This window comes from Dromaius novaehollandiae, chromosome 21 (genome assembly GCF_036370855.1).
Source record: "Dromaius novaehollandiae isolate bDroNov1 chromosome 21, bDroNov1.hap1, whole genome shotgun sequence".
NCBI lineage: Eukaryota > Metazoa > Chordata > Aves > Casuariiformes > Dromaiidae > Dromaius > Dromaius novaehollandiae.
This window is the reverse complement of record NC_088118.1, coordinates 9659488-9725937: the sequence shown is the minus strand read 5'-3', so window position 1 is coordinate 9725937 and position 66450 is coordinate 9659488. Positions and strand designations below refer to the sequence as shown.

The 66450-nt window shown below is 51.1% G+C and overlaps 1 protein-coding gene across 1 annotated transcript; it reads left to right on the top strand.

Moving 5' to 3' along the window:
- The first annotated feature begins 5894 nt into the window (after window positions 1-5894).
- On the top strand, window positions 5895-30964 carry LOC135330443 (olfactory receptor 14A16-like). Its single transcript, XM_064524090.1, has 3 exons — window positions 5895-6220; window positions 6647-6809; window positions 30230-30964. The coding sequence occupies exons 1-3, from the start codon at window positions 5895-5897 to the stop codon at window positions 30962-30964; spliced, it is 1224 nt and encodes a 407-aa protein (XP_064380160.1).
- Window positions 30965-66450: the final 35486 nt, after the last annotated feature.

Genomic DNA, 66450 nt, shown 5'->3' with positions numbered 1-66450 from the left:
GCCCCCGGGTAGGGTGATGCTTTCCCTCCCATGTTGCTCAGGGCTCTTGCTGGGGGCAGTGTCAGGGTGGGGGAGGTGTGCAATGCCTAGTACAGGACAATGATACAGCTCCATGCAGGTGAGGAGGCAGCAAGGCCACAGAGCTGTAAGGAAAAGTTATCTTGTCATAGACCTCAGTGGCAGAGACACTAGCATAGCAAAGGGGACAGAGACCTCAGTTCTTCTGGAGGCTTTCAGCCTTGGCATTGACCTCTGTCATCTCCAGCACAGACTGTCCTAAGATGTCCCAGAGCTGCACCTCTTTCCCTGCAGCCTGTAGACACCCAAAATTCTTCCCACCTTGCTCTCACTGCAAGATCTCCCCACCTTTACTGATGTCCCTCTGTCCTTGCTGGCTGCTCCTTGAAACACAAACCAAGGGGCTGATCACGGAGTCCCTCTGAGTGTCCTGTACTGCAGCGCTACCCTAAGAGTGACATTCTTGTTACCTGAAGGGCAGTCTGAACCTCTCCAGATGCAGTCTGTGGCTCTTTCCCCTTCTCATGCTGCTTCCCACTACCAAGAAAAGCTCCATCGCCTCTGAAAACACCCTGTCACAGGCAGTCACAGGCAACAACTATATTGGCCTTAGCCTTCCCTTCAGCAAGTTAAAGCAGCCCAGGTCCCTCAACCTCTCCATACAGGCCATGTGCTTCAGGCCCCCAACCTCATCTTGGCAGACCTCCTCTGGACCCTCTCCAGCTGCTCCCCATTCCTCCAGCACTGGGCAGCCCACACTGGGACACACTGTTCCAGATGTGGCCACAGCAGTGCTGAGTTGAGGGGGATAAGAAATGCCCTTGCCTGGGTGGCCATGCTCTTCCTAATGCAGTCCTGTATGCAGCTGGATTCATCTGTGGTGAGCACACATCACAGGCTCATACGGCATTGCTCGTAACATCCAGGGCCTTCTCCTTGGTTCACTCCTCTGCTAGTCAGGTCTCTGCCTGTCCTGATGCACGTGTTGTTCTGCCTTGCTGATGAGCCTTTCAAACAGGACAGGATGCAGGGTATACCCCTGCATATCCCACCTTTAACTGGCTTTGCAGTAAAGCATGACCATTCATGAAAACCCTCTGAGCTCAATCATCCAGCCAGCTTTTTGCCCATCTGGATGTCTGCTGCACATCCACTCCTCTCTTCTCCTCCACAAGTGCAGGTCTTTTATCACAGCAGGCAATCAGGTGGGTCAGGAGTGATTTACCTTCAAGAAATCCATGCTGACTGTTCCCAAGCACCTTCTTCATGTGCCCAGAAATGTGATCGGAGAGCACTGGCTCCATGACACACTCCTCATCAGAGGGAGGCTGAATGGCCTGCAGCTCCCTGTTTTATCCTTGTGGCCTTTTTGGAAGATAGGCACAGCATGTTCCTTCTGTTCATTGGGCCCTCCCCTGATCTCTGCAACCTTTCCAAGATGACTGAGAGCAGCCTTGCTGTCACTGCAGCCAGCTCTGTCCATGTCCGTGGATGCCAGCCATCCAATCCCATAGACTTGTATGGGTTGAGTTCTAGAGACTTAGGCACTCCTCAGGAGTCCTGACTCTAGGCACAACAGCTCAGGAGACCTTGTTAGTGAAGGCTGAAGCCAGGAAGGACTTGACTTCCCCAGACCTATCTACACCCACTTCTGCTAGAATCCCCGCCCCATTCTGCAGTGAGCCCACATTTCCTTGTTGATTCTTTTGCTGTTACTGAAGCAGTAGCAGTTCTTCTTTCTGTCCTTCACATGCCCTGCAACTGTCCTTATCCTGGGGGAGCTTTGGCTTCCTTAACATCATCCCTGCCTTGCTGGACAATATTTCCAAACTCCTCCTTTGCAGTCTCTGCCTTCTTCCCCTTACCATAGGCTGCCTTATTGCCCTGGAGCTCCCGTGGGAGTTTCCTGTTTAGCCAAGCTGGGATCCAGGGATGCCTGCTGATTTCACAAACGGTTCATAAGGAGCATTCTTGTGCTTGACGGATGCTGTCCTTAATGACCTGCCTTTTCTCAGCTCCTCAGCCCTTCAGAGCTGCCTCCCTTGGTCCATCCCATGGAAGAGCTCCACACATCCAAGCCACCCCTTCACACATAGGGAACCTTCTCCTGATCTTCCCTGGTGGTGTCTCCTGAAGAACTTGCACCCTGCCATTGAAGGACTCCATCATGCGAGTGATCTCACCACTTCTCAGCTATTCCAACCATGCGGCACTCCTGTGACAGCCTGTGCCTCTCCATTTGCTACTGCCTGCACCCCAGGTTGCATATGCTTGCATACATTTTAGCCCTGGGCCTGGGCCTGCACAGCCTGTGATCCAGCCTCCCTGAGGTCATCATTCGCCTAGTCCCTGTTCATATCATCTGGCGGAGTGAGAAGACGTTCAGGGGAGGAGGAGAGCTAGAAGGGTGTGAGAGTGCTGAGACTAGAGTGGAGACCTTGGTGTGATGTGCCTCCCATTTATGCAGCACGCTTGGATGTAGACGGGATGGACTTTCCCTAAAGGCAGTGTTGGAATTCATTTGTTTGGGCATGGGTAGGAAACCCAAGAGGCTCTGGGGCACTTGCCCAGCACACACTTGAAAGCGACATAGTCTTCCTTTAGGTCCCATGCTCTACCTATTAGAGATATGTGGTTGTGCTGGGCACCCCGGGCATCTGAAATGGCCCTGCCAGCCTATTTCTATGACATTAAATCAAGTGTCTGCACTGAACGACAACAGCTGTTCTTAACACTGGAATCTGCTTGTGTCTCTGCTTCATAGTGAGTGGGGCTCTAGTAGTAGATGGCATCTAGTGTCATTTCAGATGGCCAAGGAAATTCCCCACCTGGCCCCCACCTGATGCTCTAGGAGGATGCAGGTCTCCCAGTTGTTCCATCAGAGCAAGCAGACACTGGCACATGCCTTGGACCACCTCTGTCTCCTCAGCTGTCACCAGGTGTTTGTGTGTGAGCAACTGACTCTCATCCTCCATCTCCAGTGATTTGAACGGGAGCTTAGATAAGGAGCTCACGTGCAGACCTCTATGTTGTGCTCACTTCAGTTTTGGCAAGGAGAATTCTGTCTGTGGAGTTCATGGGAAGGAACTGAATCTCACTCCAGCCCAGGGGCATTCTAAATAGGCATGCGATGTCCAGATTGACTCATCTGAATCAACACCTGAACCAAATGTCAATGAGCTCCCTTGTTGTCCCAGTCTAGGTGTCCTGCCTAGTGAAGAGATGGGAATAGGGGCTTCCAGAGTGGGACATTGCCACCTATCATTAGATAGTCATCCTCTGAGGAAATAAATTGCAATGTTGGAATCAGTCTCTCTGCACTCTTTAGAAAAGGACAATAGGTGATTATTTAAGTCTACTTCAGGGAACATTTCCCAGGAGGAGGGAGCACAAGGGACAGAGACATTCAGGCCTTCAGCTGCACCTCTGCTTCTGAGTGTGGCCAGGCTTTAGGGACAGAGGGAGCTCATGGCAGCCTGGCAGCACTGCCCAGAGACAGCTGTGTGCAGGAGCAGCTCCTCTGCCAAGAGCAGCAGGGCTGCAGGCACTGCCTGCTGCTGCTGACATGAGATGAGATGAGACAGAGTGAGGTGAACGGCTGTGTGGAGTGGGAGCATGGCTGAGTGCTCCTTGTGGGAGAAATCTTCACAGCCCCAGACATGGTAAGCCTCTGGCTACAGGGCAATACTACTGAGGTTCCTGGAGGGGTCTTCTAAACCGATCCCATCCCATGACTGTTTTTTTAAAGACTCTCTCCTGACTTCTCCAGTGCAGGGGAGAAGACACTTCAGAGCAGGGATTCCCTGACCCACCATCACAGGGACAGGGCGTCCTGCTGCCTTCTTCCATGGACACTGCAGGGGTGTGAAGCCACGGTGTGCCCTCATGTCTACATGGACTGTAATTCAGAGCAGTGTCCCTGCGCCCCAGGGTGCTGTGTGCCTGGGGCAGTGACTCTGCCACCTGTGAGGGTCAGCACTCAGCCTGCCTGGGAAGCTCCCCATGGCACTGTGGGGAGAAGCTCTGAGTGGGAAGAGCGACCACTAGCAGGGCAGGTACTTTCTCCCATGGAGAGACTGCTGCATGGGTCAGGGCTGGGGGACATATCCAGAGGTGACTTTTCAACAAGAATGCCAATGCAGGGGATACCCGAAAGGGAAGGAGCTTTCATGACTTTTCAGTTATTTTCTGTCTGGGTGGGGTGAAATGGCATTGAATCTGTCAGGTTTAGACAGGGGACTGAGGCTTCAAAACAGTGACACGAAGAGAGGAGCAGCTCTGGGAGGCACTCAGCAAATGTCTTCATCCACCCCTCAGCCTACAGACACAGCCAGCATCACCTTCCCAGCCTCACCAAGGTTTGTCTCCCCTGCTCCGTAGCACCTGCAAACACAGAGGTGCCCCTGAGCAGTGTCCTGCCCCCGGGAGGCTTCTGCAGCGCAGAGCTGGCACCAGCTGTTGGGATGGGGTCTGTGAGCACTGAGATGGGAGAGATGGGACAGAGAAAGAGCTCCCTGCAGGGACGGCTCCAGGCAGCAGACTCATGCTCAAAGTGTGAGAGGAAACTCTCAACTCCAACACCTCCTGTCCTCTCCCAGCCAGCACAGCCTTCTGCTCTCAAGGCTGTGAGGTCCAGGGTGTGAGTTGTTTCTTCGGCAGCTGGACATGCAGGAGAGGAGACACTCCTGAGTGCCCCTCTGTGCCTCCCTGTCCCTGCCTGCCTGGGCACAAATGTCATGGTATTGCTCCATGTTTCCCAAATGTCCATGCTGTTCATGTCCTTCCCCTTGGACTCTCTGGGCAGGGGGTTTCTGACGCAGTTCAGACACCGACCCTGCAGGTCCTGCCATGCAGACGTGTCCTTGACTGTGAGGTGCCCAAGTGCCCTTGTAGCCTGTGGGGCTCTGGGCAATGCAGTGTGGGGGGCTGGGAATGAGCCAACCCTCCTGTCAGGACTCCCCATCCTTAGGACATTCCGCCATTTCCCTGGATTGTCTGGCTGGGCTGCAAGCTGCCCTCCAGAAGGGCCCAGCTCTCCCATTGCAGCTGCGTGTTATTTAGGTGCCCCAGGGAGAAGCCACCTAGATACTGAGGCCACGGAAATGCTGCTGGGTGGCTGGATGTGGACAGCTGGAAGGAGCCTGGTGTGCTGCTGGCTAGAAGGGGAGGGCTGAGACCTGCCTCACACACCCTCAGGAAGAGTGCTGATGGGCACTTTGGAAGTGGATCCCTCTGCTCTCCACGGTGTCGTTTCTTTTTCGGGTAACACGAGTGCAACTGTCCTCCACCTCCAAGGTGGGAGGACAGGGCAGCTGGGAACAAGCTGAATGGACAGACCAGCTCTCCTGCCTCTGCACTGAAGCCAGAGTGAATCCTTTTGCCTCTCTGGAATCACAGCTGGTCCCTCTGAGTGCAGCAGCAATGCTGAGGATTTCTACCTCCAGGAATCCTCCTCCGGTGTAACACGGTGAGCTAAAAAAAAAACCAAGAAGCCTTAAAACTATTCATGAACCGACATTATTTGGAGCTGGGAGTGAAGATGCTGAAATCCCTTCAACATTATGAGTAGAGCAAATCTGACTGGAACTGGGAATGTAAATCATAGTCACCCCTGTTCCCATGTAGGCAGTGCTGTAGGTCAAGTCTGACTCTTCTGGAACCCACGGGCAGAGGCCCCTGCTCCTTACAGCAGACTCAGCCAGCACAAACCAGAGCTCAAGCTATGAAGCTCAAGGATGGTGCTGCTGAGATGGGGAGAGGTAATGTGTGTGTGTGTTTGGGAGGGTTTTAGCACAAAGCTTTGCTCAGAGAAGTCTGTCCGAACTTGTCAATGTCTCTTCTTCCTTAGAAAATCCCCTTGTGCCCTAAAGGAGCAAATGTCCAACAGCAGCTCCTTCAACGAGCTCCTTCTCCGGGCATTTGTGGACAGTAGGGAGCTGCAGCTCTTGCACTTCTCGCTCTTTCTGGGCATCTACCTGGCTGCCCTCCTGGGCAATGGCCTCATCATCACAGCTGTAGCCTGCAACCACCACCTCCACACCCCCATGTACTTCTTCCTCCTCAGTCTCTCTGTTCTAGACCTAGGCACCATCTCCACCACTGTCCCCAAATCCATGGCCAATTCCCTATGGGACACTAGGGCCATTTCCTATTCGGGATGTGCTGCACAGGTCTTCCTGGTTGTGTTCTTGTTCATGGCAGGGTATTTTCTTCTCACAGTCATGGCCTACGACCGCTTTGTTGCCATCTGCAAACCCCTGCACTACAGCACACTCATGGGCAGCAGAGCTTGTGTCAGAATGGCAGCAGCTGCCTGGGCCAGTGGTTTTCTCAATGCTCTCCTGCACACAGCTAACACATTTTCAATACCACTCTGCCAAGGCAGCACAGTGGTCCAGTTCTTCTGTGAAATCCCCCAGATCCTCAAACTCTCCTGTGCAGACTCCTACCTCAGGGAGGTTGCCCTTCTTGTAGTCAGTATCTTTTTAGTCTTTGGGTGTTTCATTTTCATTGTGCTGTCCTACGTGCAGATCTTTGCAGCTGTGCTGAGGATCCCCTCTGAGCAGGGCTGGCACAAAGCCTTTTCCATGTGCCTCCCACACCTGGCTGTGATCTCCTTGTTTGTCAGCACTCTCACATTTGCCTACCTGAAGCCCCCCTCCTTCTCCTCCCCATCTCTGGATCTGGTGCTGACTGTCCTGTATTCGATGGTGCCTCCAACAGTGAACCCCCTCACCCACAGCATGAGGAACAAGGAGCTCAAGGAGGCACTGAGGAAAATGATTCAGCTGGTACAATGTCAGCACCAATAACCATCCCATGTGCATCATCTCATCATGCTCAGGATATTTTTGGTCAAGGCTGTGAATTGTTCATTTCTTTTTGTCTTATTTTTCTATATTATACTCATTTTGAAAGGAAAACGGTTGGGTTCTTCCTGCTCCTCCTCAGTAATCCCTCTCCCGAATCTGACCCAGAAACCGTGTTGGAGCAGGAAGTCAGGCTTCTCCCTTCATCAGCAGAGATGGGGGAACCTCAGAGCCTGCTAGTCTGAGCTCCTTCGGATGCCCCCCATGCAATGAGGAGAGTTTCCCTTTGCAGTCTCTCTTTTGGCACTGACACCCAAGGGAGCTCAGGGGCACAGAGTCAGGCTCAGATGAGTACAGGCAGGGGAGACCATGGCTCCCATGTCCATTAGGAGAGCTCAGTTTCCCTGGGCACCATCAGGGTGTGATCACACACCCCTCTCCTGCGAGGGTGACGGCCAGATGTCACTGTGGGCTGGTCCCTTCCCTCTACAGACCTCCAACACTCAAAGCCGAGCAGGAGTGAAGGAGAGGAGAGTCAGGCAACAGCTTCTGGTGACAGACCTTCCACTCCTCAGTACCTTCGCCCTCTGCCGCAGCAGGCATTGCCCCACTGTAGCCTTTGTGTGAGGGCTGCAGCTTTCCTGGAGAGACATTGACGCAGCAGCAGGACTTTCTATTTTCAAGGTTTCTTCTCCTCATTTCCACACTGTCCGGCTGTGCTCTCATGTGGATATATGGCCCAGGAGTTCTCATAACCTGGTGGTGGTAGGGCTGTGTATCCATGTGCATGTGTCCTTTAAGTACAGGGAGGACCAGGCAATGGGCACCCTTATGCCAGACCTGGCCTCCAGAATAAGATTTCTGTAATGAAAGAGCATCTCCCCTGTGACATGCCTGAAGTCTGGCCACAGTGGGGTAACCAGCAGGTAAAGCACTAAATCCAGGGATGCATGGGGAAACGAGGGCTCTGCAATTGCAGGAGAGGCAGTGGGGACCCCGGCGGCCCAGGGAAGGGGCCCTGGGGAGTGATTCCTGCACTCCCAGTGAAACACCACAGGCTGGAGCTAGTGCACCCCCAAGCACATCTCCTGCCTTTGCAAATGCCCTGGGGTCACGCTGAGCACCATCCATGAGCACAGACACGTGCCAGCAATATCACTGCTCCCTGCCCAGCTGGGTCTGCTTCCCACCCCAAGCAGCACAGCACAGCCAGTGCGGGATGACCACGTAGCCTCACAGCTGCTTGCACTGCAGAGCAGCACCACCAGCCAGGTGCCCTGTGGGGAGCACGGGCCAGGGGTGCAGGAGTGGCCAGGCTGGCATGGACACACTGACCTGGGGAAAGGCTCTCTGGGGAGGGGGGATGTCCCGGGAGAAAAGCAAGGCAGCGTTCAGAGATAGGAAATGAGAAGGAGACCCAGGTTTCTCTGGTCACCAGCTCAGGGCAGGCGGCTCTATCCCTGGGGCAGCAGGAGCTGCTGGAGGGGCTGCAGGGCCAGGGCTCTCGTGCTGTGCTGGGCAGTGGGGTGGGCCTGGAGGGGCTGCAGGCAGACAGGGAGGGGGATCTGCTGGGCACAAGAGCAGGGGAGACAGAGAGTTACCAGCCTCACTGGGAGCCTTGTCCCCCTTGCCGGGGTGCTGCTGCCCTTGTCCTTGGGCCTGGCCTGAGTTACGCTGTGGACATGCCTGTGCCTGGCCCTGTGCTTCTCAGGTGCTGACCTGACTCTGTCCCCATCCTGCTGACCTGACTCTCTGTCTCTAGCTCAGACCTGCCCCTTCACTAATGTCAGGAAAGCCTTCTCAAGGGAAGCTATGACCTGAGGAGATCCCAGAGAAGGCTGCAGGTACAAAAGGTGACCATATAACCACAGCAGCAACTCCTGCCTGACAGCCAATTCAAAGGTGTGAGGAGAGCTTCAGAATCAGGGCCCCTACTCAGCTAATGCTGCATGCAGAGTTTTAGCTGGATAAAAAAGCAAGGGCAGCGACTTGGGTCTGATTTTGTGATGCATAGTTGGGAGAGCAGGTTTTTCTGTGTCACAGCTTTGCTGTTTATGAGCCATGTGTGATGGGCTTCTTGCTACGAAGAGTATGTTGTTGGGAGCAGCCAGAGCAGGGTGCTCCCTCCATGTGGAAAGTGGAGCCAGGAGCTGAAGGTGCTGGCAAGGCAGGCAGGCAGGCAGGGACCCACCAACAGGAGGTACTGTCCCACAGTGCCCAGACAAGAGGAGCAGAGCAGGTTTGGGGATGGTAACCGGGGTCAGGCACAGTCCTGCAATGCACAGACAAGACTACAAGGCTCCAACTGGCCCTGCTTTGCATGGGAGGTAGGACTGGAGACCTCCAGAGGTCCCTTCCCACCAAATCTCCTCTGCAGCTCCAAGAATTCTTGCTCCTCAGCCTCTGCTCTGGAAGCACTGGCAGCTCACTCTACACTGGAAGCCCATGAATGTCCCGGCACTCCTACCCAGTAGCTGGCATCCACCCCAAACCTGAAGCCTGTACAGTGCCCTGGCTGTGCAATGGAGGGCAGGGGTCTTCACCCCAATTTCCCTGCTCCTTCGCTGCTCCTGGCACCGCTGCTGCTGTGCCCATGTCAAACCCTTCTGCCGCCAGACTGCCCCAGGCCCGAGGCAGCTCCAGCTCCCTCCAGGGCTGCACTGGATGGAGCCTTTCAGGAGCAGGCTGAGGTGGGGCTGGCTCCGCTGGAGTGGGTTGTGAGCGGGCAGCTCCCTCTGCCACTTTGGGGCTGGGGCTGGGACTGGGCACAACATTTCTCTGGGGATTTCCCTGAGGAGCTGCTCCGGGGGATCCTCCACCTCTGCCCTGGCAGCAGCACCAGCACTTAGGGTGCCGGGGTGGAAGTGCACAGAGGGTGGAAGGGGCACAGGCTGCCCAGGGGGGAGCACTGAGATACTGTCTGTGCATGCGGGGATGGAGTGAGGAAAGTCAGAGCAGAGCTGGAAATGGAACCAGAGATTCCACATGGAAATGGCTGGGTTATTATTAAATGACTATTAAATGATCCCTTACAGTCTGGGGGATCGAAGCACCTGGCCCAGCCCATGTTGTGCCCTGCACAGGTATCAGTAGACAGCTGTGCTCTGGGATCTGCTGGGGTCTGATGCAGAAGAGAGGCCATGCAAGGCTGGCCTTTTCTCCTCCATTGGCATATGGAGCCCTGCAGAAGGATAAAGCTGGCCATGGACCACCCCACAGCTGGGTCAGCAGCCAGCGCTGGAAATGGGAGACGGGAGTGAGGTGCTGGTCTGGGATGACGACCCTGCAGCAGCTTCCCCAGTGTGTCCATGCAACACAGGGAACAACCTGGGCTCTTCTCTGCACCCTCCACGTCCTGCTGCCTATCCCAGGAGACCTGCATTTGCCCTGCAAGCACACGGCCCTGTGCTCCCACACTGCCGTTCACACACAGGAGCTGCCTGATGGCATTTTTCCTTTCCCAGGACCTTTCTAGCCCAGCCCAGTCCATCCCCGTCTTTCCCCACCTCCTTATCCCTCTCCCCAGCCCACCCAGCAGAGCAGAGCAGCCCAGGCTGGGGCTGCAGAGCTCAGGGCACTCACCCCACAGCCCCAGCCCCTACCCAGGACAGCACCAGAGTCCTGGTCCCTGGGCTCCTCAGGCAGATCCTGCTGCCTCAGTGACAGACACCTGCCCCGAGCTGGTGCATGCATGAAAGGATTTCTCCTTCTGTTCCTGCCCTGCACCCCTACCCTTCCCCTGGATGTCCCTGCTCCCCACAGAGCCTTTCCCCAGCTGAGTGATGGCCTGGCCGGCTGTTCTTGCACTCTTGAGCTCATCCCCCCAAAGCTGTGGAGAACCCCAGAAAAGCAAGAGGCCCTCTTCGGGTGTAATTCCTTGCATGTATTCTTGACACCAGCTTTGGAGGAGGAGTCCAGCCTCCTGGCATTGCACTGAGGAGAGCCCCTTTCATTACAGTGGTGCTCACGGGGAGGTCAGTTCTGATACAGGGGTTCACATTGCTTCTTCCTGCCTGTAGTCACAGGAATGTCACTGTGGACACAGCAGTAGTACAACAGACCTCAGGGTTTACACAAATACCAGGGTGTCAGAGTCCAATACTCTCTGACCAGGTTCGCCTAGATGTTCCATGCATGGAAGCCATGATGTTTAGTATCAAACTTGCGTATTTGAAGATATTTGACATTATACAGGATTTGGATTTGGCAGAGTTCCACTTAGCTGAATACAGCAATGGCAACATACAGTTGTGTGACAGTACAAATATGATTCCCATTACCGGTCTCTACAGCATGCTCATTGCCACAACACTGAGCATCCCCAGCTGCTGGGAAGGAATATGTCGTTTGAAAACAGCTCCAGCCCACAGTTGTCTTCAATGTTCTTTTATTAGTTTTTTGGTTTTTATACTCTGTGTTGGACTGAGCCATGTCTAAAGTCCCCCTGCCCCCTCACATGCTGGTCTGGCTAACTCGGGGAGACACTCATTCTCTTATTGAATTACCTCTCTGATTTTCCTAATGAGAGCTTTCCACTGCAGCAGTGTTTCCTGAGGGAGGAGGAGGCCATGGGCATTGCTTGTTGCTGGCTGGGCATTAGCTTGCTGGAAGCTCTTTGGAGGAAGGAAGGCCTTGTGGCAAGGTGGTCTTTGGAGATGGGCAGGGGTGTTCTTGGGAGCTGACTCTCAAGGGACTGACACACTTCCTGTGCCACATCTCCTTCGACAAGGAGTGCCTCTGAGGAGGAAAGCCAAGGCAAGAGTGCCCTGCAAGGGATGCACAGCCCAGGTCTCTCTCTTCCTTCCAGGTGCAGGCTCTGCAAGTTCCCCCACTGTCCTGCTGTAGGGGGACCTTCATGCGCCACAGCAGGGAAACGAGGAAGCACCCCACACGCAGGCATCAGTGTGCTAGGTGTGGTGTGGTTAGGTGCTGCCACTGCTGCCCCTGGCAAGGCGCTGGTTTTTGCCTGAGCTTTGGGTGGGAGTGAGGAGCCCCAGTTAGCTCTAGATGCATTGCTGGGAGTAGCTGGAGTCAAGAAAGTGATGGTGATCACAGCCATCCTCCAAACAGCCATTCCCTTCCATGACATGCAATTCCTCTCCTCTCCTCTCCTCCCCTCTCCTTTCCTTTCCCCTTCTCTCCTCTCCCCTCCCTTCCCTTTCCCATTCCCATTCCGTTCCGTATCATCCCATTACTCTACCACAGTCTCTTTTTACTGATTCCCATTCCCTCCCAGGAGAGCCTTTCCTCTCTGCGCTGAACTCAGGGCTGGGCTGGGCTAAATAATGGGCTGCTTTTACAGCCGGGTGCTGTGGCTGGCCTCAACTGCACCCTGGTGTGGACTGGGTGGTCATGGCCTGGCTCTCTACTGACAGGTTGGGGTGTTAACGACATCTTGGGCTTGGCCTCTTCTCTTTCAGGGTTTCCTGGACAAGGCTCTGGGACAACACTGGCAGCTTGTCAGGACCTTACCTGTGTCCCGGGGCAGCTGCAGAAATACCTGAAGGGAACTGACTATTTGGAGATGTGTGAGACAGAGGTGAGGTTCCCTCTTCTCCTGCTGCTTTCCCCAGTATGCCCTGCATGTTCCTGGGAATGCAGGGTTCTCTTTGCCCCGCCCCAGACCCTTCTGATTTCTTCTTTGCTGAGGTTTCCTTTGGGAAATATCATGACTTCTCCTTAAAGTGTGTTGTGACTGCATGCCTGGGCCAGAAGGCTCAGAAACAGACTCACTGTTTCTCATATCTTGCAGTGAATGATTGCTGTCATAGGCTACTCTGCTGAGAGCCACTTCCAGCTGGCTGTGGACGTGGTGCAGGAGCTTGGAGCTGCCATGAATGGAGCTCTGTTTTCTGGAGTTACACTTCAAAGGGGAATCCCAGAATTCTGGTCCTTAAGGTGCCTTTAGGGTTGCGTTTCATGGATCAGAGCCTCCCAGCTGGGGCGACTACAGTCGTGTAGTCGTGTGTGTGTGCCAACCATGTTTCTCTCACCCTAACCGTAACCCTTCCCAGTCCCAGGAGAAGACAGGGAAGGACAGGGCAGGGAAGGAGAGAAGAGGACAGAATGGAATGGGAAGGAATGGGAAGGAACAGAACGGAATGGAATGGAAAGCAAAGCAAAGACAAGCAAAGCAAAGCAAAGTAATAGAACTGAATCGATGGAATGGCATAAATGGAATGGAATGGAATGGAATAAGTGAAATGGAATGTAACAGAAGCAAGGGCAAGGGCAAGGGCAGGGAAAGGAAAGGAGAAAGGGCAGGGAAAGGAAAGGAAGGGCAAGGCACAGATTGGATGGAACAAAATGGAACGGAATGGAACGGAATGGAATAGACTAGAATTGGTAGAATGGCATGGAATGGAAAGGAATGGAATGCAACAGAAGAGAAGGGAACAGAACAGAATGGAATGGAACAAAATGGAACAGACTGAAATGGAAAAGAACAGAAAGGGTTGGAATGGAATGGAGTGGAATGGAGTAGGATAGCATGGGATAAGATAGGAGAGCATAAGATAGGATAGGATAGGATACAATACAATACAATACAATGAATGGATAGGACAGGAGAGGGGAGGAGAGAGGAATAAAGAGAATGGAATGGAATAGACTGGAATGGATTGGAATGGAAGGGAAGGGAAAGGAAAGAAAAGGAATGGAAAGGAGGAGAATGGAATGGAATTAAACAGAATGGGATAGAATCAAATGGAATGGAATAGAAGGGATTACAAGGGAAGGGAAAAGGGAGGGGGGAGGGGGAGGGACATAATAGAATGGAATGGAATACTTGGCAGGGAAGAAAAGGGAAGGAACAGATTGGAATGGAACAGAATGACATGGAATGGAATAGAAAGGAAAGAATAGAATGGAACAGATGGAATGTAATGGATTATGGGAAGGGAAGGCAAGGCAAAGGCAAGGCCAAAGGCAAGGCCAAAGGCAATAAATGGAGGGGAATGGGATGGGATGGGATATGCCAGTAATGTTCCCCTGTGGCCAAGAAGGCCAGTGGTATCCTGAGGTGCATTAGGTATCCTGGTGCACTGCCAGCAGGTCAAGGGAGGTGATCCTCCCCCTCTCCTCAGCCCTGGTGAGGCCGCATCTGGGGTACTGTGTCCAGTTCTGGGCTCCCCAACACCAGAGAGACATGGAGCTACTGGAGAGAGTCCAGTGAAGGGCTACTAAGATGGTAAAGGTACTGGAGCATCCCTCCTATGAGGAAAGGCTGAGAGAGCCGGGCCTGTTGAGCCTGGAGAAGCGAAGACTGAGGGAGGATCTTATCACTGTGTATAAGTATCTGAAGGGAGAGTGTCAAGAGGATGGGGCCAAACTCTTTTCAATGGTGCCCAGCAATAGGATGAGAGGCAACGATCACGAAATGAAACACAGGCAGTTCCATCTGAACATGAGGAAAAACTTCCTTACTGTGAGGGTGACTGAGCACTTGCACAGGTTGCCCAGAGAGGTTGTGGAGTCTCCTTCCTTGGAGATATTCAAAAATCGTCTGGACACAATCCTGGGCAACATGCACTAGCTGACCCTGCCTGAGCAGGGCGGTTGGACTAGATCCCCAGAGGTCCCTTCCAACCTCAACTGTTCTGTGATGCTGTGATTCACAGATTCTGTGATTCTGTGAATGTACTGGAAGGGACTGGACTAGACTGGACTGGAATGGAATGGAACAGAATAGACTGGAATGGAACAGAACAGAACAGAATAAAATAGATTGAAATGGACTGAAATGGACTGAAGTGGAATGCAGTGGAATGCAGTGGAATAGAACAGAAGGGAACAGAAGGGAACAGAAGGGAATGAACTGGCATGGATTAGATTGGATTGGAATGGAATGGAACAGAACGGAAGGGAATGGAACTGAATCAAATGGCATGGAATGGGATAGAATAAAATGGTATGGAATGGAACTGAACAGAATGGAAGAGATGGAGTGGAATGGAACAGAATGGAATGGAATGGAATGGAACGGAACAGAATGGAACAACACTGAATAGAACAGAACAGAAGAGAATAACATGAATTGGCATGGATTGGCTTGGAATGGAATGGAACGGAACAGAAAGAAATGGAGAGAAACAGAATGAAATGGAATCACATGGAACTGAATGGGGCAGAATAAAATGCAATGGAAAGGAACAGAATGGAAAGAATGGAACAGAATCATATGAAATAGCCTGGAATGGAATGGAATGGCATGGTGTGGAATGGAACAGAAGAGAATAAAATAGTATAGAAATGCAAAGTATATGGAAATGAAAGTAGATAGACCTGCAGTGTGCAAAGCTAGAAGAACACTGGCCCACACTGGCATGAACAAACACAACTTTAGTTTGTGAATGAAAGCCAATCCCTTCCTGTGCCTGTTCTGGTCCTTACCTGCAAGGGCTGTCGCCACTCCCATTCTCCTTGAGGAACAGGCTGCCCCGGGGACTCCCTGGAGAAAAAGGCATCTCCTTCTCCAGTGGCGAGCTGATCTGCTTCAGGAGTGCTGGGAGCACCTCTGGAAGTAGGTGCAGGACAGCATCCATGGTCTGCAGGGCAGGCACCACCTCAGAGATGGCACAGGCTATCTGTGGAGCAATCCCATCAAATACAACCTGGTAAAAACAAGGGTTTTTCCCACCAGGCCCCTGGCTTGCCTGCTGACCTTTACCATCGGCACTTATCACTCCTGCAACAGCCTGGAGGCCGGGCAGCAGCAAACTGTCTCTGTTTCCCACACTGCAGACACTGAGAACATCCCAGCAAAGCACCCTCTGAGTCTCCACATGCATTCCCAAAGTGCGCACCATTCTCTCTGGCTCAAATGCTATCGGGAAAGTCAGAGATGAAGCTGCAGAAATGTGTCTGCCACTGAATGTCCCGCGAGCAGCTCCAGAGCAGCCAGCCTCTCATCCGGCTCACCAATGGAAGAGTCAATCCCAGGGCTGTTGTTTTCTGCAGTCCTCCATCTCTCCATTAAACACTTCAGGACCTTACTCCCAAAGAAGCTTCTCCCCAGCATCCTCCACAGCTCAACCGTGTCTCTGCCAGGGAACAGAAGTTCACCACAAGCCCAATTCCTCCGGCACCTGCAATGCCCTCCCAAGAGGCCAAACCCTCTCCTTGCCTGGAATGGGGCTTACAATGCCTTGTGTCTGACTGAGACAAAAGCACATGGTCTTGCAACATATGGGTTTTGCAGGGAGAGAAACATCCTGCTGCTTAGCTAACTTCCCTCTCACCCACTCCAGCTGTGGGGTCTCTGACTTTAGTGGGGGACCTGGGGAGTGCATGCACCTGTCCATAAGCAGACTTTTCTGTAGGAGGCTGTCAAACCTGGATGAAAGTGGGCTAGGACAAACACTGCCCCAAAAAGGAAAGGCCTGAGGGTATCTTCCTTCACTGTCCACCTGCAGGTGTAAATGATGTTGTGAGGTATTTGGGTAAGGGTGTCCTCAAAATCAGCATCCAAGCCATGCTGCCTGCTGCTGGCCTTTCAGATACTCAGGCAAAATGACCTTATGGCCACATCCAAGTCATGTGCCTACAGCTGGCCTATCAATATTCGGGCAATTGTAGCGTCACAATCCACATCCCAGCCATGTGTCTTCTGCTGGCCTGTCGGGTGCTAGGGCAGCAATGATGTCACAAGACCCTACCACAGCCTTGTGCCTGCTTCTGGCTTATCAGGTACTCACGCAGAAGTGATGTCACAGCACATTAGCACAGTCACCTGGCTGCTTCTGGTGAATCAGGTACTAAGGCAAAAGTGATCTTGTCATCACCTTCTAAGCCTGTTCCTGATGCTGTCCTATTCACACTCAGGAAGAAGTGACCCTGTAACCACATATCCAGACATGTGCCACCTTCTGTCTTCACAGGTACTGTGGGGGAAGTGACCCCAAAATCAACATGCAAGCCTTGTGCCTGCTGCTGGCCCATTAGGTACACAAGCAAAAGTGATATCACAAGCACAAAGCCAAAGTGTCTCTGTTTCTGGAGTACCAGGTGCTGAGGCAGAAGAGAGCTTGTTCCTGGCCTACCATCTTCAGAGACAGAATGACCTTGCGTGCATTTTCACACCATGTTCTTCCTGATGGCCTATCAGCTGCTTAGACTGAAGCACTTGAATGAACCTGTGCCTGCTGCTGGCCTACAAGGTACTCAGGAAGAAGCCATCTCAGAATCAACACGGAAATCATTAACCGGGCTCTGGCCTATCAGGTGCTATGGAATAAGGGACATCACCAGGACATATCTGCTTCAAGCATGCAGCGTCCACACTGCCTACCCACAAGCCAGGAGGCTGCTTGGAGGATGGCTGTGCTCACCACCGCTCCCTTGACTCCAGCTACTCCCAGCAATGCATCGAGAGCTAAGTGGGGGTCATCACACCCATCCAAAGCTCGGGCAAAAACCAGCACCTTGCCAGGGGCAGCAGTGGCAGCACCTAACCACACCACACCTAGCACACTGATGCCTGCATGTGGGGTGCTTTCTTGTTTCCCTGCTGCAGCACACACAGGTCCCCCTACAGCAGGAGAGTGGGGGAACTTGCAGAGCCTGCACCGGGAAGGAAGAGAGACCTGAGCTGTGCATCCCTTGCAGGGCACTCTTGCCTTGGCTTTCCTCCTCAGAGGCACTCCTTGTCGAAGGAGATGTGGCACAGGAAGTGTGTCAGTCCCTTGAGAGTCAGCTCCCAAGAACACCCCTGCCTATCTCCAAGGACTGCCTCACAAGAAGGCTCTCATTCCTCCAAAGAGCTTCCAGCAAGCTAATGCCCAGCCAGCAACGAGCAGTGCCCATGGCCTCCTTCATCAGCAAACACTGCTGCAGGGGAAAGCTCTCATTAGCAAAAGCAAACAAGAGGAAAGGAGGGAAAAAGCAGACTTGGTTCACATCTCAGAGCAAGAAGAAACACTCCCTGGCCTTTAGGCAGCATCCTGGCTGCACATCCTGGCAAGTTCTTAGAAGACTCAAGTCCTGAACCTCAGTGCACAGAAGCAGGCTGCCAGCATCCCTGCCACATGCCATGAGGGCAGCCTGAGCCCTGTCAGCAAAGTCACCTCCTCACCTCGCAGCACTCCCCAGCTCTCCAGCCTGGCAGCATTCCCCATGCACAGCACTGCTCTCTCCAGCCACCTCCTCCTGTGCTGAGCAGCAAAATACTGGGGCCACCACCCGGCCCCAGCACAGGGCATCCCACCACTGTGACACATTGCACCCACCACCCCTCACCTCACTGAGGGCTGCTAGCCAACACGCACTGTGTGTCAGGGACAAACAAAGCACAACACCGGACTTGGCAGCAGCCAGGGCACCTCTGAGGGCCACAAAACACACACAGACCAACTCTCCAGCCCTTCCATTCCCTTCTAGTCCTCCAACGCCTTGCAACAGGCACTTCCCCAGAACAGCCAGGCACAGCTCTGTGTCTGCTCACTTCCCACCTCAAGGAAGCAAAGAACAGAGAGATCGTTCAGGTCTTAGAGAAAAATCTCACAAGTTCCCTCATGTTTGGATGGGGCAGAATTTCTACAGCATGCAGACACTGGAGATCAGAGATTACTAATACCACTGCTTACACCTGCACTTCATTCTTTTTGCAGCATAAAAATTCTATCTTGACCCCTCGTCAACCGGTAGCAGGTTGTAAGCTTATACTTAGCAAGAAGTACAAAGTCAAACTCCGTGTCTACATTTACCAGAGAACATCATCCACATTTTAAAAGTAGCACTACCAATTCATGATGAAGGAGTGGAAGAAAATTTGTGTCACATGGTGTGCAAGATTATCATCTCCTTCTGCTTGTTTTATTAGTTGCATTTCTATATTGCTGTAGAGATCTGCAGGTCTCAATCCCTCCTCTGGGCACACTCACCACACCCAGAAGTCACCTCACCACCAACAGCTGCTGGCCTATCAGCTGCTCAGGCAGAAGTGACCTCACAAGTGCATGCCCCCACCAGGTGGCTGCTGATGGCCTGTGGCTTTAGAGACACAAGTTTCCTCAAAATACCTTCCCCAGGCATGAACATGCTGCTGCCCCACCATTTACCCTGCCAAGGAGACCTCACAATGAATTTCCACACCTATCTGCCTGCTGCTGGCCTAGTAGGCACGCAGGTACAAGTGACCTCACAAGCAAATACCCAAGCCATTAGCCAAGTGTGAACCTTGAAGAGAGAAGTGACCTCACAGCCACTTTCCCAGCAATGTGCCTCCACACAGTCTATCAGGCAGAGACAGACATGAGCTCACAAACACTGTCCCTGTCATGAGCCCGCTGCTGGCCTCCCTGCTGCTCTGGAGGAAAAGACCTCAAGGTCAATTCTCAGCAATGGGCCTGCTGCTGCTGGCCTATCACACACAGCTGACCTCACCAGCACACTCTCCACTTCAGAGCCGGCTGCTGGCCTATCAGCTTCTCACCCAGAAGGCACCTCACAGGCACCTTTACAGCCATGTGCCTGCTGCAGCCCTAGAGGCTGCTGGGACAGGAGGGACCTCAAAGGAGATTCCCAGTCATGTGCCAGCTGCTGGCCTCTGAGCTGCTCTGTCAGCAGTGACCTCACAAGCAACTTCCCAGGCAGGGGCCTGCTGCTGGCCTAGCAGGGACTCAGAAAGAGATGGCCTCACAGTCACCTTCACAACAATGTGCCTGTCACTGACCCATAAGCCTCTGAGACAGAAGCTACCTCACTGTAACTTCCCCAGCCATGAGACAAATGCTGACCTATCAGCTGCTCAGGCAGAGTGATCGCAAAAGCACAGATCCCAGCCAGGTACCTGCTGCTGCCCTACCAACTGCTCAGGCGGAAGTGACCTCACAGTCACCTTTCCAGCCACAGCCCTGCTGCCATCCAAGCAGTTCATCAGTCACAAGTGACCTCACAATCAACATCCAAGCCTTGATCCTGCAGCTGGCCTATCAGCTACTCCAGCAGAAGTGACCTCATCAACAATAGCTGAGACATGTGCCTCCATGTGACCTGTCAGCTACTGACAAAGAATTGATTTGACAGTGGTAATTTTCCAGCATAGCCCTTGCAGATAGCCATGACCTCACTACCCACACACCAGCCACACAGCTGTTGCCACCTGCAGCTCCCCCTGCCCTCCCCAAACCTGAACCAGCTACTCAACAGCCTCCCTTTAGTCACATCATGACATCACAGATTCACATCATCCCCTCACAATGCTCACAGGGCAGCCAAACACCCCTAGCCACCAGTTACTACAACAAAAGTTTAGCTTCTACCTAGGTAGTGCCTACACCTAGCCTATGCAACCTAAGAATTGGAGAATGGCCTGCAAGCAATTCTTGGCAACATTTTCTGATGGGAAGATTGCATGGGAACAGCGATCATGAGGCTGAAGACAGCAGGACCTCCTGTCCCATGCAGAGGGAGAAGCCTTCCCGCAACTCACAAGTCTGGTTCCTTCCCCAGGGCTGAACACGCCCAGTAAATCCTCCGCACACCAAGAACAACAAGCACTCTCCTATTTTATGCACTGACAATTTCAGACAAGGGGAATGACTCAGGCCAGGGTATCTCAATTGATGAAACCAGCAGAGCCAGAATTCGTCAACTCTTCACTCTGACCTAAGAGTAGGGCTAGTAACAACGGCAAGTGCAAGGAGTGGCCGTACATCTGCTTCCAAGGCCCTTGAAAGGCAAAACAGCTCACACTTACAGAGCTGCTCTGGAAACACCCTTCAGGCTGCTGACAGGGTCACAAGTCTCAAGGTGAAGAAAGAGGCCTGCAGTAAAAGCAATGGCTAAGGCACTGCGTGACATGCACGGACAGCCTCTCTCAGAGCCTCTCGGAAATGCCGTTTTCAGAACAGAAGAGACCACTGGGAAGGGCCCCTCACGAGGACACCAGCAGCCTGCTCACACTTTGCCCAGCAGCTCCCAAACGCAGCTCTGAGCAGCACCTGGGGGCTGCGGTGGCAGCAGCAGCTGAGGGAAACCCTTGCAAATGGGTCTGCAACCCAGGGCAGGGGCAAAGCTTCCTGCCCCCAAACCCCTCCAGCTGCCCCGGCCCAGCTGCTCAGGGGCAGCCGGCATGTCTGGCTGGCAGGGCAGCTCCCCCGGGGCCAGGGCGCTTTGTCCCGTGCTCATGGCCCCCCCAGCCCCTGCTGCAGCTCCTGAACGAAAGCAGCCCCGGGGCAGCACCGCTGCCCCCGCCCCAGCGGGAGGGCACCCGCCACCATCGGGACATGCCCGCAGCCGCGCAAGCCCCATTCTCACCCGCCCCCTCGCTCCCGCTCTGCTCCCGCCCCGCTTCCAGGTCTGGGTTTTCCACATTGTGACCTCCAATTGGCTGGCAGAGCCACCAGTCAAATCCATCCCCGCCCTCCTCCTCACACCAGCCAATAGGAGGCAGAACTGGGGCGTTGCCAGGGAAACGTTGCAGTCTCCTGCCCTGGTGGCCAGCTCTACCCCTTCCCCCCCCCCCCCCCCCCCCCGTGGTGGGGCGCCATGTTGTGGACGGCAGCACGGGGTGTGGCGGGGCACAGAGGGGCCTGGGGGCAGCCCGGCGCCGTGTGCACAGAGGGGCCTGGCCGCTGCCCCGCAGTGGCTGAGCTTTGCCGCAGGGGCCCCGTGGGGTTCCTGCCTGCCCTGCGCCGGGGGGCCATGCCAGGTGCAGGGAAGCAGCCCCCGGGCTGGTACTGGTGCTGGTGCCGGCCCTGGTGCTGGCACAGGGGCCCTGGGCATGGCTGGGGTGCTGGAGCCCACGGGTAGCGTCCTGCTGCCCCCAGGCCAGGCAGCGCAGGGCAGGGCAGCATCCTCTGGCCCCTGCGGCCCCATCAGAACTCTACAGCAGGGCTGTCACAGCAGCCCCCACCCTGTGCAGCCACCTCCACAGCCCAGAATCCACAGCTCTTTTTGCAGTTAACTGCCTCTGTGCGACCCCTGAGGAAGGAGCTCCCAAAGCCCTTATCCTCAGTGGAGACCACAGGAGCGCTGGGAACCAGGAACTGTGGTCTGGGCTAATGGCATTGGTCCATCAGTGCTCCATCTCACTCGCCCCTTTGCCCTCGGCTCGTCTCTCCAGCTGAGGGGGAAGGACGCTTTTCCCATCTCATCACCCAAAACTCCTCTCCAATGTTCCCCTTCTCCTCTGCCTGTTCACAAGGACCCCAGCATGACTCCCATCCCCTCTCCTTGCCACAGAGTGGCTCCAAAGGGCAGTGGTTGGCAGCACATGAGCAGTGCCCACCCAGCAGGGCCCAGGCCTTGCAGGGAAGTGAGGGTGCCACAGTGGTCCTGGGGAGACCTCCCTGTGATGCAGCACATCCCACTGTGATCTCAGGTCGTGTCATCAGGGGGCTCAGGAGGTCACTGCCATGGAGATGGCACAGCCAGGGAGGGAGCAGAGAGATTTCCCCTCATGTCCTGGAATGCAGTCACCTCCCTTCACCCCAGTTATTTTCCAGAACTTGCTGATAAATCCTTCAGGAATGTTTCCAGATGGTGGCAAAGGCTGTGAAATATCTAAAATGGGGCACTGGAGAAGTCACTTCTGCACCCCTGCACTGACAGGTCTCTGCCCTGGGCAGTCCCATGCAGGAAGCTGAGGCTTCAGGGCTGGTTTAAGTTTTGGCATTTTTCAAAGCCAGGATCAAAGTCATGTAGGATGAAACAGCACAAAGCGTGGCCATTGGCTGAGATGCTTCGATGAGCCTCAAAACTGCTTTCTGCTGTGGGTCACTCTTTTTGCACAAGTAGGATGTTGGACAATATGGGACAGGACATGGCCTGCCTCCTTTAGGCACCAAAGTTTTTAAAAGTCCTCAGCAAGGTTTCTCCATCTGCAGTGCTTAAGATAGAGAGGATATGCCAGAAAAGAGCAAACGTGCCCTGAATGCACATCATCCAGAGGGCTCTCTCCAGGACCCTGGTCCCTGCCAGGCTCCAAAGCCATAAGCCAGCCCAGGTAGCAAATTTGGGCATTTTCCCATCTCCCATGAATTTAGCCCTGCTTTCCTTTTGGCTGAGCCTGGGGAAAGCTGTTTCTCATCTTTGATGTGAGTTGGTCCATGGGCTTTTTCTGTGTCACCTCAAGGTAGTGATTCTCCATTGGGTACATTCCCTGGCACCCTGGACCCCCTCCAGGACACTGTCTCACTTGAGGGGTGTACAGCCCTGGCACCCTGGATCTCCCACATTTTTGACCCTGGGCTTCTCAGGACATGCCAACACACCACAGGGCTGCTGTCCAGACTCCGGTGCAGAGCCTGTAAGGCAGTGCAATGCCTCAGGATCTGCATTTTGGCTCATTCAGAAGTCTGTGAGGTGACCAGCTCCCACCTCTGCAAATCTTCCAGAAGGGGGACTCCATCCCCCTTGAATACTGTCAGAGATGTGGCTTTGCAAGTCACTGCCAAAGGAAGGACTCCTTCACTTCTTTGGGTTGCTTCTCCAGTCTGTGGCACCTCCTCTGTGATGCTGTGAGCCCAGCTGTGCACCCTGCGGTCTCTGTCCTTTCTCTGCCCTGTCTCCTGGGTGTCTACCCAAAGTCATCTCTCTGCACCAGGGCCATGGGAAGTGTTGCTTTAGAGAGTTAACTTGAAGCTGTGACACACTGTGGAGCTGAAGACCTGAAGGAGGCTAGTCTGGGACGTGGCCATGCCCCACATGGCCCCTCCTGCTCCTGCTCCAAGGCTCCAGGAAGGTTCCAAGAAGGGGAACAGTGGGTTTGGTGTGGGTGGGATGGATATCCCTTGACATGCCTGAGTCCTGCCTGGGTTGCTCTGAGTGCCCAGGAAAATCCCTCTTCTCTAGGGGCTTGCATAGAGTGCTTTCCAGACTTTTGTAGAGAAACACAGCCTGGTCTGGGATCCCCAAGAGCAGCACGACCCCTGGCACAGCCTGGGACCCCCAGGAGCTGTGTGGCACTCTCTTGTGTGTCCCTATGTGCTGATTAAATTGACAGTTTCCAACATCACCTTTACAGCACACTATCTGGGCACTGTAACACTGTAACTCCTTCCATCACTGTTCATTCCCATACTGAGCTGCTGATTTCCATTTCCGTGAGTGTAAAGCTTGCTCCGTCTTTCAGTAGTTTGATCCTCTGGGTTAGTCCTAAATTCATTTTCTATCTATCCAAAAGATTCCTAGTCAGGCTATGCCTTGTGGAAAGTGAACCTCGTTGGAGGCAGCTTGGACTTAGCATACAGTTGAGGGGTGTAATTATCTTTAAGGAACTATACCAAGCTGTATTTTTTCTCTTGCAATTAAGAAAAATTCTTCTGTGTCTATTTGCAGCTAGTTCTCTAAGGAAAGCAGGGGGGAATTGGGACATATATGAGCTACAACATTCAGGTATAGACTTCAGTGGAATAAGGGTAGCTTTTATAAAGAGCTATGTAAGCTCCAGGTGATTGATGAGAGAAATGGCAGGGCTGGGGAGATGGGGAGGAATATTGTCCACACTGTGTCTGACCTCTGGGACACTGCTTTTCCTACATGTCCACACTTCATAAAGAGATGCTCTTTGATAGCAATTGGAGAATGTTGCTGTCACTTATTCTGAAAGCTTGATAATCATGATAATAGTGGTAGTAGTAGTAATAATAATACCTTTAAAAGCAGAAACACTTATATATTCTTGAAGTTTCCATCTTTCAGCTACACTCCTGCAACCTCTCCAATTAGCCATGGAAGACTTGAAGAAAATTATAGGGAGAGATGTGGTTCATCAGGCCTTTTTGCATTGTAATGAGCCCCATGGTGTATTTGGTGCTGAGTCCATGAACCTCAGCTACTGCGAGGAGATTGAGCAAAATGTTCAAGTCAAAGTCAGAATTAAATCCCAAACTGCTGTAGAGCGTTAACAGATCCCACTGAGGGCCATTACCAGCAAAGACTCACTGGGGGCTGATTAGAGCAGAAAATTGTAATCACTGATTACAGGTAGGCAAAGGAAATGTGCAGGTGGCTCTGGTACCATGTTAACCCTTGGTGTGTTTTTCAAGCAAAATGGCCAAGCATGGACACTGAGAGCCTGGGAAGGGAGATCCTTTCCCCCACATGTTTTCCATGGCTCTTCCTGGGGGCAGTGTGTGGGTGTGGGTGTGCAATGCTGCATGCAGGACAATGACATGAGACCTGCTGGGCTCCCCAGGGGACAAGGGGACAGTGAGGCCCTGGTGTCTACTCATAGGCCTCAGTGACAGAGACAACAGCTATAGGGGACATAGACCTCAGTTCTGTCGGAGGCTTTCAGCCTGTTTCAGGCAGTTGGCCTCCCTTGCTGCCCGGGCACACTGCTGTCTAACTAACTTGCATGCTAACTGGTGTGCAAGTATACTGTGGGAGAAAGTGTCAAGAGCCTTCCCGAACTTGAGTTAACTGACGTTCACTGTTCGCTGTTCCTGCAGAAACACAGTTCTTTTAACACAGAAGGCCATGAGGTTGGTGAGGCATCAGTTCCCCTCAGTAAATCTCTGCTGACTGTTCCCAGTCACCTTCTTCTCCTTTGTTTACCTAGAAATGGGATCAGAGAAGACTTGGTCCATGACCCACTCCTGTCACCCTTGCTGACCTATCTGGCTTAGCTGTGCTCAGAAGGTGTCCTCCACACGCTCCAGAATCCTCTTGGACTCTTTCTACCCTGCAGCATTGCCCTCCCAGGATATGCCAGGGAGATTAAAGTCTCCCCAAAGGAGCCGGGGTCTGTGATCCACAGAATTCCTCAGGTTGCTTAAGGTTGCTTTTGTAGTTCTGCAACAGCTTGTGCATCTCCCCTTCCTCTTGTTTTGTGACCCAGGCTTTGTGCCTTTGTGTATATTTGGGCTGCAGAACCTCAGCTGTGGCACCAGGGCTGAGCGCAGCGTTGTTGCTGTGAAAGCTGTTCCCCAGAGCCAAGGACACCCTGTATGCAAAGGCCAAAGTTCAGCACAGAGACCTGCTGGTGTAGATAGCAGATAGCAATGTAATGATGATATGAGGCACCCACGAAGACAACAAACCCTGCAGTAGCCAAGGCCAGAGAGAAACAGAGCTGGGCTGTGCAGCCATGTCAGGAGAGGTGTTTGGTGCCTGAGCTGAGTCTGTAGCACCTTGGGGCCTGTGACGGAGGTGACCGGATGTCCAGGAAGGACAAGGTGCCCCTGAGAAAGTGCCTGGGCCTGAATAGCCTGCGATCCAGCTATGCTGCAGCTGAATCATTAGCACAGTCCCTGTTCCTATCATAGGGAATGAGAAAAGGCTTAGGGAGAGGAAAACGAGCAGGGTTTGAGAGTATAGGCATACGTGTGCAGACCTTGGTGGGATGTGCCTTTCTGCTGGACACCCCATGCATTTGACAGCCCTCCAGGCCTCTTGTCGTTGCATTAAATCAAGTGTCTGCCCTGAATTACATGAGCTATTTGCAATGTGGAGATCTGCATATATTTCAGCTTCAGAGGGGAGCTCTTGCAGTAGTAGACGTCAAATGTCATTTCAGATGGCCAAGGAGATTCTCCACCTGGCCCCTACTTGATGCTCCACAAGGATGCAGGTCTCCTAGTTGCTCCATCAGAGCAAGGGACACTGGTACACATGTTGGACCACCTCTGGCACCTCAAATGTCCAAAAGTGTGTGTAAACAACTGGCACCCACCCTCCATCTCCATTGATCACAGTGGGAGCTTAGACAAGGAGATTGCCTGCAGACACCCATTTTATGCACCCCAAATCTTGGGCAAGGGGAATCCCACCTCCTGTGCATTAGTGGAGTGCATGGGAGGCTGAATGCCAGTCCATCCCAAGGGGCTTCTCAATGGGCATTAGATGTGGTGATTTCTTCCTCTAAATCACTCCCTGAAGCACAAGCCAATGAACTGGCTTCTTGTCTTTTGCAGGTGTCCTGTCTTCTTCTGAGATGGGAGCAGGGCCTTCTAGAGTGAGACATTTCCACCTCCCTCAGATAATCATCCTCTGGTGAGAGCAACTGCAATCCTGAAATCAGTCTCTCTCCACTGTTTAGGGAGGGACCATCGGTGATTGTCTTAGTCTACTTCAGTGGACATTTCCCTTGGGTGACCCTGCTGCCTTTCAGGAACTGTCATCCCTGGAGCCCCAGGAATATCTTGAGGATGCACAGGGCACAGGGAAAGTCACATCTTCAGCTGGGCCTCTGCTCCTGAGCTGGGCCTGGCTCCTGGGACTGCAGGAGCCCATGGCAACCTGTCATGCGCTGCAGAGAGACAGCTCTGTCCAGGTGCAGCTCCTCTTAAAGGAGCAGCAAGACTGAGAGCACTGCCTGCAAGTGCCAGAATGAGATGAGTGACTCAGAAGTTAAAGACAGCAACAGGAGGACAGCTGAGAGCTCACTGTGAGCAGAAATCTTCACCGCCTTTGACACAGTAAGTCCCTGGCTGCAGGCACTGCTGCTGTGGTTCCTGGCAGTTTCTTCTGAAGCTGGCACCTTCCACAGCTGATAGGGTCTGTCAGGGTGGCTCTCACAGCTTCTCCTGTTTGGAGCAGCTGGTGCTTTAGAGCAGAGATTCCCAGCCACACCGTCAGATTGACAGGGCATCACAGCTACATTCTTCAGGGGGTGATGCAGGGGCATGAAGCCAGGGAGTGACCCAGATCTGCCCAATACTGCATTTCAGAGCAGTGTCCCTGCACCCCAGGGTGCTGTGTGCCCCGGGGCAGCGACTCTGCTGCCTGCGAGGGTCAGCACTCAGCCTGCCCGGGGAGCTCCCTGTGGTGCTGCAGGGGGAAGCTCTGCATGGAAGGAGCGACCGGCATCAGGGCAGGTTCATTCTGCTGTTGAGAGGGTGCTGCATGGGTCAGGCCTGCTCTCAGCTCCAGATCACTCCCAGAACATTTTCTGAAGGGGACTTTTCCAGAGGAAGGTATATGCTGGTCATACCTGCAAAGGGCAGAGCTTTCCTTCCTGAGTGTGTGCTTAATCTCCCCATCTCTTGACAGGGCTGCAATGGAAACAGAGTTGCTCAGTTTAGACAAGAAACTGCGACTCCTGAACTGTTTCACTGAGAGATCAAAAGGTCTGCAAGGAACCTCAGCAAATCCCTTCAGCCACCCCTCTGCCTACACACAGCACCACCATAATCTTTATTAGCCTCCTCAGAGTTGGTCTTAGCAGCTGCTTAGCACCTACAAACCTGAAGATAACTGCCCCTGGGACAGTGGCAGGCAGCAGCACTATGATGCATGAAAGAGAGGAAACTCCTCACAGGAAAGGCTGTGGAAGGGTGTATGTGGGCAATTCCCTGACAGCTTCTGCAATGCTGATGCCTTTCCCTGAGGGAGCCCCTGTGTCTCCTCTGCCACCTAGCAGTGCCTCTGCCCTCAAGGCCAGAGCATCCAGGGCATGGGACACCTCCTTTGCAGTCCAGACTCCAGGAGAGCAGAGGTGTGTCTGTGCTGTATGTGCCCATTTTACCACTGCCTGACAGAGGGGCTGAGAGCAAAACCTCCTCTGCAGGGGTGATATACTACACAGCTGAGTAAGATGCAGGCTTTCTTGTGTGACCCAGATCTGGAGGTGTTTGCATGGGAGCAAGGGGTCCAAGACCCCTTGCAGTCTGTGAGTCTTTGGGCTATGCAGTCTGTAGGGCTGGGGAATGCACCAGGTCTCCCTAAGGAGACATCCTCTTTTGGGCAATGCACTAACCCAAACACTTTTGCCCCTCAGGATTCTCTAGGAATGGAAAAAGCCAAGGATTTCTATCCCTTCAAGAGATGTGCCCCGTGTGTGGTGAGTAAGCCCCTCTGCTACAGCCCTTCTTCTGGAGAATGGGTTGTGAAGAGGTTGCACACCCCTTCCCCATTATGAGTAGGCTTAATCGGAGAGAGGAAGTGGACACAGAGCTTGCCTGTACCCCCTGCCCCGCAACCCCTATTGTGGCTGCAGATGTGGTGCAGATGGTAAAGTGATGTGAGGATAGGCTCTACCTTAGTGGAATGGGGGCCTCTGCAATGGGTCCTGTAACCCCTGCCTTCATGTGCCTATTTTCCTCCCTTGCACACAGTGGGAGCTGGGGGTGATTGATTTGGATACAGACACCTCTGTTCAGAAGGGTGAAAGAGGAGGAGATGAATTCCTCCCAGGGTTCTTCTCTTTCGAGGGTGATAGGCTGGATGCTAATGTCATCTGTCCCTGCAGGACTTGGAGAGTATTCCCACAGGGTCACTGTATGAAATCCCCCTCACCCAGCTCATGGCATCCATTCCCAGAAAGTGCCCCTCCCACCCCACCCCACCCCCAAATACATGTTGCTGTTTGCTATCTGCATGTACCCAGTGTGGCAGAGCACATAGTGTGAGCTAAGGAACTGAAGTTACAGATGAGTTTCAGATATGAAAAAATCAGTTTTGTTCTGGAGTCATACTTGTGGTTTGGCTGGATACCAGGGCTACACTTGTGTGCACACCCCGAGCACTTTGGCCATTAGCTCCTTGCCTGGCCCGAGAATTTCCTGGCCAGTCATCTGCAAAGATGAGAGAATAGGCTGTCATGAGACAATGGACTGCCTTGAAACTAGGTGATTGACTGGACCTAGGTAATTAAGTATTTGACTGAGAGTTATGGCAGCCCTGCAGGTGAGAATTTCTGAAGGTTCTAGAAATTCCCCCGTGGCAAATCCTGCTGTGTCTAGTCCAATTTGTATCCCAAAATGTGTTGATAAACATCCTGGGTGGAGGATCCCAAAGTGTCCTTGCTGCAACAGTGATCAGCTCATGCATAGCTATGACATTTGTAAAGAGTCAAATACAAAGTGTTCCTGCAGTAATGGTCACATACTATGTGGTTGAGGTGTATCAATAACAATGAATTATGCATGTGCTGGGTGGGCATGTGGGTCCCCAGACAACGGGATTAGAACTGAGCCAAATAGGGGTTCAGGAGTCTCACCTAATCCATCTGACAGCACTGCAAGGAGACATTGTCACTGCACAATGACTGACCATCCTGTTTTGATTGAGTGTCTGTGTAACAAGCAGGGCTGTCTCCTCTGGAGCCCATGGACAGAGGACCCTGTTCCCTATGGTAGACTGCAAAAGCACAGACCAGAGCAGAAGTAGAGGAGGCAATGGAAGGTCCTGCTGGCAAGGAGAAAGGGCATGTGGGGAGCTGCTCTGAGAAATGCTGTGGGTTTTGTTCCAAGTCACTCCTAACTTGTCAATATCTTTTCCTCCCTGGACAGTCCTCCAATGCCCAGAGGTAGCAAATGTCCAACAGCAGCTTCCTCAACGAGTTCCTCCTCCTGGGGTTTGCAGACACACAGGAGCTGCAGCTCTTGCACTTCTTGCTCTTCCTGGGCATCTATTTGGCTGCCCTCCTGGGCAATGGCCTCATCATCATAGCCATAGCCTGTGACCACCGCCTCCACACCCCCATGTACTTCTTCCTTCTCAACCTCGCCCTCCTCGACCTTGGCACCATCTCTGTCACTGTCCCCAAATCCATGGCCAATTCCCTCTGGAATACCAGGGCCATTTCCTACTTGGGATGTGCTGCCCAAGTCTTTTGGTTTCTCTTCTTACTTTCAGCAGAATATTTCCTTCTTACTGTCATGGCGTATGACCGCTACATTGCCATCTGCAGACCCCTGCACTACGGGACCCTCCTGGACAGCAGAGCTTGTGTCAAAATGGCAGCAGCTGTCTGGGTCAGTGGTTTTCTCTATTCTGCCCTGCACACTGCTAACACATTTTCAATACCACTCTGCCAAGGCAATGCCCTGGAGCAGTTCTTCTGTGAAGTTCCCCAGATCCTCAAGCTCTCCTGTTCAGACTCCTACCTCAGGGAAGCTGGCCTTCTTGTGGCTAGTGTTTGTTTAGTCTTCGGGTGTTTTGTTTTCATTGTGGTGTCCTATGTGCAGATCTTCACTGCTGTGCTGAGGATCCCCTCTGAGCAGGGCCAGCACAAAGCCTTTTCCATGTGCCTCCCGCACCTGGCCGTGGTCTCCCTGTTTGTCAGCACTGACATGTTTGTCTACCTGAAGCCCCCCTCCATCTCCTCCCCAGCTGTGGACCTGGTGCTGGCTGTTCTGTACTCGGTGGTGCCTCCAACAGTGAACCCCCTCATCTACAGCATGAGGAACAAGGAGCTCAAGGATGCACTGAAGAAACTTATTCAACTGGTACCAGATCAGCAGCTGTAAGATGCCCATCCCTCTTTGTAAGTGACTTGAATTTATCTCAGACAACTCTTGTGCTTTGACCATTCTCCCCGTGATAATCATGCTTGTACAGAATTATTTAAACTCATCCCACTTCTCCAGAGGCACAAACCCTGTCTGCCTAAGCCAGAGGCCTTCTGTAAATGTGTCTATCACTGTGTCAGGGCTGGCCTGTTTCTAATAAAAGGGGATTTCCTCAGTGCTGTGCTTGAAAGCTGGTTTCTTCTTCCAAAGCTGGAGACAAGAATTCACTCAAGGGCTTTCACCCTGAAAAGGACTGTTGCTTTCTGGAGGGTTTCCATGGGCTCAAGGTGATGAGCTCATGGGGTGCTGTGTTAGGGAATGAGGGCTGCATTCAGCTCTCACTTGTGGGTGCCCAGTGCTCCTGGAGGTGGCAAACGGTCAAGCGGTGTGTGCTGGGACTGTCTGCCCTATGACAGGGCTGGTGACAGATGTCCACAGTGGGGACCCTGCAGGCAGAGGGAAGGGAGCCTGGAGAGGGGTTCATGTCACCTTCATTGAAAAACCCTGGGCTGGATCTCGGGACACACCTGGATACAGCCTGAACCATTTGAAATGTCCTGTGATTGCTCAGAGCATGATCGACATCACAGATCCCTTGGTAGGGGGTTGTCAGGTGCAATGATGCCCATCCAGCTGCATCTGCTTCTCGCCCCAACCACCATGGCCAGTGCAGAGTCACCCCGTGGCCCTGGGGCACCCCTTCCTGCTCACTCTGCAGAGCAGCACCACCGGCTCGGGGCCCTGTGGGGAGCATAGGGGAGGCTCCAGGAGTGGCCAGGCAGGCCAGCACTGATGCAATCCCTGGGGTGAGGACACACACTGGTGGGTTTGTGGGGCAGAGCCAGGTCTCGTGGAGGGGAATCAAGACATGCCGGACACAGAAGAGTGGAGGCCATTTGCAGCCCTGGCTGCACACCCCAGGTTTATGGGTAAGTTTTGCCGTGTGGCCAGCTTGTTCCTGCTGGGCTCAGTGCCTGTATCGAGGGGAAGAGCCAGGCCTAGGCAGCCTCTCCTCTGGCCCAGACCCCATCAGGCCCTGGGGACAGCTGTGTGCTAACCTCTCTGAGGGACATGGCCAGGGCTGGGCAAGGTGCAGAAACTGTGGAGGCTGCCAAAGCAGGAGGGCTTTGGGGGACAGGATGTGGCAGACAGATGAATGAATTTTTTGCCTTAAACATTTCTTGGTGCATGGAGTGCAGGCAGGCCATAACCCCAAACAAGCCATCTGTCCCTGGCGGAAACAGGACTGGGCTGCTGCGACCCCCGAGATGGTCTCCCTGCGACCACCCGGAACACACCGAGCCTGCACTGAACGAGACCACAATCGGGCAGAGACTTTGGGATCCGTTTTTAGCACAACTTCTATAAAACTTGCTTGGCATGAGTGCTAAATTTGCTGAAGCCTTAGGCCGCACTCCCTAGTTGGGTAAGAAAGGGCCCCAGAGCTGGTGCAGGCGGGAACGATAAGGGAGTTACCAGCAATTTGCATTCCTGTGCACTGCTGAAACAGTGCTAATTGCTGGAGTTACCACCTCTTTGTCAAGACCTTGAGAGATGATGGTGGGACCCGAGGAAGGAAGACACACCTGTCTGCAGAAACTGCAACAGAAAAGATAAGGGAGAAAAGAAACAGCCTGCCTAGGAACAACAATGAGATCCAATAAGCAGCAGGAGACCCCAGACTCAAAAATTACTATTGGTCTGAACTACCACGTGGGGGGGTGGGAAACTTAAATTGAAAAAGCTGTAATTGCCCAGGGATCTCTTTGTTCAGGGTCCCTCTTCGGAGGTACCCAACTCGAGCTGTAACCACTGCACGCGTGTCATTCCGAGCTAACCTAGGGCCAGACCCAACTCGAGTTGTAATTACTGCACGCGCACCACCAAAACTTACACCCAGGGTGAAGAGGACCCACCTACCACCAGACAGGAGCCCCCCCACTGCCGAGACTCCCAAAGGAAGAGGACCAACAGGACGCTGCTGGATCCACGGGTGGTGATATCTTTCTCTCTCTCTCTCTCTCTCTTTCCCCCTCTCTTTTGTTGAATGTTGGTAAGATCTGTTTTTGTCTAGCTAGTTGCAGTATTCGCCATTGAATTATCCTATTTGACCACATGCCTTATCTTTGTGTTAATAAATCTTAAAACCGGTTGGCTGGTGTCGTTTCACCTTAATTCAGTCCAAGGGCATCACGAACTTGGTTGTTTGGCCCCAAGGGGAGGGAGGTCGTCCTGAAGGACTCCTTTCGGGCCGCGACACAGGACACCGAAGGCTGTCACAGGGACTGTGCCAGGGGGATGTTTCCCTGGCCTTGAATGCACCCTGCCCTGTACGGTGCTTGCACAGGGGGGTCACTGGGGCATGGTGAGGGCAGTGGGGCTGCACAGGTGCAGGGACGGGGTGCAGATGGGAGCCACGATGCTCCTCACCACTCCACTGTGAAAGAGACTCTTCCAGAGGAGCTCTCCCAGGCCTGGCCCACCAGCTCTTGTTCTTGTTCCAGCTGTGCTGGAGGACCACGAGGTCCCTCAGGCAAAGCTGTGCTCCTTGGGGAGCTGCCCTGTGCACCGCAACAGGCAGAGTACGCTCCTTGTACGTCCCCATCCTGCTGGGAGGGTGGCATGGGCACCAGGAAATGGTCTCTTTCTGCCTGGGCTCAGTGTAGTTTTGCCTGTGAAGTGAATGTGACAGCCACTGCTGCTGAAACACCAGCCATGACCTCTCACTGCAGCCCCCACCAGCCCCTGCCCCTGCCGACCTGCCCCTGCCAACCTGCCACCACCCCCATGCTGCCTCATCCTTTGTCCCTCTTCCGACACTGCAGGGACCAGTGATGCAGCCCCACAGCTGCTGCCCAGCCCCTGGCCCTCCCCTCCTGCCTGCCAAACATTACATCCATCTTCAAGGATGTAATCCATCCATCCATCCATCCATCTTCAGGAAAGAGGATCTGGGGAGTGATGGGCTGGTCAGTGTTGCCTCTGGGAAGCAAATCTTCCTGGAGCTAGTTCCAGCCACATGAAGGGACTGGGAACAGCCAGCATGAAGTCATCTAAGACAAATTGTGCCCGACCAATCTGACTGCCTTCTGTGACAGAATGACTGGCTGTGTGGACAAGGGGAGGGCAATGCATGCACTCCTTGAATCTAGGGAGGCCTTGGACATGGTCTTCCATAACTTCTTTGTAGCCAAACTGGGGAGATGTGGGATGGAGAAGTAAGCAATGGAGGGTGTGGGAAATGAGCTGCAGGCCATCTGGCTCAAAGGGTGGAGAACAGTGGTACAAAGCTGAAGGGTCTTGAAAGACTTGGGGATTTGGCCGACAGAAACTTCATGACATTGTACAAGGAGAAATGGCAGGTGCTGTATCAGGGGGCAGAACAGCTTGTGCATCAGGGCAGGCTGGGACTTGAGCGGCAGAGGAGTGACCCTGAGGAGAAGAACCTGGACATTGCAAGGGATGCCATATGAGCCAGTGGTGCATGCTCACCATAAATCAGGCCAGCTGCATACAGGGCTGCATTGCGAAGTGAGCGGCCACCCAGACAAGGTGAATTATTATCCCCCTTGTCTCAGTACTGGTGCAGCCACATCTAGAATACTGTGTCCCAGTGTGGGCTGCCCTGTGCTGGAGGAATGGGGAGGAACTGGAGAGGGTCCAGAGGAGGTCTGCCAAGATACGGTTGGGGTCTAAAGGACAAGGCCTTTATGGAGAGGCTGAAGGACCTGGGCCTCTTTAGCCTGGTGAAGGCGAGACTGAGGGCAGTAGAGTAGGAGCCTGTGACTGCTTGAAGGGTGGTTTCAGAGATGGTGGAGCTTTTCTTGGTAGTGGGAAACAGCATGAGAAGGGGAAACAGCCACAAATGCAGCTTGTGGGGTTCAGCTGTGACATCAGGAAAAGCAAATGTCACTTGAAGGGTAGTGCTGTGGTGCCACAGGTCACCCAGGGGGAGCCTGTCATCAGCCGCTGGCTATGTGTTTCAAGGAAAAGCAAGTGAGGACAGAAAGACAGCAGTAGAGGTGGAGACATTCAGGGGTGAAAGCAAGGTGGTGAAGCAGGTTGGGTATCTCCTGTCTGCAGGGAAACAGGCAAAGGCATGGGAGAGTGTAGGACAACCTGTGGTGGAGACAGCCCAGGGCACGGCCAGGACTAAAAGCACCCAACAGAGCTGAGGTCTTTGTCCTTTTCTCTGTGGCTGGTGCCTCTGCCACCAAGGCCTCTGAGAAGACACCATCTCCTTAAAACATGGTGACCTTGCCGCTTCCTCGTTCCCAGAGAGCCCAGGAGGTGCCATATCATTGTCCTGCACTTGGCATTGCACACCTCAACCCTCACGCTGCCCTCCAGAAAGAGCCCTGAGCAACAGCTGAGGGAAAGGATCACCCTTCCCTGGGGCTGGGTGTCAGTGTCTGGCTGTTCTGCTTGATAAAACACATCAAGGTTGACTTGGCATCAGACCCACCTGCACACTGCCTTTGCCTGCTACCATCAGTGCCTCCAATTTTCTGCTCTAATCAGCCCCCGGGAGCCTTCTTTGGTAATGGCCCTCAGTGGGACTCATTAATGCTCCAAGAAACTTGGGGATTTTCATCTGACTTTAACTTCTTGAGAGGTTTGTTCACCTTCCTCTCAACATGTGAACTGCCTCAGACCCAAATGCACCAGAGGGATCATTAAAATGCATATAGCCCCTAAGGAGCCATGTCTCTTTCCATAATTTTCCATAATCATCCATAATTTTCTTCAGTTCTTCAGTTCTTGTGTGGATAATTGGAGATATTTCAGGAGCACGTTTACAAGAACAAGGTTTCAGTGAGCACCTGCAAGAGAAAGATGTCTGCTTTTCAAGCTTTCTTTATTCTTCACATTGCAGAATCAGTGATCTCCACATGCTCCAATTGATATTGATCCAGAGTGTCTGCTAATGAGGTCTGGGGACATGTAGGAAAAAGCAGTAGTTTTGATAGGAGACATGTATGGACAACCTTCTGCTTCACCTCCCCAACCCTGCCATTTCTCTCTTCAGCCACTGAGGACTTGCATCACTCTTGTTAACATCTAACCTTTTTCCACTCCAGTCTGTAGCTGAATGTTGCAGCTCATACGTCCCAATTCCCACCTGCTTGCCTTAGAGAACTAGATGTAGACACAGCAGGATTTCTCTTAACTGCAAGAAAATATATATATATAGTTTAATTAAAAAAAATAAAATGCACTCCTCTACTGTATGTTGAAGTCCAAGCTGCCTCCAACGAGCTCCACTTCCCACAAGACATAACCTTCCTTGAACTATTTTAGGCAGGAGAAATAGAGCTAGATAGAAACACAGCTAAGGAGTTGGCTAAAGAGACAATTAGACTCCTGAAAGACGAGGCAAGCTTTAGACTCCCTGAAGCTCGGAGCAGAGCTAGAGAGCTGAGAAGCATCTGAACAGATAAAGAGAAAGGGAAGGAGGAAGGCTGGAGAACTATGAAAAGTGCGTATGTCCAGATAGTCTGATGCAAAGGGGACTTTAGAAATGATCAGTTTAATCGGGACATGGGGGAATATGTGAAAGATTCCTGAGATGTCAGCCACAGCATAACAGACAGAGCAGTGGTAACGCAAATTGAGAGGGACAGATCTATATCCAGAGATTAATACCCTTCCTCAGAATTTCCACTCTTTCATCATGGGAAAACATTGGCATTAGGATTAGTCAATCATTTTAGCTGATGCTAGTGTGCTCATATTTTTTTAAATCTTGAAAGCTCTTCTTCACCTTTTCCGGCAGAGCTCTGTTGTCTAACCACAAGCATCCAGGGAAACTTGGAGAGGCCCCGGTGCATCTGAGGTACCTGCCTGGACCTGGCACCTCTCACAGGGGACCTGCGGGAGACCAGAGCCCCTCGGAGCTGCAGAGGGAGGCTGGGCAGAGGGGACCAGGGCACCTGCAGTGGCAGCAGACATCCATGACCCTGTGACTGCATCCCACCCCAGTTCTGAAAACCACTTTCCTTCTGAAAACAAAAAAAACAAAGAAAAAACACAAAATCCCCATAGAAGACCACTGTATTAAAAAAAAAAAAGAAAAAAAAAACAAAGAAGGACCATAAGAACACAAAGAAGGTTAAAACCTGGAAACTATAACCAAACATTCCTTCGCTTTGGGTCATTTTCTTAATTTCTTCCTCATTTGATTTTTTATTGACTTTTTCTAGACATTTTTGTTATAATCAGGCCTGCACCATTAAAACAGATATTTCTGTGTCTCACACAGAGTCCACTGCACCAAAACCACCTCCTGCCCAGGGCTGTCCAGGCCACTCCTCACTCTTTGCATGGAGCGAGTTACACTCTGAGGTGCTGGGCTCTCTCGACTGATAGAGGCAAGCAGGGTGACCAGCTTCAGTGAAATGCTGTATCTTTGGATGGCCAAATCTGCACAAACCTCAACAGAGCTGTGTTAGAGTCATGTCTGAAAGGAGTCCCTAATCGTCTAGCCACACTCCCGTTTCTTTCCCTGTGTGGTAAACGAAGTGCTACTCCATTTGAGGTGACAACAGGGATGAGGCTGATCTCCCCCAATGCCAGGCCATTTTAGTGCACATGTCTATGTCTAACACAAGTGTCTGGACTTCCCATTCTAAACAAGGAAGAGAAATAAGTTGTCTCACTGAAAGGTCTTGAGAGATTTCTCCTGGTGACCATTTAATGCTCCAGAAAGGTTCCTCTAGGTCCTGGGTCACATTTCCCAGCTCCACATGGGAACACAGCCACCACAGGCATCTCAGGCAGCAATAGCCTCTATATGTGGGCAGATGAATAAAGGCCTGAACACCAACTTCTAGTCATAAGGTAAAACCTATCCAAAAAATAACTCTATGCAAGAGCTGAAAAAAATCCCCATCTCCACAACTTCAATTTTTTTTTATCAATTGGAATGGATTTTCTATTTCTTTTTTTATTGTACATATTTATTATATACATATATATATATACTTACAGTTATTCATTCCCGATACATTTCCTACCAGCACTCTGCATGGAGAAACTGTGTTCTGAAGAACTACTATATTCAAATAGATGTATTTCCTATGTCTTCCTCTGCCCCTCCGGCCTTTCATCTGCATCTGCAGAGGATGGGGAGAGGCAGGCAAAAGGGACATGGCTGCAGTGTTGATTGTGAGGTCACTTCCACTGTAGCTGCCTGATTGGCCCTCAGGAGACGTGCTGGCCAGCAGGCTTTGTAATGTCACCCAGCACCTCAGAGAGCCCACCCAGCAGCAATGACAGTCCTGGGGAGGGGAGGAGGTGATGCAAGTGAAAGGGCCCTGCCACCAAGCAGTGCACAGCTCCTCGCCTAGATCTCCTCCAGGCCCAGTGTGCTGCCCCTGTAGCTCAGGCACAGCACAGGCATTATCTGGAAGTTTCAGCTCAGTGGCAGCTCAGTGTGCCCAAGGTTTTGCATCATGTATTATTACCAGCCATGGGGGGTTTTATATAGTGCGATACCAAGAAGGAGTCACACTGCGTGCTCTAATGTACAGTTTGATGATGGGTGGGTGAGTTTAACTGTGCGAGGCCTGCTGGGACAGCCCTGGACGACGCTAGAAAGAATTGAAACTCATTTTTTCCACACCTGAATGCTAAGAGGGGACCTTTGTCCAAATTAGCTTCAGATCCACGCTTGGGATATCATCTCTGAGGGGGTTCACCTCCAAAGAAGAGTCCGGGAGTGAGCTAATAGCCAGGCTGTGCCTGCGCTGATCAGGCTGCCAGAGGCCAAGAGGATGAAGGAGCCAGGTGAGTTCATAGTGCTGCAAGGATGAATTACCCTGGATAAGGGTTGAGACCCTCTGTCAGCTGTAAGAGAAGTTTGTACGAGCAAGAGTGGATGGACTTCCAAATGGTGGTTGTCCAAAACAAGGGGAGACAAATTCCAGCTGAAGAGCCCATGTGGCATGGCAGCAAGCCAACAGGAGAAAACCCTCCCTGCTGTCCTCTGGATGAACACAGGGCATGGACTTAACAGTCATGGGTGGGATTCAGCTCCCCTGATAGCAAAACGTCCATGTCTGAGCTTCAGGAAAGAAGGACTGGAGAGGATGGCTCCATCTACTTAGAGGTGCAAACCCCACAGGTAGAAAAATCACACCCCAGATACTGAGACACAAGTCACCTCAGAGACTGTTGCTCCTTGCCAATCACTTGCAGAGACAGAAGTGACCTCAGCATCACCTTTGTGGCCATGTGCCTCAGATTGGCCTCTGAGCTTTGGAGCCTACCAACCCCTCAGAAACCAGTACTCTCACCATCATCTTCCAACCCTACATTCCTGCTGCTGGCAGGTCAGCTTCTCAGAGGGACATGACCCAGCTATGTGCCAGCTGCTATCCAGTCAGGCACTCTGGCAGAAGTGACCTCACAATCACAATCCAACCCATGTGCCTGCTGCTGGCCTATCAGGCACTCAGGCAGAAGTGACCTCACAGACAGTTTCCGACTCCTGTGCTTGCTCCTGGCCCATCACCTGCAGAGACAGAAGTGACCTCGCAGTCACCTGCATGGTCATGTGCCTCCTAAGGGCCTACAAGCTTCTGAGACACAATCTTCTCCTAAAAAACAGCCATGATACAACAGCTGCTTGCACTGCCACTCAGAGGGACCTCGGCAGGCTGCAGAAATGGACACAAAGGAACCTCATGAAGCTCCACAAAGAGAAATGCACATGAGAAAGAGTAGCCCTATGCACCAGGACACACTGAGTGCTGACTGGCTGGAAAGCAGCTTTGCAGAGAAGGACCTGGGGGTGCTGGTAGACAACATGGAGAAGCATGAGGCAGTAACACGTCCTCATGTCAAAAAAGAGCCAGTGGTTTCCTGGGCTGCACTGGGAAGCATGTTGCCAGCAGGGCAAGGGCTCTGTGCCTGCAGGTTCTTCATCAGCAGGCCCTGTGCCTGCTGTCTAATCAGGTCCTCAGGCACAAGAGACCTCAGAAGCACATCCTCCTGCTGTGAGCCTGCTGTTTGCCTATCACATTCTCCAGGACAAGTGACTTCACAAACAATTACCTTCAGCATGAACCAAAGGCTGACCTGTCAGCTGCTCAGAAAGAAGTTATCTCACAATCATCTGTCAAGCCCAGGTGCTTTCTGCAGGCCGTTCCACTTCTCTGATGGACATGACCCAGCTATTTGCCTACTGCTATCCAGTCAGGTGCTATGGAAGAGGTGACTTCACAATCAACATCCAAGCCACGTGCCTCCTGATGGCCTATCAAGAGCTGATACTGCAATGACTTCACAGTCACCAATCACCTTCACTGCTATGTAGTTGCTACTGGCCTATCAGCTGCTGCATTATAAGTGACTGCATGATGAACATTCAAGCTGTACACTTGCTGCTGGCCTCTAAGCTGCACAGATGGAGGTGACCTCACAGGCACATCCACACCCAGGTGCCTGCTGCTGTTATGGAAATTAGGCCTGTCGGCCACCATAAGAGGGCTCAACCCTAGGTTCCCGCAGAAAAGTTCAGAGTCAAATCAAAACAAATCAGATAATTTTAACCACGCGCGTGCCGTAATTACAGCTCGAGCTGGGTGCCTCCGAAGAGGGACCATAACATAAACAAATTCTGGGTAATTATAGTCTGTTCGACTTACATTTCCCAACCCTCACACGATAGTTAGACTAATAGTAATTTTTTGGTCTGGGGTCTCCTGCTCCTCATTGGGTCTCATCGTCATTCTGACGCAAGCTGTTTTTCTCCTTATTCTTGTTTTTTGCAGTCTCCGATGACAGTTGTACCTCTGTTTTTGTTGGGTCTGGCAGTTGTCTCCCAAGGTCTTATTTTCCCCCATTGTTTTGGCATCTTCCCTCTCGGACTCGGTGACACAGGTGTGCAGACTGCGTGTGGCTCCCTTATTTTCCCAGCCTGAATGAGCTCTGAGGCACTATTTTTGATTAAATTAGGTAAAAATTCGTTACTTTTCCCACGCTTGGCCTAAGGCTTCAGCAAATCTAGCCACTCATGCTAAGCAAGTTTTATATAAGTTGTGCTAAGCAGCCATTTCTAGACAGTTTCAATTCACTATTCTTTAACAGTTTCCCCCCTTTGTTTTTATGAAGCATCCCTGCTAATATTTTAAACAAAGTTCTCGAAGTCTTTCGAGGCGTACTGTCACTTTCCATAGTCTTATGTAGAATATGGTCGTAAGCAATAGGCATAACACAGTTAAACTTAACACAACAACTACTGGGTGCAATACATGATTATAAATCGCTGTTGCGGTTGGTGACCACCCTAGAAGAGTTTCCCAGCCATGATGTTCTCCGTCCCTTTTTACCCTTTCTAAGATATCATGTATCTCTTTTGCATCATGGTGAACAGTGATTAGAGTTTTCTGTCCACTGTTCCGGATGTGCTCTAGCAGTCGATGCAAATCATCATGGTGTAGTAGTTTCCTTACCAGGGTGAGATTCATCCCAATGGGGGTAGGTAGTAAATTTTGAATTAATGTATAATTCGATTGTAACAATTGATAAGACGTGAGAGGAGCTGAATAACTGAAATCACATCCCATGATTTTGGTAAAGTTACAAATATAAATATTTGAATGATTACTCATATCTACTACAATGCCATCTACAACTATAAGACTACAAAAGGTTCTCATACATATGCACCCTCTCCCAATATATACAAGTATAGTTTCAGCTGTTTCATCAGGGTGTATTTCCAAATGACAAACATTTGCTCAGGGTCAAGACAAAAGTCTTGGGCTTTGATAGTATTACTTTCACAAATAAACCCTTGCTGTTCCCGTACAATACATGCGCTAACGTCCACAGTTTGCCATTTATTTCCATTTCGTTGGGCCCATACTCTGTGTTCCAATGGATAGAGTATAGCTCCACTGTGATTTAATCCTAACGCAATGATTGGATATATTGTATATGTTGAAGCATTACGTATTGTTAAAACAAAGGCTGTGGCCTTAGTGTTGATAGGATCATAAGTAAAATCGACCAGATACCACCAGGATTGGAATTCCTTTTCAAATTCAGTCGCCATTATCCCAAATTACCTTTTGAATTTCAGTGTGTAAGGTGCCCTCTTCCCCTTCCCTTATAATCGCTGCTACCATAGATTGCATCCACAGTTGAGCTTGGATGCACCTGAGGGTCAGAGAAATATTAATTTTGGCTTCCCCAAGTGCCTCCACTATCAAGTGGTGATCTTTTTCATTCATTTTTTCCCACTGAGGTAATATCTTGGATGAAAGCCATTGGTTAGTTCCCAGTGCTAATAGAGAAGACCTCAATGGATGTTTTAATCTGTATAAGTCACTTGTTGTTGTGCTCAGTTTATTTACAAGGACTTCAGCATCTATACTGTTTAGGACTCCCAATCCTGTTCCTATGATACTGGTCACATCTCCCCTTGTTCGTTTTGGAGAGGTGAGGGTTCGTCTATGTAACCACGCTGTCCATCCCACATAGGACGTACTTAAGAATGGTGAACAGGTCGGTTTGATTGTAGAGATATTAATTTGCATTAATAACTCTACTCATTTGAGAGACCATGATGGATTAAATAATACTCATTGTTGGCCTATATTTCTGGTCACATACGGTCCAGTTTCAAAAATTTGTGGGGATAAGGTTTTCTTATTCTTCATGGTAACCGAGCTATCTATATTGGTGAAAATAATTGTAGTTGGGGTAGGTATTGTTGTCCTGAGCTCAATAATGCCTATTTTAAATTTAAATGATATTCCCACATCGTGGTGAGCCCACAGGCAAACTATAAAAACAGGTTGTTCTAAGGTAAAATTGTACCAGCAATCCAGTCTTCAGTGGCACAAATTTTCTTTTCTTTTTCGTTTGATTTGATTTTAGTGAGAGATTTGAGTTGCCTTCTCATGAGTAGACCCATTGATCACTCGACATCCTATCTTTATTTCCTTTCCTGTCCTTCCCAGGAGTTGGGGAAATTGATTAGTATTATCCCAGCTCCATTCATTTTCTGAGTATACTTCAGTTCCATGGATGACTAGAGTTAAGAGGTTTAAGTTTTTATCAGAATTTAATCCCATACTTCCAGTATATTTAACACAGGCCTGGGACCACGGCCACTCTGAGGTTCTTTGACCACAGGTTAGGGAAAGTAACATTGCCAGGGTTTGAAACAGCAACATGAGCACGGCACTTCTGCCTGCTGTCCTGCAGGGCGCAGTAAAGGAAAAGAGATTTGTGTCAGTGAGGCAAGTCCGAACAGATCACCCTGGGGAAGTCGTGTATCCCATCGAGCTTTACGTGGTTGTCTTCATTGTTCCGCTGCAGCCTCTGCTGTGTTTGCTTCTTGGACTGTCACTCGTTTCACGTGAGAGTGGTGAATCCAATTCTCTTTTCCTAGAATTTTAACAGCATAGTAAGAACTTAACAATACAGTATAGGGTCCTTCCCATTTTGGTTCTAGTTTTGTTTTTCGCGAGAATACCTTTATCAACACTTTATCTCCAGGCTGTATATCATGTGCCTGAATGTCTGATGGCAGTGGCTGAAACCACTGAGCCTGATTTTGCAAAGCCTTAAACCATTCCTGTAAGGCTAGTACATATTGTGTCATTCGTTCATCTCCGTCTAACAGGCTGGTCTTAGCAAGGATATAAGTCCCTGGTATCGCTAAATGTCTCCCCAAAGAGAATTTCTGCTGGTGTTAGTCCAAAGGGTTGCCGTGGGGAATTTCAAACATCCCATAGAGCTAAGTTTAATGCCTCTGGCCATTTTAGGCTAGCATGTGTGCGTATTCTTGCTATTTTCAATTTTAATGTTCTATTCATTCTTTCTACTTGTCCTGAAGATTGTGGGTGATAAGGGGTATGTAGGTTTCTTTTTATTCCTAATGATTTGTATAACTGATTGATTATGCTTGCTGTAAAATGGGCACCCCTATCTGAATCAACGGCTTCTGGGACCCCATACCTGGGTATGATTCCCTTTAGTAAGGCTTTTACCACTCCCCCTATGTCGGCCTTTCTTGTTGGGAAAGCTCCTATCCAGCCTGATAACTGATCTGCTATCATTAACAAGTGTTTGTGTCCATAGACAGATGACATATCCGCATAATCTATTTGTAGCTCCTGGAAAGGGAAGTAGGCCCGTGGTCGCCCCCCTAAATCTGAGCTTGGCTTGTTATTTGAAAACTTCTGGCAGGTCGGGCAGCTTTTTGTTATTCTTTTAGCAGCTGCATAAATTCCTGGAGCAGCCCATACTTTCTGTACCTGCTTAGCTATTGCCTCGGCTCCCCCATGAGCTTTATCATGAAACCACCTAGCTATAGTAATTAAATATTTTTTGGTAGAATTGGTTTTTCCCCAATTGTCCATATTCCATCATCACTTTGTTATGCTTCCCACTGCTCCCATTGTTTTTTCTCTTCCACTGAGCACTCTTTTTCATACGTAGTTTTGGGGTCTATTAAGTTTGGCCACTCACTCTGGTCCATCCTTGGAGCTGCCCCCATACATTCTCTCAGAGGTTGTCGAGCTGCAGCCTTCGCAGCAGCATTGGCTAAAGCATTTGCTCTGCCAGTTTCTGTAGTGTCTTTAGTATGGGCTGGGCAGTGTATTACCGCAATTTCTTTGGGCAGTTGAACTGCTTCCAGCAAATTACATATTTCTTCTCCATCAGCTATTTTCTTTCCTGATGACGAAAAGAATCCTCATTCTTTCCATAACATCCCTGTTGCATGACATACTCCAAATGCATATTTAGAGTCGGTATAGATGTTTACCCGCAAGCTCTTACCTATTTTTGCTGCTTGGGTCAATGCTATTAATTCTGCTCCTTGAGCACTTACAGACGAAGACAAAGGATTGGCCTCGAGCACCTCAAAGACGTTAGTGACAGCATAGCCGGAGTGACGTCTTCCATCCAAATAATAGGATGATCCATCTATAAACAGAACTACGTCCGGGTTTTCCAAGGGTTCATCTTTAAGGTCCTCCCGGGGCTTGCTCGAGCTGACGATCACCTGCTCACAGGAATGATGTGGCTCTGCATCCTCCGGTAGAGGCAATAGCGTTGCTGGATTTAAGATACTGCGTCTCTTTAAAGTCACATTATCTGCATGCAGTATTATCAGTTCATAGCGGTGAGCTCTCTGTGGGGATAGTGCTTGAGTCGCATATTGTTTCATTAACAGTTCTACTTCATGTGGCACATACACAGTTAATGAGTGACCCAAAATTACAGGTCGTGTTTCTTCAATAAGAGCTGCCGTAGCTGCTATTGCTCTGATGCATCCTGGAGTGTCTTTAGCTACCTCATCTAGTTGCATGGAGTAATAGGCCACTGGTCTACGGTGAGGGCCTAGTTTTTGGGTGAGTACCCCACTTGCTACTCCCTGTCGTTCATGGACAAATAATTCAAATAGTTTGCTATAATCTGGTAACCCTAGAGCAGGGGCTGAAACCAATGCTTTTTTCACAGATGTAAAAGCTTTCTCCCTTTCTGGGCCCCAGGCCAAAGGCTCTATCTCCTCCTGTTTTGTTGCCTGTACCAGAGGCTTAGTAAGTTCTGCTAACCCAGGAATCCATGGTCGGCAAAATCCTACAGCTCCTAAAAATCCCCTAAGCTGTTTTTTTGTTACAGGACGAGGCATATCAAGAATTGTCTTTACTCCTTCTGGATCAACTAACCTGTGTCGTCCTTTTAAGATAAAACCCAAATATTTTACCTCTCTTTGACACAGCTGGAGTTTAGACAGAGATGCCCGATGCCCTTTTTCTGCAAGAGCGTTACATAGAGAAACAGTATCTTTTAAACATGTCTCATAATCTTTACTTGCTAATAACAAATCATCCACATATTGTATTAATACAGAATGTCCTGGAAGTTCGATATCTGAGAGGTCATTTTTGAGTATACGCGAAAAAATAGTCGGAGACCCAGTAAATCCCTGTGGCAGCCTCGTCCAAGTTAATTGTTGTCCCTTCCAAGTGAAAGCAAAGAGATCTTGGCTATCTTCAGCTATCGGTATACTAAAAAAGGCTGCCGTTAGGTCAATCACAGTAAAATAAGTTGCCCAATGAGGTATTTGTAGTAAAATGGTTGGTGGGTCAGGAACTACTGGATGTGGAGCAACTACATGTTGGTTTATAGCCCTTAAGTCTTGTACAAAGCGATACTCTGGATCACCATCAGCATCTTGCCTGTGCTTTTTAACTGGCAGAACTGGAGTGTTGTACAGGGATTCACAGACTCTAGGGATATGCAGTTTCAGATAATAATCAATTTGTTTTTGAATACTCTTCTCTGCTTCCTTTGGGATAGGGTATTGTTTAACTGCAGGAGGCAATCCCCCCTTTGTTTTTATCAAGACTGGACTGCCTGATTTCAGTAGTCCAACATCCATTCCTGAAGAGCTCCATAATTTTTTAGAAACTGATTCTAAAGCTGTTGGAATTTGCAGATTAGTTGACTCTGGTTCTGGTGTCTTGGCCAGAACACATGAACCCATAATTATTAGCTTTATCCCTTCCAGTTGTAAGCAGATCTGAGTATCCAAGGCTTGCAGGAGATCTCTCCCGAAAAGGCACATGGGCACGTCTGTGGAAATTATAAAACGTCCCCACACTGTTTTAGCCCCAATAGTGAGTAATAAGGGCTTAGATAACATTCGTTCACCTTTTCCCATCACTCCTTGCATCACTATTTTATCTGATGACTGGCATCCTTTAGGCTCAAAATCTAAAAGGGAAAGGGTGGCTGCAGTATCCACTAGAAAGGGCACTTCTAAACCTTCTCTATTTGCCATTACATGGCCCTCAAAATCCAAATCTACATCCCATAAATTTACCCCAGTTTCCACAGTTTAGGACATGTGTGATGGGATTGCGATGCTGTGGACACATGTAATACATGTGTAATACGTGGCCTTATTTTGTGTAACATCCCCACCACCACCACCTGATGACAAGATGCTCTGTGAGTGGCTGGCTGCCCCTGCTCCAGTGTCCCTGGAAGTACCTCCAGACAGGAAGTTTTCCCCCTAGAGGTGCCACCATTTTGTTCTTACCACCATTTTATTCCGGGGGGCTACCATCTTGTTTAATGCCACAACCCCCCCGTCTTTCCACACTGCTCTGAGACTGGTCACTTTTTTTTCTGAGACTGTTTTTCCCACATGCTCTCAGATCCGCTTTGCTTGGCTGCTCTGCCTTTTTGCCTCAGGAAGTCCTCAAGCATCAAAATATATAAAGTTATATACAATATAGACAGTATATGCACATATGGAAATAGACAGAGAGAGGAATGGAGAAAAATATATAAATATAGACTGCATTTATTTATATGAAAATGCAGGACTATATGTACTGTGTCTGCTTATGACACTATATGCATAATATATATTCAGATATTTCCTTATATATTCACATTTATAAAGGGATAGAGATTAAATGTGTATATAAATATCGATAAATGGGAGCTGCTGGTTCCTGGGTTTGCTTGAAGCTCTTCAGAAAAGTGAAGGAACTTCGGGAAAGTTGCTCTTTTGGCATTGCTAGATGCATTTTTAGGGGAATAACCAAAAAGGGGTTGGTCCCATCTTGGTCAAAACCCCCATTTGGGAGCTTCCCTGCAAGACCGAAAGTGAAAAGTTCAAGTGAATTTGGAGATGTACGTTTGCTAGGGAGAAAACCTTAAAAGTTCATCCTTCTTCCAGCCTGCTGCATAATCTTGATGCAGAAGAGAGTTTTTGCAGCCTTTTTTGTACCAAGTATGAAGCAAAATATGCATACGTCTCCCCGACATGGGGGAGGCTGGGGGCTGGCCTGCTCGAGGTTTGAACGTCTCCGAGGATGGAGCCCCCAGGTTGCAGTGTTTGACCCCCCTCTTGGTGCAAACACCCATGCTTCAGGGTGACTGAGGTGAGGTGTCCCAGCAGGCATGGGGTCTGGGCGGGCACCACGAGATGTCAGGGAACTGCAGGGTACCATGAGGAGCTCAGGAGCCCTTGAAGAAGCAACAAGGGCCACAGGGGAGGCTGTCAGCTAGGAATGCTGGGTTTTCCTCCTTACCAGTGGCTTGAGGTGCAAATTGCAAATGCAGGTGCAAATTGTAAATCACAAACATAGGTGCAAGGTACAAATTGCAAATGCAGGTGCTGGGAGCAGCGATCCCTCAGGATCAATCCATCCATGAGGGGATGGATGGGGCCCTCCACAGCCCCTTGGACAGCAGGTCTTGGCAGCACCTCCACATCCTTGCTGGGATGGCATCTGAGGGGACAACCAGGCCCGGTTGTCCTGGATGTCCCTGGTGTTCCTAGTGCTCCTGGATAGAAGTGCAGCCCCACTGGTTTGGAGGGCTAAGTAACTTGGCAAGGCCAGGCTTGCAGCAGCAGTTCTTCTATGCCTTGAACCCAGGCTCGCCCTGTGAGACCCTTCTTTCTCTCTGCAAAGATAGGTAAGCTAGAGATTAGACGCAGGGCTGCAATTTGGCAAGAAATAGTGGTCATTGAGGAGAAAATGTGTGTCCAGCTGCATGTACTTCGTAGAGCAGGAGCGCCTTCTGCTTAAGAGACAACACCATCATGGGGTTCATCAGGCAGATGGGGAAAAAGAGGTGGGGACACAGACTGTCATTAGTGAAAGTATCGCCAACAGTCTCCTGGGGTATTTGAATGTGAAAAAGGCCCTGACCAAGGGCCAGGGAGTGTTTGCTTCATCTCTGATTTTGCCCCAGTTCCTGCAAGTGTCACTGGAGCCCATCAAGAGGCTCCCCAGCTGCTGAATCAGCTCCTCCTGCCTGCAGTGACCCAGTGCCTGCCCGTGTGCTGCTGGTTGGGTGCTGCTGGGACAGTAGCGATTCATCAGTGGCGCCCCAGTGGTCACCTCCACCTGCCTCCCCTCTCCCCTCCTGCTGAGCTCTCATGCCCCATGGTCAGGTGCATCTAATGCACTCTATGCCCTCACAGGGTCTTCCTGCCTGCCCAGGGCAATCCTGATGCTACAGGTAAAAGAACCTCTCAGGTACCATCCAGGCCTGTCACTACCACATACATGCCACCCCCTCCTGTCCCGCAGGGTAGTGATGTCTCCTGAGAGGACATTTTGATGCACTCCCAGGTCCTGCCTGTTTGCCTGTTGCTGGTCAATGAGGTTGTTGCAATGGTAGTGACACAAAAGCCCATGTCCCCTCAGTGTCAGTTTTAACTCCCTCTCCCCTTGCCCGGGAGGTCATTTCAGATGGTCACCTCCCACCTTGGGAGCTCCCCTCCCCACAGGCCATCCTGTCAGAGGGCAAGACCCCCATTTCTGTAGAGGAGCAATGCATCTAGATGTCAGCTTTCAGGCCAGTTTGGGGAGGGAGATGCAGGCCAAAAGCAGCCCTGGAGATGCTGGGGATTGAAGCCAGGGCCTCCTGCATGCAAAGCAGGTGCTCTTCCACTGAGCTACATCCCCCTGCAGCCTGCTGAGGCCTGGCATGTCCTCTCGTCCCCTGATGTGCCCTTTGCCCAGCACAGGCCTGCTGTGCCGTGGTGCCAAGAGCTGCAGCAGAAAACACCACTGGAACCCTCCTGCTGGGCTGCGGGTTGGCATGGGGGAAGTTTGTGCTTGTCTGAACTTCAGGAGATTCCTCTCTGCCCATCTCCAGACCCTCAAGTTCCCTCTGAACAGGAACAACCAACCAAGCCTGGGAGACCGTTACTGCCTGATTCTTCCCCAGTTTGTACCACAGACCCCATGTTGTGTCTCAGAGGGGTGCTGAGATGAGCTTGTCCTTGCAGAGCTCTTCATGTCAGGCGAGAAACCCCTTATTTGTGGGATTTCTTCCCCAGCAAAGCTACGGGAGAAAGCTGCTCTGTGGAGACACCTCTGTTGGCTGTCCTTGGGCATTCCCAACAGCTGGAGGTATTTCAAGCCACTTATGGAGGAGGGATGGATTTTTGTGGATGTGGCAATAGTCGTAGTTGCTTTAGTCATAGGCTGGGCAGAACAGGGCCTGGTGGAGGCATCTGGCCCACCAAGAGGTGCCATGCCACCATGCCTGGAGAAGAGGAACAGAGCAGGTTTGGGGATGGTGATCAGGCTCAGCTGCAGTCCAGTAATGCTCTGGTAAGACATAGCTTGACCCGAGGGACCTCCTGCTCCTTGGCCTCTGCTCCTGCACAGCTGTCATGGGGACAAGGGTTTCCAGTGCTGGGTCAAAGTAGCTCAGCTAGGCGAGTGTTAGCTTAAGGATCTAAGGCTTCCTGACTCAAGCCCGGGCTGGGGCACTGGGGTGGCCCTAACCTTTTTGCAGAGCCAGGCATCCAGGCCACGCGGGAACTGTAGCTCTAGCCTTTTTCAAAGCTCCTGGGTATCTGCCTGACTGCCCTCCTGAGCAATGGCCTCATCCTTACAGCTGAAGCCTGCAACCATTGCCTCCACACCTCCATGAACATCCTCCTCCTCCACCTTGATTCCATCTCCACCACGGTCCCCAAATCCATGGCCAGTTCCCGGAGGGACACCAGGGCTGTTCCCTCCATGGAATGTGCTGCACAGGGCTTCCTGGTTCTCTTCTTGATGGCACCAGAGTTTTGTCTTCTCACTGTCATGGCCTACAGCTGCCACATGGCCAGCTGCAGATCCCTGTACTATGGGACCCTCCTGGTGTTTGGGTCCTATGGCAACCTCCAGAGCTCGGGGCCTGGGGTGGTGCTTTGTCCATGCAGTGCTGCCCATGGCTGATACCTTCCCAATGTCATCATGGGTTTGGGGGGACAAGTCATGGCATGATGTTGGGAACAAGTGTTGTTTCAGGTGTGGTGGCCTGCTGCCCAGCAGCTGTGGAGATGGGGACTGGTCACTGAGCTAGCAACCCAAGGTTGTCACACAGGAGGCCAACGTCCCTTGCAAGAGGAGAAAGTGTGTGTGTCTTCTGCCTCCCGGCACAGTGCTCCCCTCCCACCCACAGGGATCACCTTCAGGAGCAATATCCTGCACATCTGCCTGGGTATGGGCACAGCTGGTGGAGGGAAAAGGGCCCAAGGGGGAGGGCCAAAGTAGCTCAGCTGGGAGAGCATTAGACTGAAGATCTAAAGGTCCCTGCTTCAAGCCCGGGCTTCGACAAGGGGGTTGTTCTTGGTGCCTCATGGCTTTTTGCACAGTTGCTCTGTCTTCTTCCAGCCTCCACCAACCCTGGCTGCATCCCACCCCACAGCTGGGGGGAGCAGGCAGCCAGGACCTAGCTGGATGGGGCTCACCCTTGCTCTGACCCTTCCCATCCTGCCTTCCCTCATGTCCCTATGGCCAAGGGAGGGGCTTGGTGGTACCATGGGGGACCTCAAATGGCGGGAGAGGCATTTGGGTGCTGCACTGCTTCCAGATGGTGATGGAGCTGGTCATGAGTCCCTCTCTGGGGGATCCCCCTTTGTCTGATGGGGCCTTCTGGCCTCTCCTGACCCTGCAGAGCCCACGGTGCCTCTGAGCTCCTTGGTTCAGCCTCCTGCCTTGGAATGACTCCACCTGGGATGGGCTCTGGTCTGGTGAGGCCCCGCTCCTCGCCCAGCCAGACCCACATGTGGTCCCTGGAGGTCTCCTGAGCTGTCCTGGAAGCTTCATGGTCCCCTCCACGATGGGTGTGCACCGTCAGCCCTGCTGCCTGGGGCAAGTCCCAGTAGAGAAGTTCAAGACCATAAGAGGGTGACGCATGCTTTACGGATGGTGGATAACTGAGGTCTCCAAGAGTCTCCTTGGGGCATCCTTGAGCTCCTCCTTCCTCATGCTGTGGATGAGAGGCTCCACAGGAGCATTGAGAAGGTCAGAGTGCAACTACCCCCCACCCCTTATCTTGGGTCCCAGCTGACCACAACTAACTGACAGCACCCAGTGCTGACCAGGGGGAACTAAGCCATACTGGTTGCAACTGGTGAGGCCACAAACAGGCATGAGATCAACAAAAAGGTATATTTTCCCCAACACAGCATGAGGTCTGCAACAAGGTATATCTCCACACCAAATATCGTAGGACCATGAGTCAAACTCCATGCCCATACATAGCACTGCAGCCTAGAGCCCATCGAGCTCTCCTGCTCCAGCAGTGGGCTGCAGGGCGGTGAATCTCCCCTGGAGCAGTGATGCCTCGCAAGGTTGCTTTCCAGGAGTTAAGAGAACCTCTGACAAGAAACCGTTGGAGAGGTAAGAAACTGAGACTCGGACAGTAACAAATGTGCGGTAAGATTCACTTGCTATGACTACACTGTATAGCCATCTTCAATAAATCTGTTTGCAATAAACCCAGAGTCAAGAATACCATAATACTCCCCTGCCTGCTGCATCTATCAGGAAACAGAGCTGCCTGCCAACCAGTGTGAGGTGGTGATCTCTGGGCAATGAGTCCCTCTGAGGATGGCTGAGGTGTCCAGCGCCCTGCTGTCACCTCCGGGCTCATGTCTGTGGGGCCACAGCCCAGGGATAACTACGTCACTGCAGCTCTGTGGTGGCCTCGGTGCCTTGGGACCAGAGTGGCCCTGGCAGAGCCCCTGGGAAAAGAGCATGCAAGGGCACTCCTGGGGTGAGCAGACTGGCCCTCCCTGCCCAGAGGGGCATTACGGCACCCTGCAGAGAGGCCCATTCTGGCTGGAAACGCTGTGTGGGGGTTGCAGGAGGGAAAGGGCTCTGCCAGCAGCAATATCCTCCCGCTGGGCTAGTCACTCTTAGTGCACTCTAGGGACCATGGACATTGGCAGGCACACAGGCTGTCTCAGAGCCTGTTGTTCCCTGAGCAGCCTCAGAGAGACAGCCTGACACCTGGGGAGAGAAGTGCCAGCTCTGCATCAAACCCCCAAAGGCTTTAGGCAGAACAAATACCAATGTATGGGGTAAAAGTAGAGGAATAGAAACAAAGGAAACATCCAGCTACTTCTGCTACCAGTGGAAGAAGGGAGAGCGGTCTCTGGCACTCACAGCTCTCCCAGCTGCACAGACCTCTCTTCTGTCCCAGGTGCACCCAACTGCGTGGCAGGGGTGGGCTCTCCTGGTCCTGGGCTCAAGGACCATTTGGCACCAGGGCCCAGTCCCACAGCCTTGGTGTCCTCATGGGGATGTGCCAGAGATGTCTCTTCAGCATCATCATAGCCTGTGTCCATGGGGAGCAGGCATGGGGCAGTTCCCTTGGCTCTGGGGCCCGTGTCACTTCCCCGGCAGTGCAGGCTCCACCCTGGAAGCAGCAAGGCTGGTGTGTTGCAGTTTTCCCCATGCTCATGCCCCTCCTGGGCTGTAAATCCCCTACCTCCCCCTCCTCTGACTGCCCTTCAGACATCCAGCCCCTTATCCCACCCCACTTTCCCCACCGGGAAAACATTACAAGCACTGCTCTATCAGGCCCTGCAGCACAACTGACCTCACAGGCATGTGAGCAGGGCTGGCCTATCAGTCAATGTGGCACAAGTGAATTCACAACCACAAGCCACAAAGAGCAACCACGGGAGCAGCACTTGCATATCAGGCACAAAAGCCTCTCCGAGCCCCAATCACAGCCATCCCTGATTATCCCCCAGGCTATTCTGTGTCAGCCAAGGGCAGGAGGGTTACTCCAAGAAGCAGGGACTCTACTGCACACACCAGGGCTCAGACAGACTGCCCACCCCTCTTCACAATTGATTTCTAATTTATCTTGGACAACTCTTGTGCTTTGGACAGTCTCTCTGTGGTAATCATGTCTGTGCAGAAATGTGTGAATTCATCTCACTTCTCCATCAGCACAAACCCAGTCTGTCTGACCCAGAGGCCTTCTGTAAATGTGTCAATCCCTGTGTCAGAGCTGGTGTTTCTGCAATTACAGGGCATTTCCTGGGTGCAGTGCTTGAAGATTGGGCTCTTCTTCTCAAGCTGGAGCCAAGAATGTGCTCAAGGAATTTCACCCTGGAGGGTGCTCTTGCTTTTCTGGGGCTTTCCATGGGCCCAACGCGATGATCTCCTGGGGTGATGTGTTAGAGAATGAGGGCTGCATTCAGCTCTCACTTGTGGGTGCCCAGTGCTCCTAGAGGTGGCGAATGGTCAAGCAGTATCTGCCTGGGACTGTTTCCCTTACGACCAGGCTGGTGGCAGATGTGCACAGTGTGGACATGCAGTCAAAGGGAAGGAAGCCTGGAGCATCGTTCATGTCACCTTCAATGAAAAATGCTGGGCTGGATCTCGGGACACACCTGAACACAGCCTGAGCCATCTGAAATGCCCTGTGATTGTTCAGAGCATCATCCATGGCCACAGATCCCTTGGTGGAGGGTTTTCAGGTGCAATGATGGCCGTCCAGCTGGGTTTGCTTCCCACCCTGACCACCATGGTCAGTGCAGAGTCACCCCGTGACCCCAGGCCACCACAGCCCACTCATTCTGCAGAGCAGCACTGCCAACTCAGGGCCCCATGGGGAGCATAGGGGAGAGTCCAAGCACAGCTGGGCAGGCCAGCACCAACGCACACACTAGGGAAAGGCTTTCCGGGAGCAGGAAGTTCCTGGAGAAGAACAAAGGAGCAACCGTGTGCTGGAAAGGAGGAATAAGCGAGAAAGAGAAAGATGTTTCTACGTATGTCAGCTCAGAGCAGGCTGCTGTGTTTCTGGAGCAGCAGGAGCTGCCTGAGGAGCCCCAGGGCAGGAATACTTGTGCTGTCCTGGAGAGAGGGGCTGGCATGGGGGGCTGCAAGAAGTTTGGGGGGTAGAGAATCTCCTGGACACAATACCAAGGGACACAGAGTGTCATTGTCCTCTGTCTCCTTGGGCCACTGGGACCAGTCCCAGCTTGGAGGGTGATGGGGAGATTGACACACACACCCCTGCCTCCCAGCAGTTGCTGTGCCCTTCAGGGGAGCTCGGGCTGTGGTGTGAGTGCCCAGAGCTCTGCAGCCCCCTGTGGTGGGCACTGCTGTAGGGCCACCCCCAGACTGGGCTGCTCTGCTGCATGGGCTGGGGAGGGGGCAGGGGAGGTGGGGAGAGCCAGGGAGGGGTTCGGCTAGGCTGGGCTGGAAAGGGCCCAGGAGAGCAAAGCACCAATGAGAGCTAAGTTGTGTGAACGTGCAGGGTGAGGACACACACCGCTGGGTCTGTAGCGCAGACCCAGGTCTCATGGAGGGGAACCAAGACATGCCAGGTGCAGAAGAGAGGAGGCCTGTCTGTGTCCTTGGGTGTATGGACCAACAGGGAAGGTGCCCACGGCATTAGTCACAGCCTGGCCTCTCACCTTGGCCGTTTCCAGCACTGGCTGCACACCCCAGGTTTCTAGGTGCATTTTGCTTTGTGGCCAGCTCTGTGCTGCTGGGCTCAGTGCCTGTATCAAGGAGAATGGCCAGCCCTGACCAACCATTTCTCCTGGTCCAGACCCTGGCAGATCCCGGGGAGAGGTGTGTGCTACCCCTGAATGGGACATGGCTGGGGCTGGGCGGGGGCCAGATGCTAAAGGAGGCTGCCAAAGCAGGAGGGCTGTGGGGGGACGAGGCACCAAGGGCTGTCGTGGGGACTGTGCTAGGGGGTATGCTTCCCCATGCCTGAATGCACCCTGCTCTGTATAGTTCCTGCACAGTACATGGGGCCGTGTGTGGGGCAGCAGGGCTGGGCAGGCACAGGGACGGGGTGCAGATCAGACCACAATGCTCCTCACAGCTCCACTGCAGAAGAGAATCTCCCAGGAGAGCTCTCCCAGCCCTGCCCCACAAGCTTGTCCCTGCTCCAGCTGTGACAGGGCAGAGACCGAGGACCAAGAGGTCCCTCGGGCAAAGCTGTGCTGGCCTGGGGGAACTGCCCTAAGCACCAGGGCAGGCAGAGTGCCTCCTCATATCTTCCCATCCTGCTGGGAGGGTGGCACGGGCACCAGAGAAATGGCCTGTTTCTGCCTGAGGTCAATGCAGGACTTTTGCATGAGAGGTGACCATGACAGCTGCTGTGCTGCAGAAACACTGGCCACAACCCCTCGCTGCAGCCCCCACTGCCCCCCGCTCCTGCCCCTGCCAACCTGCTGCCACCTCCACGCTGCCCGATCTCACATGCCCTCTACGTACACTGCAGGGACCAGCAGTGCAGCAAGAGCTGGCACAGCCCCACAGCCACTGCCCAGCCCCCAGCCCTCCCCACTTTCCCCCATCCTGGGGTTCCAGCTCCAGCCAGCCAGTGGATCCGGCCTCTCCCCACCAGCTCCCAGTCTGGCAGGGCTGTCACTGCCCATGACCCAATCCCCTGGCCAGCTCCTCCACCCTCCTACCACCTCACAGGGAGCTGGAGCTGCCCCGAGCCAGGGTAGCAGGCCAGTGCCAGAGCTGGGACAGCTGCCTGGGGGCCTGGCAGACAGCAAGCTGACAAGAAATCAGCAGGGTGCTCTTGTGGTAAAGACAACCACCCTTATCCTGGTTGTATTAGCAAGAGCGCAGGCAGCAGAGCGAATGTAATGGGACAGAAGAAATAATCCTGCAGCCTCGACCAAAGAGAAGCAAAATAAAGAATGGGCAGAACTGGCAGACTACTGCTATTACAGAGAGAGGCATGAGAAATGGCCCAGCCACTGCAAACATTTTAAAACAACCAGAAAATAGGCATTTCTGCCAATTGCCAAGTGGCTGAAGCCAGACGTACCCAGACTTGCTCGCAGGCAAGAGCTCCAAGGGGCTTGTTATTTACTCTGCCTCTAATAGCATGGCCAGGATTATGATATTTAAGGGATAGAACACATTTTTGCAAGTCTGCCTTTTTAATTAAAGCATTATCCAAGCCCACCAATGGAGAGGGGTAACCAAAAAAAATACTTTTCATTGGCCTCAGTGGCTGCATGACAAAGCCTGAGCTTGGTCTGAAAGAGAAAACATTAGCACTGAATGTCCTGAAGTTGACTATAAACTACTTGATGCCTTCTGTGCTTTTCAGCAATACTTCTTCTCAACACTCCTCAGTCTACAATACACTCTATTTTTTCCCTCGCATAATAGGGCAGAACTGTGGTGAAAGAACTGAACCTCGGGTAATGTCATGCCAATAACGTGGACAACCTGGAGAGCCCACCAAAGAAGTAAGAGCGTGCAAAAGCTCACAACAAAGGCCTGGAAAAAACAAGTGGCAGTGACTCACCTGAGGTGCCAATCCCTGAGCCACAGGGCTGGATACAGCCTCCTCGGATTCCTCATGATATGGACTCATGATGCACCTCACAGAGTAAGATCATTTTGTGTGGGAGATGTGGAGGAAGAAAGTAGAAATGAATCAAAAGAGAGGGAATGAATGCCAGGAGTCCCACCAGTAAACATCTCCAAATACAGGTGGATTTGCTCCCTTTCTGGCAAGGCTGTTTCTTCCACAACCAGCTGCACCCAGGGAAAGGTGGGTCTTTTCCTGACACCCCTCATGGGATGGAGGGCAGCAGGATTGCAGACACCCCTTCTGGGAGTTGCTGGGCATTCAAACAATGATTTCAGTCTGGGCCTTTAAAATCCTGGGTGGCTGAAGACTATGAGATGCCTCCAATGTCTGACTCTCCCAAACCAGAGTCTCTTCATTCTCTCAGAGGATCAAGACCAAGATACCTTTCCCTGGGGGTCAATACCTGCTCAGCCCAAGCTCTCAGCCCTGCCAGACCCAGCCCTGGGCTGATTAGCTGTGCATGGGCCTGTACCTTGGTCACAAGGGACCAGGGTCACATCACAGCCACCATTGAAACACCTGCAGAAGCAGATCCCATAACATCTGGCCTGAACGAGACCTGCAGTATTTCTCTGTCACAGCCTGTGGCTGTGATGACTGACCAGCCTCTTGCAAACACTTCACAGGCCAGGTGCTTGAGAACAAGAGACCAGCAGTGCTTATGGGAGTCCCTCAGGACCACGCCCTCCAAGGGGCAAGAGGACCTCAGGCTCTCATCATCCTGTTGGAGAGCAGCTGGCTGCTCACAGGACTGGGGAGAGGAGGGACAGGTCCTATGGTCAAGAGGTGAAGGTGCTGATGCATGCCTGGGGCTGATGCATGCCACTTCTGCCAGAAGACCAGATAGTCCAGGAGCAGGGATCTGTCTTGGATGTTGATTGTGAGGTCACTGCTGCCTGAGGACCTGATAGGCCCAAAGTGGGGGACAAGGCTCTGGTGCTGATTGTGAGGTCACTCCCTTCTCTGTAGATTGGAGGCCATCAGCAGGCCCTTGGTTCCTCTAGTTTCTTGTAAAGTCACCTCTGTCTCTGCTGCTGACAGGCCAGAACCAGGTTTACCTAGACTGTGAGGACACTTCTGCCTGTGTCCCGGGTAGGCCAGCAACAGCAACAGCATCAGCAAAGCAGGCCCAGGAGCCTGCAGGAATATGTGCTCTGGAAAACTTTGCAGTTCATACCCTGGGCCTGTCAGTTCTGTTTGTTAGCACCACATCACCTGAAGAAAGATGCACACAGGAACAGTGTCTTTTTCCTTCTTTTATCTCATAGGCTTAATTGACTCAAGTGAGGTAGGTGGAATCTGAGGTTAAGGAGGTGGACTGGTTTTAATGTGCTTCCTGATATTTCTGCCTTAATAGCCATGTTTCTTTTTGATTGAATGACATCAAATGATGGTGTTGTGCATGACCATATTTTCCATTCCAAATTAAACAGTCAGGATGTTGCTAGCAGCTCAGGGAGCTGGATTACACTACTCATACACCTGTTTCATGGCAAGATCTGCTGATCTCCGTGGGATTCAGACCATGCTTTTCATCACCTCCTAAGACTCTGTAACTCCCAGGAGATGGCTCTGCATCAGCCAGACTGCAGCTCATAGCTTTTTCAAGCCTCCTTTTTTTTCAATAGTGGAGTGAAACCAAGGGTTTTATTTGTGGGAAAAAATGTGTTTATTTTCTGTCATTGCACTGAAGAGGAACAATTATAATACACTTCTCGGTTAAAATAAATATTTTCTTTAGTTGGGTGCATTTACCAAATGTAGACAATACTGCAACCTCTAGTGCTGCATTGTAGGCATTAAAAGCATTTCAGCTCTCAGAACACTTCTATTTGTACACCTGTGCCTTTTTCTTCATGAGAAAAATAAAGCCTAAGTAGACTTGGTACTGCTTTGTTCCTTTTTCCTTTTAGGCAGGAAACCTATTCTGCTGTTTGGCATCCTTGCGTTACAGCATTTGGAGACTTAGTAGAGGGATTTGAGAGCTGTGAAAGCATGGACAGAAATGTGACATGGTTGGATGCTCATCTGTCACATAAGAGGAACATCTCCATTTGGGTTATGTGATGGTTGCCTCTGTGGTCACCTACAAGTCATGTCTAGTCAGTGCCCACATATACTGCTATCACGTTCCACCTGGGGACCAGAACTGCATGAGTGTTGATCATCTGATCAGCGGCACAGAGAAATGCATCCTGTGAAAGGATGCCTGGTACTTTGTTCATGAGGTAGAGGCTTGTCTGCTTATGTGCTTGAGGCACCATCTGCAGGCAATGGCTTGTGGTCTTCCTGAGCAAGTAACTCTGGTCCGAAGGAGCCTTTGGAAATGAGAGAGTAGGCTGTGAGCTGCGGAGCTCTTCAGACAGGTTGAAGGCTGGGCACCTCCCATAAAATGAACTTTGGAATTATGATTCGTAACCAGGCTTCTTTGACAGTGCCTGCCCTCACCTTTTCTGCCTACGTGCTGCTGCTTGTGCTCCAGACTGGCTTGGGCACAAGCCCATCCTGAACCGAAAACTCTGCAGTCCCAGGGGGTGAAGCAGTGCCCCCAGGCTCACTCACCTTGCTGAAGGGCTCGTCTACTTTTCTCAAGCACACCCCCACACAAACCGAGCAGTGAGGCTCCTTAGGAGTGACCCTACATATCAGTAGCTCTGAAGTTAGGTGGAGACTAAGGGCACCCGCCTGTGAAGCTGTCTGTAGTTTAATTAAAGTAGAACTTTTACCCTATTATTAAGAAATTGCTTTTTTCTTGGTCATCTTGTTCTGATACTTTGCATCTATGTACTATCTGGTTGACACATCACTATTAGATTACATCCTGTTTACCTGTGCTTACATGCGTTAGTTTGCATAGATGCTTTGTTATATAGCAGCCTATTTCAAATGATTCAATGTTCTCATACAAGCTCCCTCTTCACTAGCATCCAGGAAGCCCAGAGGACATGTATTGTATTCCACATGGCCATGTATGGTGGGAAGCTGTTGGAGTCTCACTGAGAGCTACGTTGACCACATCATTACAGAACAGTCCAGCATAGGCACCAGTTTTTTGCTTGCAACATCAGATGTATGTCAGGCAAAGACACCTCCCCAAAGAGATCTTTCTATCAGTGGTTTTCCTTTTCCAGTTTCATTTTCTGTTATATATCCTTGAAGCACCTGAATGCTGTGCATTCCCAAGCAAAAGGATACCACTATCACTAGGGTGCACCCCCTGAATCTCGTACAACTTGCTTTGCAGAAAACAATAGCGAGAACATTTGTCTGTGGAGGACTGGCTTGAGGGCAGAGGTCATGTGAAGATTGAACAACTAAAGGAAGCAGAACTAAGTGCATATCGCACACAGTTGATGTGAGCCAAGTCCCGTATGAGAGTAAAAACAGCTAGAGCCAAGGACACATTGTCCTTGGCTCCAAGGTGTTATCAATGATTAGTCCTGGGAACTTGCGGGTGATGTAATGCAGAAGTTGCTGGGTAAACCAAATTGCTGTTACCAATAAGGAGCTCAGCTTTTGCAATATGTATGAGCCTGATTAGTCCTATGCTATATAAAGAAAGATCACACCTAATAAAGTTGAAGTACACTGATCACTCATATTGAGCGTCTGGGTCTTCCCTCCGTCGGCTCCTCCCGTGCAAGTTTCCAACAAATGGCGCCCGAACAGGGACCCTGCCGGTCAGGGACTCGGTGATTAAAAACTCAGGAGTCGACAGAGTGCTAGAGACAGCTGGTCCTGCTGTGCTAAAGGCGACGAGACACAAAAGGGGGTCTACGTGCCAGAGTTACAGAGGAGGTGGAGAGGACACAAACAAAGGGGGTCCGTGCCCAGGACGAGACGGGGTCCTGCCAGAAAGTCTCGCCGCAGGTCTTGCAAAGGTTGCAACGGTAAGTGAGTAACCACGGCGCGACAAGCGGCTTATTATTTATTAAGATGCTTTTTAGAAAAGCGAGGTACTCAAGGTATAGAATGTCATAAGGAACTCCCAGGGCTATTAGCTTACGGAGTGGCTAAGGGGTGTTTTGTTAACCCAGATACCATGTTCGAACAAACTGAATGGAAAAAATTTGGGGACAAGTTGTTTGATGAAGTAATAAGTGACAACAAGACAGTAAAAAAGCTGATGAAGCCGTGGAGGGCAGTTACTAATGCTCTCGCACCTCAAAAAAAAAAAAAAAAAAAAAAAAAAAAAAAAAAAAAGAAAAAGAAAGTAGCTGCCACCGCCGCGGAGCGTTTGGGAAGCCCCGATGGGTTCAAGGAACCCCCGCATGCAGAGGTGTCCCCTGTGTCCCCATACCCATCACCCCCCTCGAACCTTTACTATTGCCCAGGGAGGGTCTGGGAACACAGGCCTGCCAAAAGGAGCAACATTGACCATGCGGCAGACCCCCCCTCCTCCCTCAGCGCCTCCCCCCTCTCCCCCTCCCCCCCCTCCCCCCCCTCCCCCCCCCCTCTCCCCCTCTCTCTCTCTCTCCCCCCCCCTCTCCCCCCTCTCTCTCCCCCCCCCCTTTTTCTCCTCTCCTCCTCCTCCTCTTCCTTTGGCCACAGTTATCTGAGGACACCCATCTCAGGCTATCAATGTGAAATAAGTTTTTCTCTATGATATTAATGGTCAGAAACCACTAATAAAAGCAGTTTGAAAAAAAAAAAAAAAAGAAAAAAAAAAGAAAAAAAAAGGAAAAAAAAAAAAAAAAAAAAGGGGGTATCCCATCTTATATGGGAATAAAGCAGGGCCGGGAAGAGCCTTTCGGCTTATTTATTGACAGAGTAGCCAATGCTATACAAGCAGCAGGGGTACCAGATTACCTGAAAGGGACTATCTTGAAACAATGTGCAATACAGAATAGTAACCCTTCAACGCGTAGTATTTTAGCCACACTCCCGGGAACATGGACTATTGAGGAGGGGCTAGAAAGAATGGCGCAGGTACCTGTAGGACCGCAAGCTATGCTAGTAGAGGCGGTGAAACAATTAGGAGAGAGCATGAGAGAGCAAGCACAGGCATTGCGGGATAATATGCAACAGAATCAAAGACAGGTATTCGCTGCCCTTGCTCCTTTGCAAAATCCCGGCGGAAATATCCCCCCTAATCGACGATCGGCACACTGCTACCGATGCGGCATTGTTGGTCATCTTCGCAGAGAATGCCAAGCTAGTAGAGTATGGTGTCCCAACTGCAAAAGCAGCAAACATGATGGAGCGGCTTGTTGGAAGGCTGGCTCGGGAAACGCCTAAAGAAGCGGGACGAGCCGCCCCGCGACGACACAAAAGGCGGCCTTCACCACAACAACTCAGCAACCCCCGCAGTTAACACAACCACCTCAGCCGGCGCCCAGCTCCACTCCGAACGCCATGAACCCCTTTGTCTTCGACCAGCCACCAGAGGGAGTCTCGGACTGGACTTGGCAACAGCAGTAGACACCACCTTATTGGATACAAAGCCAACAAGAATCCGGACGAATGTCTACGGACCAGTAATTATTAATCATGAGCCAGTAGGTGCCTTACTGATTGGAAGATCGTCCGCTACAATGAAAGGATTACAAGTTTTGACAGGATTGATCGACAAGGACTATTTCGGGGAAATACAAATTGTGGTTTCAGCAATGTTTCCACCTATGCACATACCACAAGGATCGAGAATAGCCCAGCTTATTCCGCTTCCCCACCTGACTGTAGGGGTGGCACCAGCGAAAGAGCAACCACGAGGCTATGGTGCTTTTGGTTCCACTGGAAGTGTAGTATTACTGACTGTCGGAATGCATCAAAGGCCCCGACAAACCGTGACTGTAAGGTATAAAGAAGAATCTATACGCACTAATGCCTTATTGGACACTGGAGCGGATGTATCAATAATTAGCACTAAGATCTGGCCCCAGCATTGGCCAACCCGAGAGACCAGCTCTACGGTAGCTGGAGTAGGCGGGGTCACCCTCGCCCGAAAATCATCGACGCTACAATGGACTATAGGGAACAAGGTGGTTAATTGCTCCGTTTCCATTTTACCCCTACCTGAAGGAGTGCAAACATTAATAGGGCGCGATATCCTTGCCCAGATGGGTATGGTGCTTACCTCGGAACACCCTTTATAGCACCGGCCATTGCCTGGACTTTCCCAATCCCACTCAGCTGGAGGACTGATCAGCCTGTGTGGGTAGAGCAATGGCCGCTTAAACGGGAAAGTCTCATTCAAGCACCTGAACTAGTAAAGGAACAGTACAAACAAGGTCATCTAAGATTATCTACCAGCCCCTGGAATACCCCAATATTTGTGATCAAGAAAAAATCCGGCAAATACAGACTTTTACACGATCTACGTGCTGTAAACAGACAGATGCATAACATGGGTGCTTTACAACCGGGGTTACCCAGCCCAGCAATGATCCCAGAAGGCTGGCACCTGCTAATCGTAGATTTAAAGGACTGTTTCTTTACCATAGCCCTCCATGAAGATGATAAACAGCGATTTGCATTTACACTCCCTGCTATCAGTAGAGAGGGGCCAGACCAAAGATTTGAATGGACAGTACTACCGCAGGGTATGCGAAACTTACCAACCCTCTGTCAACTCTATGTCGATGCGGCACTTCAACCGTTACGTCAACAGTGGCCAGAGACCATGATATATCACTACATGGACGACATATTGTTGGCACAAAAAACCCCTTTTTCTCCTGAACAAAAATTTGATCTAATCACACAATTAAAGAAAAAGGAACTTGTGGTGGCTCCGGAAAAGGTACAGGAATCCAGCCCCTGGCAGTATCTAGGTTGGCATATTTCGAATGCCACCATCAGACCACAGAAATTGACAATCAGGACTGACATAAGAACACTCAATGATGCTCAAAAACTATTAGGAGACCTCCAATGGATCCGTCCGGTTGTCGGCATTCCTAATGAACTTTTAAATCTGCTACGCCCCTTGCTGAAGGGAACAGACCCAGCGGCTGCCGTCACGCTCACAGAGGAACAGCAACGGGTACTCCAGGAAATTGCATCGCTAATTACTACGCGTGCTACGCACCGGCGCTTGGAAAATCAGCCACTTGATCTTACTATTTTATGTGGCCCACAATACCTAATGGGAGCCATTACACAACACAAAATAAAAACGGGGGAAAAAAGAGGGTTGGCGGAACCCATTGTACTAGAATGGATAGCACCACCGTTACAATCAAAACGAACTATTCAAGAAAAAATTTCAACGCTGGCCGAACTCATTAGGAAAGGAAGAAACCGAATATTGCAAATTGAGGGAGCACCACCGAATACCATTTGGCTGCCATTGAAACCCAACGACCTAAAATGGTCAGGCGGTTGTTGAACGAGCAAACAGCACTGTCAAACAATATATAGAAAAGTTTAAGGACATCCTAGACATCAAGGAAAAAATTGATAAGACCCTATTTGTACTAAACTATTTGTGTGTATTCGGGGACGACAAAGAACCACCAGCAATCAAACATCATATAGAAGAAGAAAAGGCTGGTAGCCGGACCTTTAGAGTAAAATACCGGGACATGAAAACGGGAGTATGGATAGGTCCAGCAGAGGACGCCTGACACTCTTCGCCCCTGACTTACATGATCAGCGTTGGTCAAATCTGACTGCAGCAATCAGACATAGAAGAAGTGAGAATCGTCGAGGCAAGCGTGAATTGAAAAAACTAGGTTCAGATTGTGCTGATGATGTAGAATTATGGGGACCTGCGGAAAGGTTTTTCGCCGCAGCTTTAGCTCCTAACGTTGCAGTTGCGCATGCCATGTCTAATCTAAATAAACTTGCTTGTTGGGCTGTTAGGCAATCAAATGTTACTACACAAATTCTCTCTGAAATGTCACAGGATATGGAAAGCCTGAGACATGCAGTGTTGCAAAATAGAGCAGCTATAGACTTTCTGCTTTTGGCACAGGGACGCGGGTGTGAGGATTTTGAAGGAATGTGTTGTTTTAATCTTTCTGATCATGGACAGTCAATCCATGAGCAATTGAAATGGCTAAAGGACCACACCCAGAGAATCACCGTACAGTATAATTGGTTTGATGATCTGTTTAGAAAGATGTTTGGCAATGTGAGTACCTGGATTTTGAGCTTGATCAAAGAAGGGCTACGTATTCTATTCATAATTGTATTAATTTTAATTGCTGTAAGAGTGATTTTTGGCTGCTTAACACAAAAGCTTGAACAATTAACTAAAAAGGTCTTTCTCGCACAAAATAAAAACGGGGGAATTGTGGAGGACTGGCTTGAGGGCAGAGGTCATGTGAAGATTGAACAAATAAAGGAAGCAGAACTAAGTGCATATCGCACACAGTTGATGTGAGCCAAGTCCCGTATGAGAGTAAAAACAGCTAGAGCCAAGGACACATTGTCCTTGGCTCCAAGGTGTTATCAATGATTAGTCCTGGGAACTTGCGGGTGATGTAATGCAGAAGTTGCTGGGTAAACCAAATTGCTGTTACCAATAAGGAGCTCAGCTTTTGCAATATGTATGAGCCTGATTAGTCCTATGCTATATAAAGAAAGACCACACCTAATAAAGTTGAAGTACACTGATCACTCATATTGAGCGTCTGGGTCTTCCCTCCGTCGGCTCCTCCCGTGCAAGTTTCCAACATTTGTCCAAAGTGTTTTCTGAGTCAAGAGATTCACTTGGACCCAGCCTTCCCCCCTATCCAACACACACAGGCTTATGAGATGTATAACTTTGCCTAGGAGAGTAATTCCAGTGACTTCAAGACAGTTATTTCTATCCTCAGTCAAGAGCATGCAAGTACACTTGTGAAAGTGTGGTAAAAGCACAACGTAAAAGGCAAAGAAGACATGTTTACTAAAAGCACATCTTCTGACAGTTTGCCATTGCAAAATAGAGTTGTTAGTATGCATAATAGAAATCCACTTAGCATTTCAATGCTTTAACCAAAGTGTCAGTTCTTTCTTCATGAAGGCAAAACTCTAAAAACTAGGAAGCTAAATTCCATCTTGTGTTCCAGTGACTTTAGGAAGACGACTACACCGATTTCAATCAGCAGTCCTGCACACAGAAACAAAAATCCTAACTGGATGTGTATACCATCAAATGTTTTGAAAGGGCATAATTTGGACACTTTAAATTCCCTCTAAAGAAACTCCTGAAATTCCAGCATGTCAACAGTCCCTGGCATCAAGGCAGGTCTCTTTTCTGACAGAAGACTCCAGTAGCTCAGGGCTAACTCCCTAGGTGAGGGGTCACTGCTGGCCCTGGAAACAGTCCTCCATTTCCTCAGGATTGGGGAAGC

Coding starts and splice junctions, on each gene's coding strand:
- LOC135330443 (XM_064524090.1), top strand. CDS start 5,895: ATGTCCAACAGCAGCTCCTTCAACGAGCTCCTTCTCCGGGCATTTGTG. Junction 6,221..6,646: donor GTGTTCTTGTTCATGGCAGG/GTATTTTCTTCT, acceptor CTTGTTTGTCAG/CACTCTCACATTTGCCTACC. Junction 6,810..30,229: donor TGAGGAAAATGATTCAGCTG/GTACAATGTCAG, acceptor CTCGCCCTCCTC/GACCTTGGCACCATCTCTGT.